This window comes from Salarias fasciatus, chromosome 15, assembly GCF_902148845.1.
Source record: "Salarias fasciatus chromosome 15, fSalaFa1.1, whole genome shotgun sequence".
Classification (NCBI taxonomy): domain Eukaryota; kingdom Metazoa; phylum Chordata; class Actinopteri; order Blenniiformes; family Blenniidae; genus Salarias; species Salarias fasciatus.
The window spans coordinates 15617438-15688326 of NC_043759.1; the positions used below are offsets into that span (position 1 = coordinate 15617438).

General features: G+C 44.6%; 3 protein-coding genes across 9 annotated transcripts; all 3 read right to left on the reverse strand.

Moving 5' to 3' along the window:
* Positions 1 to 10247: 10247 nt before the first annotated feature.
* Positions 10248 to 12938, reverse strand: LOC115402312 (slit homolog 3 protein). The gene is made up of 2 exons (XM_030110823.1): positions 11950 to 12938; positions 10248 to 11247 (listed from the first exon to the last, which is right to left on the reverse strand). The coding sequence occupies exons 1-2, from the start codon at positions 12936 to 12938 to the stop codon at positions 10248 to 10250; spliced, it is 1989 nt and encodes a 662-aa protein (XP_029966683.1).
* Positions 12939 to 16060: 3122 nt separating this feature from the next.
* On the reverse strand, positions 16061 to 45280 carry LOC115401865 (rho-associated protein kinase 2-like). 6 transcript variants are annotated; one of them, XR_003933012.1, is made up of 33 exons: positions 44858 to 45279; positions 39564 to 39645; positions 38724 to 38824; positions 37903 to 38040; positions 37548 to 37808; positions 36401 to 36545; positions 36125 to 36263; positions 34372 to 34463; positions 31700 to 31859; positions 30593 to 30689; positions 30112 to 30194; positions 28858 to 28906; positions 28619 to 28754; positions 28201 to 28292; positions 27685 to 27931; positions 26890 to 26996; positions 26650 to 26809; positions 26200 to 26360; positions 25806 to 25990; positions 25281 to 25350; positions 24982 to 25085; positions 23835 to 24021; positions 23564 to 23657; positions 23127 to 23221; positions 22654 to 22836; positions 22333 to 22501; positions 21287 to 21354; positions 21088 to 21176; positions 19984 to 20062; positions 19619 to 19886; positions 18220 to 18556; positions 17448 to 17545; positions 16061 to 16279 (listed from the first exon to the last, which is right to left on the reverse strand). XR_003933012.1 is itself a non-coding variant. In XM_030110229.1 (32 exons), the coding sequence occupies exons 1-32, from the start codon at positions 44951 to 44953 to the stop codon at positions 16276 to 16278; spliced, it is 4278 nt and encodes a 1425-aa protein (XP_029966089.1). In that variant the 5' UTR covers positions 44954 to 45279; the 3' UTR covers positions 16061 to 16275. The 6 variants fall into 6 exon arrangements, 5 of the variants coding, with proteins under 5 accessions (XP_029966089.1, XP_029966088.1, XP_029966090.1 ...); XM_030110229.1 differs by lacking the exon at positions 17448 to 17545; XM_030110228.1 differs by lacking the exons at positions 16061 to 16279; positions 17448 to 17545 and adding an exon at positions 16476 to 17278 and having other exon boundaries at positions 30112 to 30191.
* A 1254-nt stretch (positions 45281 to 46534) lies between these two features.
* Positions 46535 to 59290, reverse strand: LOC115401731 (sine oculis-binding protein homolog). 2 transcript variants are annotated; one of them, XM_030110028.1, is made up of 7 exons: positions 58973 to 59290; positions 56253 to 56382; positions 55765 to 55959; positions 54527 to 54678; positions 53221 to 53316; positions 51124 to 53055; positions 46535 to 48945 (listed from the first exon to the last, which is right to left on the reverse strand). In XM_030110028.1, exons 1-6 carry the CDS (start codon positions 59063 to 59065, stop codon positions 51133 to 51135), a joined length of 2589 nt encoding a protein of 862 aa, XP_029965888.1. In that variant the 5' UTR covers positions 59066 to 59290; the 3' UTR covers positions 46535 to 48945; positions 51124 to 51132. The 2 variants fall into 2 exon arrangements, with proteins under 2 accessions (XP_029965888.1, XP_029965887.1); XM_030110027.1 differs by having other exon boundaries at positions 51124 to 53076.
* Positions 59291 to 70889: the final 11599 nt, after the last annotated feature.

Consider the following 70889-nt stretch of genomic DNA (forward strand, 5'->3'; position numbering starts at 1 on the left):
AGCTTTAGCAAAACGTTTTTTTTTTTTAAAGTAGCATAAAAAATTAATGCAGAGTAGATAAAAGATTTAAAAACACCATGGGTAAAATATCCCTCCCATGATCACACTAAAACCAGGGAGCGTCTGCCCTGAAACTGTACGAATGGGACGTTTTAATGGATTCATATCCTGCAGAAAATAGTCAAACACATTAAATTAAATGAGAAAGTGCGTGCATAACGCTATGTGCGGCATATGCCCACCCCTCAGAGCGCTGCCTTTGTTTGAGAGATATTTTCATCTGCAGGAGAGGGAACAGGTAATCTCCCTGACGGTGCGTTCAAGAGACGAGGAAAAACATGTTCCAGACCCATCAGCGTGTGGTCACTGAGTTTCTTCTTCCTCTTCTTCTCCTTTTTAAATCTCAATAGGAACATTCGAAACGCCGCGTAGGAGCAGCTTGGAGCACTTCGGCTGAGGTGGAGAGTTGCGTGAAATTGCATGACGATAATTACAAAGATTAAATGTGACCTTCAGCAAAATAGCAAAATGGAACGATGCACTCGAGGCACTCATCCTGTTTGTATAATGATTTTCGCGTCTCTTTTTTTTTTCCTCTAACCTTCTCGCTTTTACTCTCCCGTGTAGCAGAGTACACTCCTGAAAGACATGTACTCCTGTGAGTTCCGGTTGGAAATTTGTGAATCCTTCTCCGTCTGTTACACCCTCATTTAGAAAAGCTAACTTAGGCCAAAGCGTTGTTTTAGATTCCTGCCGTTGTGCCAAAGCCCTTAAAGCCGCGAAGTGTTAATCGCTGAGATCAATACGGCTGAACACTGAGCAGTCAGGATGAAGTGAAGTCTTCTCCGCTGCTCGCCGGCGCGTTACCCCGGACTCATAAGAAATGAAATGGGAAATGTAACTGCAAATACACTGCAAGGAAAAATGATTTTCCTGCAGAGGCAGTTCTCGGTGGTCTGTGTTTCTCCCTCAGAGAGTTCGACCAGCGCTGGGCGAACGGCGGCCATGGGGACGGTCAGGTCGAAGCGCCAACGCAGGATCACTGGAATCAATGAAAGGAATCGGGTTTGAATATCCAGTGTTTTCGGTTAAAGAAAATGATTTACACAGAGATCTGAATCAGCGATGACCTGTAAATCTTCCACTTCCCCTTCACACCATTAACCAGAAAAGAAGATGGAAACACAGAGCTAGTGTCAGTAGTTCAATACCGCCTTTCTTCCCGGTGTTGCGCTCGCTATTAGGAGATTCGGCGGGCGATTTACAGCCTCATTTTTTCAGGCTGTTAACTGAGCTGCTTTTATTGGGCCCTTCATGTGAGATAGAGACTGGGCTGTTCCCCCGATATCGCCGTGTAGTCCTGAGCCCGAGGGGGGCGGCGTGGCCTTAACTCAGTGGAAACATCTGTTCTGGCGCTCGATTAGGACCTTTAATGACACACCTGCCCTCGGCCGGCTGTCTGCTGTAAACAGAAACCCTGGAAATCCTGCACGGTTACTGCGGACCTCACCTCCTGCAAAAAACAAACGAAAAAAAAAAAACCACCTGCCTGATTAGATTTATGTTGCATGCAAATCCGGAGTCAGGAGGAGCGATAAAATGTTTATGAAGCCATTACGGCTGAGGCTCTCATAATACTGTACTGCTGTGTTGCTAATTATTGTTTTGGAATGCAAATATGAAAGCCCTAGTCATTGATTAGCGCAGGCTGCTTTAAAACAACACGTGGTTGAAATGAGTGCTGTGTTCTGGCTCATTGGTCACGAATGACTTTGTTCTGTTTGGATGATTACAAAACTTAGAAACATTAACGATGGTCATAAAAATCATTCAACACAGTGTTAAGTTTCCACTGTTTTGTCTCAGAACATCTAACATGGTTTTTGGAACCATAGGAAACAGGCAAAGGGGAAATATATGCAGATTCTGCACACAAAGGCCCTGAAGCGTTCGAGGTGAGATTGCCGAACATTAAACAACTTGAACTTTACAAATTGAGTGTAACTCGACACATTAAAAAGAGCTGATCTGCTCACACAGAGACCCATTTGAAGAGATTCATGTTTATAGAGTTTATTGTTAATACCACAGTGCAAACACGTTGAAGGATTCCCATTTCATGTTGGACTGCTCTCTGCACTTTGGTGTATTAAACTTACTCTTTGCTGTCCTGTTCTAGCGCTTAACTTTCTTTTGATTCAGGAACAAACCAGGAAAACTGGAAACCAGCCAAGTTTTTATTCTCCATGCCTCATTAGTGTAAAACCCATCTAGCGGCCCCAGGAATAGACCCAATTAGACATTATTTATGTTTGTTAAAATTTTAAATTAATCAAAGATGCATCCACTTGCTGCTATCAGCAGGAAATAAGTTCAGAATAAAAAATAGTAGCGCTTGTAAATTGGATTCATTTAGTAGTGAATCAAGTGAAACTCAGGCTTTAGTGTTGAAAGGACATAAAAAGAAGGCAACTTCAGAGCAGCAGGACGGGGTTTTCACTGCTGCACGGGAGAGGGTGTAAAGTCTTCACTTGACATTTTATCTTAAAAAAAGGAATACAAGTAAAACCTGAGAGGAATTTCAACAGGAGTGAACTTGATTCCCCTTTAATCCTGTTAACAAACAGGAATAAATGTGACACTCTTTAAAGACTGAACGCTGAAACGGTGCTGCTGTAGTGAAGAGAAAGATCTGGGAGAGAACATTTACAGAGCAGGTGGACTGAACAAAGACTCGAACAGGGTATTCATTTGGTGTGAGGCTGCCGTGCTAACCACTACCCACCATGCCTGAGTAGTTCACAGAAAAAAATGTCACCGGCAGCCTTTTTGTTTTTTTAATAAGTGTTTTTCTAACTTTTGTGTGCTCCCCCTCAGTGTTACATCTTATTCTGTGGATCTGAGAGAGAATTTGGCCCCGGAATTCAGCCTCCATCCTCGGTGAACCCTGGCTGCTCGCCTCCTTGTTCTGGTCCTGCAGGTTCTGCAGTTCAGCTGTTTTTGAATCGCGGCTGTTTGCCAACTGTGGAGCGGCTCCTTTGAAAGTGAAATTCAGAGCATGTGCAGATTCTGATAGTGAAGGCTTTGTTTAATCCAATCTCACCCAGGGCAGGGAAATAATGTGTAATCTCTTTTTATTTATTTATTTATTTGTTAGCTTTCACTGTTTGTCTTTCAATCTGACTTTGCGCGGTTCCTGTTCGGCGACTATGAATATGTAAATTAAAAGTCTGAACCTTGATGTATTTATTCATGTTGCTTCTTTTTTTTTTTTTTTTTCCCGTGTGCCATTGTGCGGTTGGGCTGTCACTTCCAGGCAGTGCGAGCGCTCTCCGTGCTGCTGTAGTGCCGCCTGCTTTGATCAGGCCTCGAGTGGAATGAGAGCTGTCACATTTCCTCCAAACTACAGCGTCCAGATAAACTCGGTCCGCACACTCGCTTCAGAAAGGACTTGTTCGAAGCCGAAGCTTTTTAAAACCATCCGAGTTTATTAGAGGAAAAAAAAACCAAGCCTTTCATGCACGGGTTTCCAAGGAAATGAATTTAATTAGTACATTATAAACAGCAGCAGATGAAAGGAGAAGGAGCGACTCTGTCTGGCACGTGTTGTTCTCGCTCCGCTTTCAGTCATTCGGTTCATGTCCTTCCCTCTGCAAAAACGGCTTCCAGGAGATGCGTTTTGAATGAATCAGCCATGTTGTAAAAGCTCCTTTGTCACCTCTGCTGATAAATCTATGAACATTTAATTAAGGGAATTGGTCTTGAGAGGCCAAAAAACTGCAGATGGGTCTGACCTGCTCTCCCATCTCATGTTGTTTTATGGACCGGAACCTTTTCCACCCCGCTGTGGATCGGTTACAATGCCTGCAATTATTTTAAAGGGCGACTTGTCATGAAAACAATATTTAGTGATGATGTGTGGAGCCTGATGACCTCCGTCCTCCAGAGCCTGTCTCTGAATCAGATGTGCTTCATCAGTATATTTTTGCAGGATTAATGCTGTCAGCAGCAGAACTTCCTGTCTGCCCCTCGCTGTCCTTTTCTAGGGGGTAAAAGTCCAAACCTGCTGTGTGATTATGTGAGCGGAAAAATGGGAGAAATACCACTTCGTGAATAATTGAACAATTAGCAAGTGAACATTTGGCGGAACTTGACTTTAAGAAAACGGAGCGCTCTCCGCCGTGCTGACGGAGGAGCGGTCTGGTCTCATGTATCAGAATTAATAACGTTGACATTCAGGAAACATGCTCACCAGCGTTTTTTGCAGTTTTACATTACCAACTTGATCCCAGTCATATTTCTTCATTAAATATAGACGTCGTCGTTCCTGGACATTTAAAATGAGCAAAAAAAAAAAAAAAAAAAAAAAATTGGAAAAATATAAAAACTGACAGCCTAAAGGAATCAAAATCTTCTACATGTCAAAAGCTAAACTATACAGTGAGGAGCAGAAGTATTTACACCCCCTCCGATTTTACAAGTTCTCCCACTTAGGAAGAGGTCTGAAATTCAACTCCCTCCAAAGATTTTCTACGGGGTTGAGATCTGGAGACCGGCTGGGCCACTCCAGGACCTTGAAATGCTTCTTACGAAGCCACTCCTTTGTTGCCCAGGTGGTGCGTTTGGGATCACTGTCACGCTGAAAGACCCATCCACGTTTCATCTTCAATGCCCTTGCTGATGGAAGGAGGTCTTCACTCAAAATCTCACGATACAACATGGCCCCATTCATTCTTTCCTTTACACGGATCAGTCGTCCTGATCCCTTTGCAGAAAAACAGCCCTAAAAGCATGATGTTTCCACAGTTTTGTTTCTGGTGTTGTTTGACAGCGCTTTGGTCTTGCCCGTAGTAGAGTTTGGAGTGTGACTGTTTGACGTTGTGGACAGGTGCCTTTTATTACCTCCGCCAAGGAGGTTATGTAATCACGTCGGTTTGTTAGCAACATTACGGAAAAAGTTATGGATGGATTGCAATGAAACTTTGTGGAAAGGTGGGTCTTGGGCTAACTTAGAACCCATTGAATTTTGGTGATGATCCGGATCACTGTCTGGATCCAGGAATTTTTTTGGTGACTGATTTGAGCTGTGGCGGAGGTCTGCGCTCTCTGAGTGCCAAATTCTAGTTTGCAAATAAATTCTTTATAATCAGACAGTGTGATTTTCTGGATGTGAGGAAGCTGACAGCCAGTCCTCACTTATCAGGTGTATTCTGCCTCTCACATTCTATTTTGTAAATTTTCATTAAGTTTGAGTGGTAGTATTTAGTGCAGAAGCCATTTAATTTGCAATTACAGAGGTCAAACGTTTCCTGTAGTTCTTCATCAGGTTTGCACGTACAGCAACAGGCAACCTTCTGTGCAATGCATGACTTTAAACCATTACGCTGTAGAGTTCTAGTGACAGCAGCCTTTTTGAAACTGTGGTTCCAGCTCTCTTCAGGTCATTGACCAGCTCCTGCTGTGTAGTTCTGGGCTGATTCCTCACTTTTCTCATCATGACTGATGCTCCATGAGGAGATTTCTTACATGGAGCCCCAGTCCGAGGTAGATCTGAGGAGTGCCCCCCCCCCCCCCCCCCCCCCCCCCCCACCTGTTGGCCTGGTAGAAAAATAAGGCTCTGATTTCCAAAATGTGAGAATTTTTCTTTCAGTTGGAAGGAAAAGAAATAACTTTAGGATAAGGACTCTGAAGAGGTGTGGAAATTATGTTTTGATAACAGAGATTATCATGGAAGCTTGTCAGATCTTTCACTGAATGAGGTGTAAATGGATGTCTCAGCTTGTGACAGCCGTTTTTTTTTTTTTTAGCTCCTCTGCCCTCAGAAACAGCTGACCTGACCTCCCGACTCTCACACTCGATCGATGGTCCTCGGCGGCCTCGACCCCGGGAACAAGTTCCCCAGAGCGCAGGTGAAAGGTCGGTTTTAAAGCGCTTGCAGAAAGGCCCCGGGGACAGACGATGATAATCCAAATGAGCTCAGTGTGAAAACATCAGCCAGCCCACATTAAAACTTCTGGCTGTGAGTGTGAGAAGATTTATCCGTCAGACTGTGACGGAACGCCGCGTCCTCGCCTCTGTGCTTGGCGGTGACCAAACTCCTCCCCCCCCCTCGGCCAATTTGTCCCCGGCTCGGGTCATTGTGGGTGATTATCACAGGCGGACGCCGAAATCAATCTGCCTCTCCACGGCGAGAGAAATTACAGAGTGAGACACGAAGGGAAACATAAAAAAAAAAAAAATCTTTCCTCTTGCAGTCGAATCACATCAAAGCTGCAGAGATCACACACATGCATACTTTACTGGAACATTTCCATAGTCATTACAGGGAGTGGATGTGTAGGCTAACAGTCCGAGGGGAGCGCAGGGAGCCGGGGGAGGAGCAGCAGATCTGTCAGGGCGCTTTACGGACACCGAGAGCTTGTAAATTAGATATCATACATGGATCCTGTCGGTTTCCATCAATCTCTGCACGTCAGTGCTGACACTAAAATTAGATTTCGCAGTGCTTAAGAAGTCCATGAGTCTTTCTTTTAAGTGAGAAGTTGAAAGTGTGTCTGTCTGTAAGTGCGTTCATATTAAGCGATCGTCCATCCTCTCCATCCACACTGCTAGAATTCATCCAGTTATCACAGAGTTTGGTTCATCTATCCGTGTTCTGCGTCTTTCAGTGTGATATATGTGAGGTAATTTCATGTTCACTGGAGAAAATTGTATTCTCCAGTGTTATTTGGTTCCACATTACAGTAAATTTTACCGAGAACACAGAGTCGGTCATTTCAGACTATTTTTTCCAGCTATTGAAAACAGTCCTGCGGACACGTCTAACAATTTATGAAAAATGTGCTGCATTTCCATCTCTCGCAGAAACATATTTTGGATCAAATTATGGCATCCCACCTGGAGCTAGAAACACATATTCCATCAGAATTGGCTTTTTTTTTTAAAGACAGAAAAAACACATTAAAATAAAGTCATCTGTTTTCCGTATTAATGTTGCTTTGTGTGTAATTATTAGTGTTTATTTGTAAAACGTTCAGTGTTAACATGACAAAAGAAGGCAGTGTGCCTGAAGTGATGCTGCTGAATCTCCTGCAGCATCCATCACAGCCCCGCCGTACGTTATTCATTAACCGTGCTGCCATTATGACGCTGTCACTTTCATAATCTGGCTGCGGTTTTTCTTCCATTTCAGCTAAGAGGTGCTTTGTTAACGTCTGCTGCTAAATTGCACCTTGCACTTCTTTTCTTTTCTTTTTTTTTTTTTTGATGGATGAACAGATGTTGCTCTTCTTTGAATTTCCGCCCACACCTAAAGCTTTATTCCCGGTGATAAAACAGCCTGGATAAGTGTTAAAGGCAGCGTCGGTGCAGGAAGAGCCTCCATTTCCCTGGAGAGCCGGAGAGGCCATTTACAACACCCAGCCACACGGTTGGGGAAGCGACCCCCCAGTCCCCCCCCCCCCCCCCCCCCACATCTTTTTTTTCCTTTTACCAATAATGAGATAATGCAACATCGCATTTCTTTCCCCCATGCTCATGTTGTCAAGTGAAGCGATGATTTATGAGCGAAGCAGTGCGAGAAATAAAACCCACGGAGGATTATGATAAATGAAAACACGGGTTAACACACGGAATCGAGGTACGCTCAAACTGCTAGAATCGATAGCGTGAGCCAGAACAGTGCAAACTGAAGTGCATTATGGGTACGAACATGCAAAAATCAGAGGGATGAAAAACGAAAAGTAGTTCCGTCAGTCGCGAGGCGGGAAGGTTAATGAAGGGCGCAGTGGGAGTGTTTTACTGTTTGGTAAGAGCCTGCAGCTCCCAAACACACACACACACACACACACACACACACACACACACACACACACACACACACACACACACACACACACACACACACGCAACCGCGACTCCTCTCACCCACCTTGAGGTAAGCTTTTAATGAATCTAACCACCGCGTTTCTTACTCCATCCTGAGCTCAAACACACGTCAGGTGTCACAGAGAAGGGTGAACGTGACGCGAGGAATATCAAGGTCGAAGAAGTAACGTGCACGACTGCGGCGCAGGAAAGGAGCAGATGTTTCCATTAATGGGCGTCCGTCGGAGTGGAAATCCAGTCGTGAGGTTTTCGTTTCATTTGTGATTAATTGCACCACAGTCCATACTGTAGGCCGTACTGTTGGAGAATTTCTCTACCATTTCTTCCAACATTTTGATTTTTTTTTGGCTTTACGTTTGCTTCATTTTCACCATCCCCACAGCTGGTTTTTGATTGGCTGCTACTCATTTCAACGAGAAGCCTCTAAATCATGCAGAACGATGGTTCGAAATGGCTTCAAAAGAAACTTCGCATCAATAAGTCATTTCTGTTTTACATCACTGTCTCCAGCTGGTAAAACTGGGATTGATGATTCTCCTTTTTAAATTCCCCAGATTTCAGTATTTGTACACACGACGGAAAGGCCATGTTTTATTCATGTGTCTGTCAGGAGGCTAATGTATTAACGGGATGCTTATTAATGCGTAAATCTTTCAGGAGAGAAGCAGAGGCGTGCAGCGATGCGGAAAGGAACCCAGATATCGGTATCTGGGAACACGTCAGCGTCATGTTATCTGATGTGGGTAAAACTCCGGCATCAGGCCCTCCTGTCTGAAGCCATTCATCACACCTTGCTTGCTCAGCAGCTCGAAACAGTTTGTGACCCGATGGTGGATTTCATGCAGAGTTTAGCAGCTAAAGAACCGTGAAATCTCCACCCAGAGTTCATTAGAACCACAAACAGGGTTTAAAAAAAAATAAAAAATCTATTGGAAGTAAATTCCTAAGTATAACTTCGAAGTGAAATATTCCTGTATTTACAGAAAACCTTGAAGATTTCTTGAAGATTTTGAATAAATTATTAAAAACAGTGACTTCAAATAGCACTTCTGCAGAACGACGCAGCGCTGTGGAGTTTAATGTCAAGTAATAAGTCTTCTATTATGTGCTAATGAGCAGCTATCAGAGGAGATCATGTCTCCGTGATTACAGCAGTGAGGCAGAAAGGCCACGGTGATTTCTGAGTGCGTCAACGCGCCGCCGCTGACCTTTCAGATATCAGTGTCAGTCAGTCATCATTAGCAGCGACTCAGACAGCAGAGTCTGTTCCTCCACTCCGAGCTCCGCCGTCATTTATCCGAGTTTGGCTGAAGCAGATGGAGATTGAACACCTCGAGGAGGAACGGTGTTTGTCGGGGTAAAGGTGGAGCGTTGTTATTACATTCCCCCTCAAAACAGATGTTCGCATCCACTGGGAACTCTCCTTAAAACCTTCAACCTCCAGGATACGGTCCAGAGAGGTGAGATGAAAGACGTACATCAACCCTTCGGGGAACATCTACAAACAAGGTTTCATTTTCGTAAGTAACAGTCTCCAGAGGCGCAAATCTTTTATGTTTTATAAGCGTAATAAATTACATCCCGGCTCCGCTGGCTGTGATCGAGGCCTGTGGGCCAGCAGATGATATATACAGTCCATGCGGACGGTATGAAGGAGAGGAACAACAGAGGGACGTAAAGAATGAGAGAGAGGGATATCTAAACACATCCTGAAGAGGTCAGCTGCAAGACGGAGCCGTTGCGCTGCCCACACACACTCCCACATGCTCAACATCATTAAAAACAAAAGGCCACGACTAAAAACAATGCCGCAATCTGTGATGCAACCAACAAACAGCGAGTGAGACAGATCTGCTGGCGTGAGGATCTCACAAGAATCTCACAAGAAGCTCTCCATCTCCCTGTAATCCTCGGCCTCGGCGGAGCGTCGTCCCGGCTCTGAAACGCAGATCCTCGGTCCCGGAGCCGCTCGCTCCCTCCTTCACCGAGTAAAGCAGGCGGCCGGTATTTTCACCTCCACCATTAAATTAATGAACCAACCTGGGAGCTAATTTACTGAATCAATAGTCGTTAGCGAGAGTATGCAGTTCAACACATTTTTTGGCGGGGATGTACTTCTTTAATGGAGCAAACTGCACTTTTTGGAGTTCAGTTCAACGATTATTTTCTGAGTGTCTCCCGCCAGCCGCCCGGCTGGACGAAATCCAAACTATAAAGGCTTTAAGGACAGCGGACAGGTCAGAGGTCACAGAATAATGAACAGGATTAATTAACATACATCGTCTTGTTACACTTTTTTGCACTTTCAATGTAATCAGTTCAACAAATCTCTTTCTTTGAACAGATTCGTTTACAGTTCATTATATTTGGATCAGACCCAGCTGCGGGGCTGTTAAAGAAAACACTGGTTCAAGCTTCAGTGTTTCTGGGCCGTCACACGTCACCTCATCCAGGAAGAAGACACTGCGAGGATTTTCCCGGAGCCACTTCCACAGATACTCCATGTTTCCGTCACACCTCCAGGGGTTCCCTGTTAGAACGGTGTGAAAAGGGGCTGTCCTCCTGTCGAGCAGGCCCGCGGGGAGGAACCGGAGCTGGTTCTGGTTGAGCAGCAGCAGCTCCAGGTGTGTGAGGCCCTGGAACAGCGTCGCAGGAAGCTCCTGGAGCCGATTCTCCTGCAGGAAGAGCTGCGACAGCCTCAGGTTGTGAGAAAAGCTCTCAGGTTTTAGGGAGATCAGCTTGTTGCCGGCGAGGTTGAGCGTCTCCAGGTGGTGCAGGGGCTCCAGCGCCTGCGGTCGGAGCTCCTGCAGGTCGTTATGGCTTAAATCTAGATTCTCCAGACGGGGCAGCCTCTGAAACATCTCCTCTGGGACGCTGGATAAACGGTTCCCGGACAGATCCAGCCAGGTGACGCTGCTGTTGAGAGGGAACCACTCCGCCTCCGCTCGCTCCAGCAGGTTGTCCTTCAGCACCAGACTGCGGAGCGAAGCGCGGTCGAAGATCCGCGCAGGAAGACCAACCAGCCGACTTCCCGTCAGGTCCAGCGACTCCAGATGGGCGACGCCGGACAGGAGGTCTGAATCCAGACCCGTCAGGTTGTTGCGGTACAGCTGGAGCGTCTTCAGACCCGGCAGAGGAAGCAGGTCGCCGGCCGTGACCCGGCTGAGGCCCGTGGACTGAACGGAGAGCCGGGTGGCGTTGGGAGGCAGGCCGTCCGACGGGAACTGGTTCATGGAGCCGTGGCTGCACGACACCTCCGCTCCCGACGGCGGGAACGAGCAAGAGCACAGGTGTGGGCAGACGTCGCATTCAGCCAGGGCGGCAAAAACCAGAAGCAGCCACAGGTTCATCTCTAACAGACTGAAAAAACACACACGTACACACACACTTTAAGCACAAATAATTTACAGATATGATAAAATTGCGGGAAGTTGTTATCGCGAATGGATTCTCACCAGAAAGACGCAGCAGGATGCCGTCTGCTCCCGACTACAGACTTGCTTTTATACAACATCTTAGTCCATTTGTTCCCAGGAATGAGTCAGGACAAAATGTTGCAAGAGGCAAACAAATCCGAGCAAACAAACCAACTCATCAGCTGCTGAGCGGATTCTGTTTTCCTGGACTTTTGAAAAGTAAAGATGTTGCTCCACATTAATCGATATTTTGTCCTTTTCAATGTTGCAAAAGTGTTTTATTCAAGTGTACATGTGACGTATGTGCAAAATATCTGCGTCCAGCTAACATTCCAAAACAGGAATGTATGAGACAGAATAAAATTTTCAGTATTCAGTGTTATTTTTGTTGTAATTTTCTTGATAAGAGTTAAATTAAATTAGATCTACCACTAGTTTAACTTTGGTCACTTCAGTTTTGGGTGAAAACAGGCCAATCGGATAATGACATTTTTAAATTTGAAAACAAAATAAGACAGGATTCCTGATTCCATGTATGTATTTAATGTTTAATTATAATATGACACACAAAACACTCATATATTCAAAGGACAGACAGGTTGAATTGTTCACGTATGATCAGCTGTGATGCAAACCGGGCTAGGACTGGAGACCGAGCTCAGCCTCGGTCAGCGACAGCACCGAGCGTCCCGCCAGAGACGGAGGTCTGGCGCACGTGACGGTCTCCGGGAGGAAAACCTTCTTCTTGTTCTTCTGGAGCCAGCGCCACAGGTACTGCGCGCTCTGATCGCACAGGAAGGGGTTGGCCGTCAGGTCCAGGCCGTCCTCCATCAGCGAGTCCAGCGGGTCCAGCAGGCCCGGCGGGATGTGGCTCAGCTGGTTGTCTTCCAGGCTGAGGTGCTCGAGCCGGGCCAGACCCCGGAAGAGGTCCTGGGGGAGTTTTTCCAGCCTGTTCCGGGTGAGGAACAGGTAGGTGAGGTTGCGCATGCTCTGAAAAGCCGACGCGTCCAGTTCGTCCAGCTTGTTGTTCTGCAGGTTCAGCCTCTCCAGCTTGGTGGCCGAGGCCAAAGCGTCGGCCGGGATCTTCTCCAGGCGGTTGTTGGACAGGTCCAGGTTCTCCAGGTGGGGCAGCTGCCGCAGCAGGGCGGTGGGGATCTTCGTCAGGAGGTTCCCTGATAGGTCCAACCAGGTCAGGTTGCTGTCGCCGGAAATCCAGTCGGCCTCGGCTTTCTGGATCAGGTTGTTCTTCAGCACCAGGCTGCGCAGAGGCGCGTGGCTGAAGACGGACGCCGGCAGGTCGCCGAGCTTGTTCCCCGTCAGCTCCAGCGTGTGGAGGTGGGGAAGCCCCCGCAGCAGGTGGGGGGACAGGCTCTGCAGCTGGTTGGCGAACAGATGGAGCTCCTGCAGCAGCGGCGTGGCGTTCAGATGCCTCTCCGAGATGGAGGAGATGTTCGTGAACTGGATGGTCAGCTGGGTGAGGTTCTCCGGCAGACCCTCGGAGGGAAGCTCCGTCAGAGGAACCTGATTGCACACCATCTCGCTTCTTCTGTAGCATTTACAAGAACTCGGACAGGAGAGCGCATCGCGGAGGGAACACGCCAACCAAAGACACGCAAGGACGCACCAGGGCTTCATGGCTGGAAGACAGGGAGGACAAGAAGCACACGAGGACATTTAAACGGTCCGGAAAGTATTGCCTCACTGCAAACCGCAAATACAACCAGAACAAGTGACAGATATTTTCCAGCTCATGCACAGGCTGTTCAGTAACACGAGGAGCAAGAAGAAATAAAAACAACTTACTGCTGTGTTCTGGTTGCATAAGAATCCGACAGACTGCTCCTTAAATCAGACTCAGCGCTGCGCCGCTTGCAGATTTACTGTGGTTTGGGGGCCAGAATCCCCCCCAAATCTAATCATTAGTGACTGTGCAAACAAAGAGCCGTCACTGCACAGTCAAGGACGCGCAGTTGCAACAGTGTGACTCCTCCATGCAGGGAAAGAACAAAATCTGACAAACTGATCCGGGAAGTGACTTCTGTGAGTTATAATGTGACAAATTCACGACTGACTAATGAGCTGGCGCTCACAGAAAACTGCAAGGTATACAACTTGGATTACGGCATACTTTAAATATTAAACGTTGGACAGAAAGAGACGAACGGAGGCGAAGTGGATGAGTAACGGAGGAGAAAGTGCTTGGTCACCAGTTCAAAATGTGATGCATTAAATTTATTTAGAAAGAAATGACATCAACTCTGGGAAAGAACAAACTGCTTGGAGTTGCATAATCTTAGTTTTTAAAGCTTCATTTGCAATATGTCATATTCTGGCTGCAATATTCACTTTGAACTTAACTTAATCAAAAACATTTAAAAAGATATGTGAACTTTCATGTTACATCTTTTACACTCATCAGAGTGGTTAAAAGTAAGAAAACATTGTGTATCAACTCTGATTTCAGCAGAATATTGAAACAAAAAAATTGCACCTTTTAGTTTTATTGTATGATTGTGTTTTTTGCCACATAAATGTAGCTCAACAGAAAAGAGAGAAGAACCCTGCACTTATCAGCCTCTTATGGGACAAAGTTGAGCGTCCCTGTGAAGCTGTGGCCTGGTGTCAATACCTCACCTCACTTCAACCCAAAACAGAAACTTATTTCTATTCTCATCTAAAACCTGAAGCTTTCACGTATATGCTGTGTGTCTATATATAAACAATGTAGATGTGCGGCGTGGCTGTTGAATAAAGGATGAAAAGTTTCCCACCGGCATGTGGTGGAGAGAAGATGGGAACACACGAGTTCCACTCAGGTCCACTGGGAAAAAAGACACATTTATGTGATGTGTAAATGTAAAAAAAAAACCAAAAGGTTAAAAAAAAATGAATGCAGAGGAGGAGGAGCGTGTGTGTGTGTCATCTTTGACTGGAGCCGTCAGGTGCAGCGGGATTCATTCACTGGTGATTTCAGCGGAGCTTACGATCACAGCGCCGATAGACAGAATGGATCAGACCTGCAGAACCAAACACGGTTTAAGCAGATGGGCAACATGATGAACCATTGCATTATGGATGACGAGTGCCAGTTGGCTTTAGGCTGTTCTGAAAGATTTATTTCAGTCAAGCCCACTCACTCCACATGCACTTGTGAGATAGAGACGGGCCTATTCTGGTAGAGTTTAAATAGTCTCCTAAAATACAACCGAGTCAAATATATAATACCTCTACAGGCGGAACCGCTGCACGTTTGCCATTTCTGGATTCACAGTGTATCATGCGATGACCTTTCCTTCTCAGTGTGCTTTTTCAATTCTGTTTATCTTGTGAAAACACTTCAGAGCAACAATATGGCCCCTGTATACACATTCCCACCATGCTGTGGTATTTAATACTCACGACAGCAACGATGAAAACACGACAGTGGCATCTGTTTGGAAAAAAAATTAAGAAATTCCAAATGCTACTATTGATTGTTTTTAATATATTTAATTCCTTTAATTTTGAAAACAGCTTGAGTCCAGATTTTGATAAATAAACCTTTTTGTGTCCTGAGAGAAATCCAGGAAATGAATGGAAATGTTCAGAATCATGTGAAACCTTTCGATGTTCACCTGTTATTTTTATGCCAGTAACAAAATAAAAAAAAAAACTCTCGATCTTCCAGCGACATTTTATATTCTGTATTCCTTTCCTGCATCCTCAATGGGATTAAACTACGGACGCCTCTCACTGAAAATCTTTCCCAAACTACAACAGAAATTACGTATATTGATCTAAATTAAAGAAAAAGATTTCTTCCTCTACATTGTCCTCCTTGTTTTAAAGGTGTTTATATTTCTCACAAAATAAAGCATTAGAGCGTGGGACTGAAATAAACATTCTCAGATTATCCATGATTCACAGAAAGCATTTCATGTATGCATCATGAGATTAAGAAAATTAATGTCATGGTGGATAGAGTGTCTGTAATTTGACATATTCAAGAAATCAAGGTGATTTTTTTATACCAGTTTTATTTGTGTAAAAAACTAAAATAAATACCAAAGGAGGAAACACTTGATTGTCAAACTACACTTTAATCAATAATTCAAAAGCCTATTGCAGGGATCTGCATGTAGTGACAGTCTCTGTCCACCAGGGGCGTGCTGGATGCTGCTGTCTTTACGTGAGGCAGTTCACCACCTGATGAGGGTCCGGTGTGGACCTCATGTTCACCTCATGCTGACCTCCTTTGCACGTTTTAGAAAAAAAATCCATCACCCTTGACCATGAATACGGGTTATTAATCAATAATAATCCTAATGACTGGCACAAAAACACATTTTTAATTGTTAAAAGCTGTGATGTTGTGTGAGGAGGAGAGTCAAGAAATGAAGGCACACCACCAATATCAAGATTTCTATTTAAGATAATCTGTATTTATACATTTACAGGACAAGCGTATGATTTCCATAATGTGCTGCTGAGTTATATCCATAAAAATAAAACAATCAAAACTAAGGATATTTCAGTTTGATCCTATATACAAATGTTCACACACATGCCTAATATTTCACAAGCACAATTCAAAGCGATTCTGACGGAAAGAGAAAGAAAGAAAAAAAAAATTCCCTGTTTTCATCACGGCTACAATTATAAAATAAGGCAGCTTTAATCATGGGATGTAGTGAAAAGGCTGATCTTTGGGTGATTTCTCACTGTAATGTGAAGACTGTGCTGATTTTCCTCTCGTTAAAATGACAAAGACGGTCCCAGTTCTCATGACGACGGCCGGTCTCTGCAAACATTTCTGTCCATGATTAGTGAGGGCTTTTTTTCCTGCTCTCTCTCTCTCTCTTTTTTTTTTTTTTTTTTATTTCTCCCATGTTGTCAGTCCACTTCTCTGAACAAATATCACCCAAAGGCACTGCTTCCAGACCGCCGTCATTAATCCACGCCGATGAAAATGCACGTCTCTGATTAGCCGGGGTTAACTGCGAGGAGAGAGGGAAATGAACAACATGATGTGAAAACCTGGGAAGCGACCAGCAAGAATGGCAGCACTTCAAAGGCTCACCCACACACACACACACACACACAGAAAAAATAAAAAAATCCACACGTATTAAACAAGGAAGCTACCCACTAAGCACACAATGGATGAGTAAAAAAAAAAAAAAAAAAAAAAAAAAAAACACATAAAAAGCAGACAGATACTGGAACAATCTCGGTCTGCAAGCTTGAGAGAGGTAAACATTGAAACAAAGGCTTTTGGGGAAGGTAGTACGCTAAATATAAAGCGGAGCATTAAAACAAGAATAGAAAGGAGGAGACACAGCTCTGAGATCTCTCAATGAAAGCCCCAAAATCCACCGGGCGGGTTTCTGTGAAGCTCAATGTTTTTCAAGGAATAACAGCGTCGGGCTCATTCTGACGAAACCATGGCAGAAAATACAAATGAGGAGAAACAAAAACACAAATAGTTTAAAGGGAAACTGACTAACTGTATGGCTACAAGCAGGAGTAACAGATAATCATTTAATTGTCTGAGTAAGCTCATAATTTTAAAATATTTGAATGTTCAAAATCAAAATTCAGTTTTTTAAATATATAATAATTTATTTCTATACGAAAAAATTCTTGTTTAATATGTACAATTCTCCCCAGACACCAAATCTCAAACTACGTTTTTTTGTTTCACTTCCCCCCCAAATAATCAGACCAAAATTATTACCTTGACTTTTCGTTCAGTATCAATAATTCAAGCACTTGAATCGGTTAAGATTCAAGTACTAACACACGTCAAACACACGTCATCATGCTTCCTGTCACAGCACGACCGCAAACACACATCTCATGCAGGGTCCCGTTACCCTCGGTCCCTCCTCTTTCACTGGCTTCAGAAGAACAAATCATCATCATCATCATCATCATCATTATGGACATCGTCCAAAGACCAACTCCATCCTTTCAGGTCAAAATCATCAAGCAATCTGAAACGGCAAGTATGAGACTCAACAAGTGGCCGGGCGGGGGTCATGATTTCGTGGGGAGGCGGCACACAGCTGATGGTTAGAGGGCGGTGTTTGACGGGCACGGCCATGCGGCGGGGCGGCTCGGCTCGGCTCGGCTCGGCTCGGCTCACCGGACTCGGCTACTTACAGCCTCCCAGCGCGAGAGACGTTAGAAAGGTGGGGGTTGGGGTCAGAGGTGCAGAGGTCAGGGGTCAGTGGAGGATGATGCGGAGCATGGGGCCGGCGCTGAGGGGATGAAAGCCTGTTAGGGGCGTGGCTCCGGGTACGGACAGAAACCGTTAGTTTACTGTAACTCCGCTCTACCCACACTGCAGCAGCAGCGTTGCACCGGGCGCTATGCAAATGCGAGTGGCGGAGGAAGCCCGTCTAAAAGCAAGGCATTCCAGGTCAGCCGCGGCTCCGGGCCCCTTTCAACTCTGCAGGACTGAGACTAAGACTCATCAGCAGACATAACAAGTCAGCCAGGCTTGTTTTGAAACCCATTTCTGACCAAAAACCTACTGAGAAATTCAGGCTGTTAAAGTTCCGCCCTCATGTTTTATTTAACAAGACATTTATAGGTGCTGTTTATGCTACATGGAGCTGCTCTGTGAGGAGAGATCAAGGAAAATAAACATCCAGAGAAAATTCCTAAATGTGGAAATATGCGCACTTTCTGTCTTCTAAAGCAATAAATGCACAAATGCTAGAACAGAGACACCGATGCATCTTTGCTTGAGAGAAGCGCCTCCAAATTCAAGTGAGTGATTAACTTATATTAGATTTGCACAGCAGTACTGATGTGTAGCCAGATGTTTAATTCTAGTTTATCTGAATGGGATTGTTAGAAAATCACTGTATCCCAATAAGACTGCAGTGATTCTTTTGATATTCTTCAGTTTCAGGTCAAACTCGCTCACCTGGATTTCCCTGATGGCGACGGCTGCTGCGGCTGCTGCTGCTGCTGCTGCTGCTGCTGGGGCGGTGGCGGCGGCGGCGGCAGCAGCTTGGAGGACTGGATCCTGATGGCTCCGCGGTGGGACATGCGAGGGGAGTTCTTGGGCGAGTCCCGGGAGGAGAGTCTGGGGGAGGAGTGCGGGGTGGCTTCGCGGGACTGGCTGTGGGCGGAGGGGGGCGGACTCATGGTGGGGGGCTTCCTGGGGATGCGCTTGAGGAGGTGGCTGACCCAGTGCTGCTGCTCCTCCTGGGAGTCGGTCAGCAGCAGCAGGTCTTTGGCGGTGGACAGGTCGTAGTTCACTGTCGAAGACAGAACAGGATGAGGGAGGATCATCAGAAAACTTACCGGGAGAAAATAAGTTTAAAATCATTCAAACATCTAAAATTCTTGCCACATTAAATCAATTATTTCCTGTTTGGTTTGTTTCCGTTGATCATTTTCTTTCAGATTTGCTTGTTCACGGTTCATTATGCAACACTAGAAAAGCTTATAAATCATTATTATTTAACCAGTTTTATTGGCCTTTATTGGATTTCTCTCGTCTCTCCTAACTTTTCTCAGAGGTATTTGTCGAATTCACAGATTCCTGGAAAAGCCGCTTGGGTCCTCTCGCCCATTTGACCCTTTTCAGTTGATAAACTTACATTATATTATTAAGTTATGGCAACGTAAACAAAAATACCGACAAATGTCTTAAATCAGAACCACATAATGTTACTTTGGGTAACATCAGGCACAATTGAAAAAAATTGTTGGAAAATAAATTCTTGGACTCAACTCAATAACCTCCCATGACTGATAATGAAAACATTTTCTCGGTGCAAAGCTAAGTTTACATCAGATCTAAGGTAGTTCCATATGCAATAATTCGGGGTGTGTCTAAGCGAAACACGCACACCTAAATATAAACAAACAAATATTGCACTATACACTTGTACCGGTATAGTTCCCACACTTTATTTACATGCAGATATTGACTAAACACTGCGAGCCACACAATACTGCATCATTCTTTCAGGATATTCGTCTTTTCGTGATTTATTTGACCTCTGAACTGCATTCTAACCTACCTTAATGCACTGTGTTACTGCTCACACGGATCAATACTTATACAGCGCTTGATGTGCTGAACGGGCGTTTCACAGTTCATTTTCATCACTTAATGCAAATTTCAAAGTGAGTTAGCAGCAGAGGAATCAATATTTGGCACGTCCGTCTTTTGCCGTCAAAGCAGCATCAGTTTAAAACACTGGCTGTTTTGCTCTGGAAGGTTTTTCCTCTGAGGACGTCGGACGTCCCCCTGCTGGGACGAGCTACAGAAATGAGAAACTCTCCGTGACCTGCTGACTGAGCGTACTGACCCTTGCAGGGGGCGATGGCTTCCTCCTTCCTATCCAGGTGGTCTTTGTGGCACTTGGTGTGGCAGCGGCGGCACTCCAGGGCGGGCGGGGGCTTGAAGACGTGCCACAGGGGCCGGGTGCAGAACTCGCAGCTGGAGGGGAAGTGGTACAGCGTCAGGATGAACTCGTGGCCTTTGTGGTTGAGGAAGGAGGGCCGGTCGCCGGACGGCGCCGGCTCCGCCGCGCCCTCCTGCTCACGCTTGCTCTCGCCTTCGTTGTCATACAGAATCTGGAGGGACGGATGAGAGATGACAGGTTGATTTATACAGGGAGACAGAAACGCTTAAGATAAAAAAAAAAAAAGGATAAAAGTCTGGACACATTACCTGGAATATTCTGGGAATTTCTCTGGCATCTGCACGGTACACGTCGGTCTGAGTGACGGGCCGGACATGAAACAGCTTACTGGAGGAGCAAGAGGAGACCAGAAAATCAGTCTAGACATCATGAAAAATGTTTTCACTACAAAGGTGGTAAACAAAAAGTACATCAATCTTCTACAGTGCGCTCTCATTTGTTTTCGGTTTGATCAGAATAAACTAAGGAGTTCGGCTGAATGCTGATCTCGACACAAACCGGACCACCAAGTAGCAGCAGCCCCGCTCAGGAGACGCTCAGCTGTGACTGAAATGCGACTGCTGCACAGACCAAAGACGTTTTGGGGGGAAAAAAAAACAAAACGACAACCCTGAACAGGATGCGACAGGCTGGAGGACGGCTGTATCCTCTCCAGCAGGCCTTTGTTGGTATGAGCAAAGAATTCCTGCTGCTGCTTTCTCTCCTTTATACATTTTATGTGCGACAGAGCGCTGGTAAAAATATCACCACAAAAGCCCAACAAGTGCATTTAGCTCCACACACTGCATTGTTGTGGAAGTTTTAAAAGAACAGCTCAGTAAAACATGTCTTAAAAGCATGAACTCGGCTGGTTGTTTCCATCTTTTGGTCTGACGGTAAAACTGTGTGTGAATCCAATACCGAACAACACTGAAATGCATTTTTTACCACTTTGGGGGTTTTGTAACATCGCCTTAAAGTACAAAGGAATTGCTACTTTTGGTTTATTGGCAATGCTGGCTTTAGATCGATCACAATTTTCTTTGCCTAAATCTCTATTTTTTCCAGTTATTTTTGTCACGCTGGGAGAATCCCTGAATAACTGCTGGTATGTGGATCACTCTCTCCACCAGTCTACGACTCTGACATTTAGTTTTTTAAAGATGCTGAAAAACACCTATGAGCCGCACATCTGTTTCTTTAATAAAAAAAAAAATCATGGTTTTGTCTGAATGACACAATGATTTGCATCGATCTGCTCTTCCTGCACTTATCGTTGAAGTAATTGAGATGAAGATCTATTCCGCAATCAGGCCAAGACTGCAGCCAGTATGGAAGTGTCATATCATCAAATGGTGCGTTCAGTGACTCACTCGATGTCCAGGGTCATGAAGGGGTTGGCTTGCTTTCGGTCCAGCTCGCTGTTATAGAAGAGGATCTTCTTACTGCTCACCACCACATACTGCAGAGGGAACGGGAAAAAACTGTGACGGGCAGGAAGTGACTCAGTGACAATGGTGATTACTAAGAAAACCAATCTGTAGATATAAGAAATAAAGGAGGACGCCTTACTTTTTTGTCCCAGCCGAAGCGCTTTGTGTTCTTGGTGGGAAGCGAAATCCAGCCCTCCAGCCTGGAGTCTGGCGGAGGGAAAGCAGGAAGAGGTCCGAGTGAAAAAAAAAAAAAAGGGGAGAGCGGCCTTTAATCATGTGAATCACTTCAAAAGAACACCTTGACATTTTTAAGGTTTGCTGGCATTTTCACTCAAGCAGGCATTCAGCACTCTGAAAGGAAACCATTCCTCTCTGCAGCCCAAAGGGCAGGAGTCACACAGTCCGGCTGCTTTCTTTGACAAACAGCGCCGGGCTCTTCAGAAAAACAACATGAATTACATGGACTCAAACAAAAACACAGCAAGAAGAGGAAAAAAGAAAGAAACCAAGAGCTGAAATTATTAGTAAAGAAAAAAAAAAACTGCACGCATTTTTCACTCCACATCTTTTGTTGCCGAGTAAAATTGAAAAAAGCCGGGCGGCATCAAGCTGTGAGCATCAGTCACACGTCCAGTCGACATGAAGGAGGATTAAAGCGCAGCAGAGACACAGTCAACTGGGATTAGCTGCAACAACAGTTGGCATTTTTCTGTCTGAACTGAGCCCATTCAGGACAGAACGGACAAAAACAATTAAAGGAAACAAAAAAAATGAAATGTTAGAAAACGTCGTTTATTCCCTCCATGCAGGGTCACCTTCGGATTCGGGCTCAGAGGGCTGATCATAGGTCAGGGCTAGAGGCCGCCGGCCCGCCTCGTCAAAATTCTCTTCGTCCTCAGAGTCAGAGTCAAAGAGAGAGCGAGCCGAGCGCAGGTCGGGCCGCGTGTCGATGCAGACCGATTTGTGTGTGCGCTGGTAGGTGAAGGACATTGACTCTGAGGTGTGAGAGTGAGTGATGCGCACTGCGCCGCACCGCAGGGAGAGGAGGCGAGGTGAGATGAAGAGCAGATGAAGATAAGGGAAAGTTAAAGACACACCAGAAAAATAAAGAATACAGGAACTGAGAAGAGTCCCAGTTTTTAAGATACGGATGTTGTGACAGTGAGAGGGAGAGGTTTTCTGTACCCGGGTATCCGTCAGCCGGGTCCAGGTCGTTGCTGCGGCTGATTGTGGTGGAGTCCAGAGAGTGAACGCTGAGGGAGGTGAGCTGGCAGCGGAGCTGCTCCAGGTCGCTGTCCTTACTGTCCAACGCCATCTGGAGCTCCAGGCGGACCTGGTTCTCCTCTGCTATCAGCTGCCAGAAACACAAAGACAGACTTTCAGCGAAACTGAAATGTCAGAATACTCTTTGATATATTTTAATTAAACTGGTAATGAAAATGTAGTTTCCCCACAGACGCTTCCCTGTATACTGTGTGCGTGTGGGGGCAGCGTGGGCGTACTGACCGCCTGCATTTCCGTCAGCTCCTTCTGGTATTTGTGGATGGTGCTGTTGAGCTTTTGCTTCTCGGCTCGCAGCTCCTGCTGCAGCTTCCTGTTCTCCTTGTCCTTCCTGTGCGACTCGGTGTTGGTGCTCCGGTGGCCCCCCGGCACGGTCCTGTTTATCACCTCGTGCAGCTTGTTGACGGCCTGCGAGGGGGGGAAATAAACCGGCAGCGCCGAGACGTGCTTATGACAAATGTGAACTCGGTAAGTTAAGAGGAAAAGCCTGCAGGAATATCAATGTTCCTGCAGGAAACTATTTTACACTTGGTTCAGATCTAAGTGGCTTTGCCCAGAGTTCAGCGGCGAGCCGGTAGCAGAAATTATTCTTAACTACGAATGATGTGGCATAACAGTCTGGGAAAAAAAAAAAAGTATAAAGGTATATAAAAAGTATCTCAGGCTTTCCAGACCTGTGTAGGCGCCCAGACACGCACCTGAATTTTTAGTGTCCTTTCATTCTGCAGCTGCTTTTCAAAGGACACTTTTATGCTGTCCATGTTCTTCTCCTCCTCCTTGGCTTTCTGGAGCTCTGTAAACACAACCAGCACCAATGCTAATTACAGGATGCATTTTTTTTACTGCGTGTGACGAAATTGGGGCAGAAAATATACAAAAGTATTTCTGTTTTATCCATCTTTTATCCTATATCTAAAGTGAAGTGAAGATCTACAGTTTTATTGACAGTTACTATTAATAAAGACCTCAGTTACAGATGCTTTTAATAATACTTCCAGTTTTCTGCATATAAATCATGTGGATTTGTACGTCAGCTTCCAAACACGTTTTCTAGGATTCAGCGAACGTGTCAGTTAAAAAAAAAAAAACCCCAAAACCCTTGCTCCGTGCTTCATTAATTCAAGGTGACACTCACGCTGCTGCATGTCTTTCAGCTGGTTGTTGAGCTCTTCCTTCTCGCCGGCCAGGTTGGCCACGTCCACCGTCAGAGTGCGGTTGGACTCCTCCAGCTGCGAGGAAGACGGAGGAATCGTTTTAGTGAGTCATTTCCAAACAGAGGCTGCAATGCTTGAAAGAAAGAAAGAAACGAAAGCATAGAAATCGCAAAGCATCTGAGCACGTGCAGCATGTGGAACCCTTGTGTTCGGTTCATGCTCTGATAAACGGCTGTCGGGGGGCGGACTCACCGAGCTGATGGTCGCCTCCTTGTCGCCGAGCTCCTGCTTGTGTCGCGCCATCATGTCTTTGATCTCCAGCTCCTTCATGATCTTCTCCTTCTCCAGATCGGAGTACTGCTCCTCGGCGATGGAGCGGGCCAGCTGCTCGGAGTCCGCTTTGGTCAAACTGGCCTCCAGCTGAGACGTCAGAGACTCCCTGCGGAGGGAGAGAGAGTTATCATCGCGTTACTGAAACCACCAGAACTGGATAAATCTTTGAATTATACAAACTCCCTGCTGCTATCATGCCTTTCAGGAATCGACTGCCCGTAGCACGACAATGCATCAATAATTCAGTGACCTTTTTGTCATTGCGGGACTTGTTTGAATACAGTTAATCTTTGGCCGCGCATCTGAGGCGGCCGCTAATCTCCTGCAACTTCATTCAATTCATTAAAAGGTCACATTCGGCTTTTTGGCTGCAGTGAGATGAATTCACAGAGGAGCTCTGATCTGAGAGGTCTGTCGCATTGTCAGAAACACAGATAATATGAGTTTGACTCTGCATCTTTAACTATTGCCGTCAACAACTTTTCAGTGCGAATTCATTTCAGGCCTGGAAAGCCTCTTGCTGCGATTCTTCACTGGATGATGGTGATTTTGATTCATGAATTTAATTGATTTCCTGTGTGTGGGCAATAGCAAAGCAACAAAAGCAGTCAGGACAATCTGTTCAATTAGAATAATTACTTCTTCAAATGAGAGAAAGAGTGATTACATTTAACAATAATAATAAAAAGCAGAGTTTCATTAATCGTTGTAGGATGAATCGCACATATCTTAAATCATATCTCAAGTCCCCCAGTCCATGAATAGCTTCTGGTGTAAAGCCACATTTCCTCATGTGTTTCACATTGCATGTTACACTGTATTTGTTTACTGCTGAGACCCTCGAACACAACATTTCTGATGCTGCTTTGAGGCTTTCAGTTTGAACCCTGGGTGGTCTGCACAAGTCAAACTAGGATAACCATTTTATTAACAAGCGCATTAGTCATAAGTGTGTTAATAATTACACTGAATGAATAAATAAACAAACAACCCGCACATCGTTTTGTGCTTGCTGAGTGGATTACTGTGATGAAGATACAAGTCAGAAGATAATGATCACAGTTACCTTTCCTCCTGATACTCTGCCAGCCGCTGCTGAGCCTCTTTGTATAATTTATTCCTCTCATCACACTCATCCTTCAGCTCGCGGATCTGCGTCTTGTAAAGCGTCTTGAAGGGACACAACATACACGTTTCATGAGCTTCACACACGTGAGCAGCCAGGAATCTTCCTCTCATCGCACTCAGGCCGCACATTTTAAATCCATGATATTTCCCTGCTAGGTTGACATTCAGATATTTTACTGCAACAGGTGTTTGCGGATATGATGCATGAAAATGGAAATAAGAGAGAGAGAGAGTTACTGTGAAATACTGCTCAGCCTCCAGTTGGTCCTTCAAATCCTTTAACTGGCCGTCAGCCTCCTGCTTCTCCCTGAAACGACACCAAAAACCTGTCAATCACTTCTGCAGCCCAGCTCGACGCCCCGGCCAAATGCATCATCCTCCAATCAGATAAAAATATAATGTGATTTGCCACCATGTAATACAACTGTTATCTATTCTGATGCTCAGACGCTGCACATGTATCATCCATCAGGCCCCGTGTTATCAGATTCTCACATGTGGAGACAAGTTCAGCGTTGTTCCTAAAATGTATTTACATCCAACGTGTAGAGAGGACACTATATTGTGTTGTGTCATTGATAAAGGCTACATTTCCTCTAAATAATATTAGTGAAATCAAATAAAGACAAGATGTATCACAGGATTAAAACTGTCATTTGAAATAAATCAGTTTAAAAAGTTTCAAATTCCTAAATGATTTGTTTTGATTATTTAGATTAAATAAACCAAACAAAACTCTGCAAGTATCTGCGCGTGTCTGACCTGCGAAGCTCCTGGTTCTGCTTCTCCAGGACCTGCTTTATGTCCAGCAGGTGGTTGACCTCCTGCTTGAGCTGCTTCTCTGAGGAGCGGAGCACAGACACCTGCTGGTTCTGCATCTTCAGGTCGCTCTGGCTCAGGCTGCGCTTGTGGGCCTCCTCCTCCAGACGCGCGTTCAAGACCTTGACCTGCGCAACACGTGACAAACGCATACGCTGGAAATCAAAGTGGAACGCAGGTCATAGCTTGTGAAGTACCCGGCAATAAACGAATAAAAGCACATGCTTTGGAAAGTGCGTGTGCGTGTGGTGAGCAGCTAATTTGATCAAATCTCTATTTGTGGTGAACTCATACAGAAAGTAAGAAAAGAGATCGATGATTAAAGAGCTGGGAGCACCTCCTCAGCAAGTCTCTCCTTGTGCGCGTGCAGCTCGTCCAGCTTGTGCAGCGTCTGCTTGTAGTCGCAGTCCAGCATGGAGTGGTCCTTCTCCAGCTGCAGCAGCGCCGCCTCCACCTGCAGCTTCAGGCTGCGCTCCTCCTGCAGGGTGCTCTCCATCTCTGGGCCGCGGGAGAGGACAAAGCAAAGTCATGAGGGGGAGTTGTCTGCGGGACAGTATCGACAAAACCATTTGCGGCTCTCATTAAACTCGCTCGAGGCACCAGATAATGGTGTGAGAAGGACAACCGGGCTAAATATCTGAGGGCCATGCTCTTTTCTGTCAAACTGCTGGAACAAATGAGAATCATTTGTAAAAGCTTTTCTTTATTTTCAAAGACAGACACCATCAATCAGAGCTTCTCTGAGGTCATTCTAGTCCAGCCACTTCGAACTCGCCAGCTCGCTCACCTTTTAAAGCCTCAGATTTTGCGTCTTCGATGGACTGGTTGATGTGGTTCTTGTCGGCGAGCTTGGCCTTGGTGGCCTTGTGCTCCGCCTCCTCCTGCTCCAGGCTCTGCTGGAGCAACTTCAGCTTGAACGTCAGGTCGATCTCCTGGTTGTTCTTTTCCTACAAAGCCATTGTTAAATCATTACGGTCCAAGTGAAACCATCCACATTGAAAATGATCCCCCGGGAAGGTGAGCTTACCTTCTCAAGGTCATTGAGCTTCCTCTGAAGCTCCTTCCTCTGACTCTTGACCTTAGAGAAAGACGCCTTGGCCTCTTTGACGTCTTCTTCCAGGTCAGCGATGCATCCTGAGGAGGAAGAATTGGGAATTACAGAATAATAATATCAAAAATAGTAAAAGAATACTTATATATATACTTCCTGTGTATAAAAATACACAGTAAATGTTACATTTCAGAGCCTTAGCTCATTCACAGTTCCAAACAAACAAAACCTAAAACAAAATAACATTTATTTTCCTTTTTCCTGACTCCACCCACTCAGCGTTCTACTACGAGGGGGAAAATCAGGAGGCCTTACAGCGAACAGGTAGCCCTGTTGTTCCAACACACTCCCTCTGATCTCAGCGTGGCTAACTTTCCACTCAAGGAACCCTGGCTCTGCTCTTTTACAGCCTCCTGCTTCACTCGCCGCCTTCTGAGCAGATGTTTCCACCTATGATCAAACATTTCCCGAGGACTGCTCCAAAAAACGATTCACATCTAATAGCCTGCTTTTGCCTCGAGCGTCAGGCTGTGTAAAGTTTTTTTCCCCCCTGCTTCTGAGGTGATGTTTACTGCAGGAGCGTTTTAGCAGCCCATGAAGATCCCTGTGATTACTTTACAGATACGGCAGTAAAGAAATAACAGTCTCTTCATCATGCTGTTTGATAAATTTGTGACGACTTCCTGATTTATATACTAAAAATCAAATCTTACCGTTTTATTTTCTGCTTTTAAAAATTTCATTACAATTATTTAATTAAGAGTCTCTCACCCTGCAGGTCGGCGATAGTTTCTGTTCTCAGGCTGCGATCTCGCCTCTCCTCCTCCAGCTCGGCCTGCAGCCCCCTCAGCTGCTTCTCCAGCTCCGCCTTGCTGTTTTCCAGTTGGCAGCACTTCTCCTGCATCTCCCTGAGGCTGGCCTCCAGGCTCTGCGCTTGTTTCTGCGCCTCTGCCTGGTTCTTCTTCAGCCGCGCCGCTGCCTCCTGCTCAGCCTGAAGCACGGCGTTGGCCTCCTCCAGCTACACATTTAAGGAAAAAAAACCAAAACACACACACACACACACACCCAGAAAAGATGAAACTTTTTTTCCCCCCTTAAGGCAAATCTTGGTCAGTGCAGCAGGAAGGAAAAAAAAAAATGAGAGGAATAATTAAACCTGTGGTTACAACTGCTCGCTGCCCAAAAGTATAAACACTTACAAAACCAGTGAGGTATACGCACGGATGAATACAGGAGAAACACAGCTCTGAGTAAAAGCAGCGACATTAAAAAGATCCCCCTCCTCACTTGTTTTTGTAGCTGAATGTTCTTTTCATTGGAGATCTGCGAGTTCTGGTTCCTCTTCCTCAGATCCTCCAGCTGGTCCCTCAGGTTGTTTACTGACAAGCGGAGAGTCACGGAGAAAGTCAATGCAGTGTTTTACATAACACATTCAGTAGCACATTAGTTTCAGTGGACTCTGGAAAAAACCAAAACAACTGAACTGAAAGCTTCTATTAACAGTTATGAAGCACTAAGATATTTTTAGACTTTTGATTTGAATTAAAAAGGGTTGATTTCACATGTTAATAGTTCATCTTTGACCCTCAAATTATAGCAGGATAAATAAAAACAACTGAGGACTCTCTAAACGACTTTCTTTGGGTTCAGGAACAACAGTTTGAGCTCATCTAAAGGCGAGAGGTATTTCTTCATCGCCGCTCACGTTCGTTCTCCAGGACGCGCTTTCTGTCCGTTTCGATCTCCACCCGCCGCAGACTGTCGGCGCTCTGGTGCTGCAGCAGAGCTCGCTCTCTCTCCAGCTGCCGGAGCGAAGCCTCCACCTTCTGCCTGCTGTTCATCTGACAAGAGAGAGAGATCCACACTCCGTGTGAGCGGAAGCAAACTCTCACCTACTTTGTCAGATTGGGAACAAGAATGAAATTCAAATTAATCCACTCTTACCTCCTGGTCTAATTCTTTCACCAGTTTGTCTAAGCGGTTTGTAGCATTTCTGGAAGAAGAACAAACAGTTTTATACAGTTTATCATTCGGAGCTCGCTGAAATGTAGTTTTGTTTAGATGTTAATTTGAACATACGGATAAAAATGTCTATAACTGTGTACATTTCTAAAATTAAACAAACTCAACAGTATTTATGTTGTACCAGACAGGAAAGAGCAACCACATCTTTGCTCTGTCTTTTGTTTCACTCCATTTCTTTTTTAACATCTTCCATTATAATAGTTTCTAAAACGCTTAAAGGAGGAATGGACAGTTCCTTTGAATTTCGCAAAACAATCCTACTTATTTCCTGACATACGTGACGAGCAACATGAAATTCTGCTCAGTGGCTGAAAGAAACCGGCAATCTTTTCACTGATGGCGCTTTGTTTTTAGCAACTATACCAGCGTCTAAAAATGCAAGTGGTTATGAGGAATGTGAGCATGTCACATACGGCATCATTAACCCTGCGCATGTGAACTCAACCACCAAAATCAGATGCATTCATGTGATCAGTAAAGCAGCTGTCTTAAATTACACAGTAATGAGACGTAAAGATCATCTGAAAGGTTTTTCTTTAAGCTTTAACTTCATTTAAAAGGTTGTAGATCTTAGACAGAAATGTTTTCAGTCTATTCACTACAAAGAGGAAATTCAGCATGCCATACTGAATCACACCGACACTGAATTTGTCTTCTCTGTTTACATAAATATCAATCTTTTGTGTGTCATTAAATGTTTGCAAGCTTTGTACTGAGTTAGTATGACTGGAATATGAAGCATTCATGTGCTGCTGACAGCTTCCGCTGGACACTGATGTCCTGCCGATCAAGGAACGATGGTTTCATTTACACTCTCATGTGTGTTCATGTTTCAGCACCATTGTGTGAAGTAGTTTGATTTTGCCATGCTGTTTACGCCGTATCTTTGTTCAGTATGGTCATGAAAAAACCCATATTCACTGAACTAAAAAGTTTTGACTTGAGATGAATCATGTTGTGTTGTCCAGAGTTTTGAAACAGCTGAACTCGATCACATTGTGTCCTTTCCATGCTTTATGGCAAAATTTCACCTTTAAGTTTGTAAAGTGCTTCATTCCAGTGGGGCACTTTATCATGAATGGAAAGTTGAGATTGTACATTTATTGCTATCATTCATCATGAAAATGTTTGTCTGTGTGTGTGTGTGTGTGTGTGTGTTGTGTGTGGTCGTACTTGCACTTCTGCTCCAGCTCTTCTTTGGCTTGCATCTCATGGTCGAGCTGTTCCTGCAGCTGATGAAGCTTTTTCTGCAGCTGCTGAGGTGAACACAGAAACACTCAGAAAACGCCCCAAAACACAGATTTAATTCACCATGTTCCCTCTAACTGGAGTGATGGCCTAGTGGTAGAGCATTCGCCTCACAACCGGGAGGTCATGGGTTCGCGCCCTGGCCGGGTCATACCAAAGACCCTAAAAATGGTACCTACTGCCTTCTAGCCAGGTGCTCGGCATATATAGAATGGGGTAGGGCGTCGAACACACAGAGCTACCAGAGGTCTAACCCCCCTACTGTAGCTTCCACTACTACTCACAGTAGCTGTGTGGCCTGGGGTTACGACTCGGAGATAGGCACCGCCCTACGCACTTAGCACGGGAGACTTTGACTTGACCCTCTAACACAAATCATTTTATCACGGCGGATAAAAACACTTACATCTTTCTTGTTGTGCGAACTATTCTCCTTATCTTTAGAGTTGTCCTCGCTGTCGTCTGAATCCTCCGCGGAGCTGGTGATTCTCGCCTTCAGCAGTCTGAGGGGGAGACGTGCCGAAATGAAACTTACATGTTTACATTTCAATCATTTCAATGTGAGACCTTCCACAGACTCAACACAGGTGAGATCATGAGGGGGTCTTTTCACGAGTCTTCTCAAGTGTCTCCTTCAGCCACACTGCATATACAAATATTGGAAAATGAGGCTAAAGAGCAACATTACGAATGAGATTACACACTAATAAGGTGCAATGGTGCAAATATAGGACAAATATCTGGGATATAAATTAATTTGATGATTAATTTTCAAGTTCTTCAAGGTTGAAAATATGATTATGGTGGTGAAGGAAGCATAAAGCCGGTAATCATGTTTTGTGGAAGAAGCAGCACGAGTTCAAAAACCTTTAAAGGCTTCTTCTTACGTTTGAATGGGTTTACTGCTGCAGAAATCTTCCAAAAACGCACAAAAATTCTGTATTACATTCTCAAATAAGAGTCTGCCGCTTTCTAATCATTAAAAAAAAATGTTCACAGCAGTACATATTAATTTAACGCACACACGGAAGAACAGTGCGAGCTGTTCAGTCCATATTTGTGTCTTGAAAGAAATTGCCACTTTATTCAAGAAAAAACAAATTGACATAAAAGTAGCTGGACGTGCATTTCCATCTTCAGAAACGCAGCACAAGGCTAAGAAAAAAAAAAGTCGATTTATATCTTCAGGTAACAACAGCAGGGCGTAGAAATGGAGATATTTCATAAGTAAAGTGGGCACTTAAGGGGCTGTCAGAACAAGGCAGCAGTGTGGAACAGAAACAGACGTACAGTGTGTGTGTGTGTGTCTGTGTGTGTGTGTTTAAGATATGAGAGTGAAGCCGTCTTTTCCTCTCATATTGAAGGCACAGAGCTGGCTTTCCTTCAGCCACCCAAACGTAATCACATGTACATTTAATGCTTATCCACTTCAAATTCAAGACTTACTCACAGAAGTGAACAAGTGTGCTCAGAAACGAACAAGCAGAGTGAAGAAAATGTCTGAGATACTTACTGATCCTCTTTGAAGTAAGTAAATCCAATAAATGGCAGCTGGTTGCCCACAAAGGCTCTGGGAGGAGGAAAGGTCTCCGCATTTCCTTTTTCCACTTCTATATTATCGAAGTTGCTGGTGTCGATGTCGCTGTGCAGCTCGGGAACAACCGGGGCCACAGCTGGAAGGCAGAAATGGAGAAACCAGAAGGGTTTGAGGAACGAGGGAGATGGTGGGGTTAAAATTATGTGCGGCAGGTATTTAAATTTAAATGCATTTTTAGAAGTTCGGGAGCACGCCGTGCCAAGTTTGGCAGTCTGGAGTGAGAGTGAGCTTTCTGCAGGTTGGCGTGAGCCTGACACCACTCCTCCTCCAGTACAGTACTCGCTTTATGCCCCGCACACACACAGCGCCTTTCACACACCGAGTCTAGGCCACGCCAGGAGAGTATGATCCTTCTGTGCACTTTAAAAAGCCCGAGCGGCACGCAGACACAAACGTGTCAGAGGGGCCAATCAGATAAAACTAACTGAATTCTGTTGCCTTTAAATAGCTTCCAATTGAGGAAAGAAAAAAAAAAGCAGCCATAATAGGCACGAGTCCTCTGACCAGTGACTCTCAGCAGAGCTGGTTACTGTTGGGTCAGGTCTCGGCCCCCAGCGTGACGACGGCGGCGGAGAAAATAGCAGGAGGCGATCAAGCAGCGCAACGAAACAAACACGGGGGGTGCGAATAAAAACAGAGGGAGAGGGACAGAAGAAAAAAAAGCAGAAATGTGGCGAGACGGAGAGAGACATACACCGCTGCTCGGAGGCCCTTGTGGCACAACTTCCCAGAATGCTCTCTGATAGCGGGCGCTTAATGACAGGCAGCCGTGGCCACAGTGAGAGTGAGAGAGCGGGAGCAGCCCTCCAAACCAGGGCGCCCCTCTCATTAGGGCCGGTCCGCACAGGCCGCACGGCCGGCCCCGCCCACCGCCGCCTCCGGCCCATTCATTCACTCATCTATTCATCCATCCATGGAGCTGCTTGCTTCGCCCTCAACCAATCCAAATATTTAATAATAAAAAAAAAAAAAACCCACAAAGACAAATGGCGGCACACACAAAGTGTCCCAGTGGAGTCGCAGCCACGCGCAGCGGGGAGTAATGTCGCTCTGAAACAGACACCGAGGCGTCGGGACCTGCACACAGCTCCGCAGGACGCCAGGATGGGAGCGGGCGTGTGTTTGTGTCACTGTGTATGTGTGTGTGTGCGCGACAGGACGTGCATGTGCAAACATGATGAGAGCCGAGCGGCACAGCAGTGGCTCAGCGGTGGTTTCATGTTCCAGACCGCCGGGCCGTGATCAGAAGTTCTGTCTGTTGTCTTAATCAGAGCCAGGTGAAGCGCAGAGACGGAGGAAAAGGAGTCTGAATGTAATTATATACGGACACAGAGGTCCTGTTCTGATTCCTGATATATCTTTTTTTCCCCTCTTTTCACTCCATCCTGTACAAACAACCTGGTATAAAGAGTCGAGTCAGTGGTTAAAGCTGAATATCATCACTTTAAGATAAGTATAATATTGATGAAATCTCTGATAAGTATCAGAACAATCTCATTAATGTAAACTTTCAATATCTTACAGATCTGGTCCTTAAAAAACACTAACATATGAGTTTCTTCAAGGCAGCTACTGTACTTTTTTCTTTTTTTAAAATCTTCATCCGTCATTGTATTGTCTGATCTCTTTTTTTTTCTTCACCTGTTAATCTCATCTTGCTTAAAAAGTGACTTCTTTTTTCTTTTTACTCAATGCAAAGGTGGTTCCATAGATTTATGCAGATATTTTCTTTTCCAGTGACACCCTCAATAACAAAAAAAAAAATCTAAAAATCCCATACAATGCATCAGCACTGCATTCTTGATTGGCTGTGTGCAGATTTATTATTCATTTAACAACACTAGTGTAAAATAGTATCACAAGAGGTTTATTATTGCTGTGACCCACGAGATTATTTGATATGACGACCGTAAGATGATTAAACATTTTGGCGTGATTGGAACATCTGAGGTTATTTGCTACAACTCATACTTAAATTTATCATTCTTTTTGTTTCAAGACTCGTGCAAGAAAAACATTACAACATTCAAAAATGCAGGAAATGTTCCATTTGTAAGCACTTGCACTTCGTGTTGACATTTTGATTGCATATGTACCTATGTACTGTATATACTGTACGTCAACATGAAACTTATTACTGTCTATGGTAAAAAAAAATCTAAAGCAATACTTTTGGAGTTTTCTGGTGAATCGGGGGCTTTGGCAGTTCTCCCCATATGCAGCTGGTTATCCTGCAGGCTTTGTGCATCATGCGGATTCCTGTTTCCAGGTTCCCGTCATATAGTGGACAAAACGAGTGGGCAGCATATGGAGCACATGTGCACCGTATATGAAGGCTTAATGGCTCCGGAGCTGGAAATAAACTTTGACTTGAAGCTGAGGCAGAACAGAGCTGCAGAGGAATGGGCTGAAAACGATAAGAGGAGCTCAATAAGGAGAGCGGCAACGAGAGGGAGGAAAGAGGAGCAAATCACCAGAGATGCAAAGGAGAAAATCTGCACCTGTGATCTGGTGACTTAAGTGTAACAGTGAAGATTCAAAAAAACTAAATAAAAAAAAAAAAGAAGCATGCATGTGGAGACACTTACCCTCACGGATGTTGTCAAAGGTCCACTGTTCGTTCTTGAAGAAGGGGTGACACTTGATCTCGTCCACTCCCGTGCGGCCCAGACGAACCGTCCTGCAGAGAGCGTCAGGAGCCGTCAGACTGGAAGGAGTCTCCTCAGCGTGATGACAAAACACACACCGCTCCTCCCCTCCACCGCTAACATCTCATCCCAGACACGCAGTGGGCCGGCCACTCTGTTCTGACCACGCTGACCAGCACGGAGAGCCGCATGACCACGAGTGAGCACAGGAGAACCTCATCCACACCGTCAGCGCCGAGATAATGAAGGTTTCGGGGAGTGACGACAGCGAGGAGCAGAGAGCTGGAGGTAACATCCCAACACGACTGCCAGTCCTCCCCACTTTCTCCCTCCTCCACCTCTGGGTGCAGGCCTGAAGGGGTGTGGCACTTCGGGCTTGCCACGTGTGGGACATTCCAGATCCAGCCAGGACCAAGAGAGGGCAGGGGGGGGTGGGGAGGAAGGAAGGAGGAGAAAACGGAGAGCAAGTCGGGCTTATGAGCTGCCCAGGAAGCAGCAAGGGGCCCCGGAGGAGAAAGTTACAGCTTCAATGAAAAGAAGGATGGATTGAAGAAATAAAAAAAACTGACAGAGGGGAAGGAGAGGTGAGTAACTCCTAAAGGAGAGAGCGGCGGTGCTCAGAGGAGTGATTCAGCATGATGCAGAGACAGTGACGGAGCATGTGGGTTCAGTGGCGAAAGCAGTCAGTGGTCAGCATCCAGAATGTGTGTGTGTGTGTGGGTGTGTGTGCACACATGTGAGATTCTGTCTGTGGTGAGAGAATAGTGAGAGAGAAGGTAAATAAACCCAGGGAGGGAAAGTGAAAGGCTGCTCTGTGCAGAGGCAGAAAGGGCCTGTGTTTGAGGCACTCGGAGGGCGGGGTTACCAGTGTAAACAGGAAGTGCTTTCTTCCAGGGGGACGGGTCAGACCTGAGCAGCATGACCCACCCATCCATTCACTTCAGCTTTAGCACTCAAGTTTGGATTTAAGCTGAAGCTGTGAAAAGCAAAAAGCTTTCCTCTAATCTAGTGACGTTTCTGCTGAATAGTTGAGACGATGGATGAAACCCCAAACGAGTCACTATTTGTCTGAAATTCAACCGTCATTTCTGAAGTGAGAGTCCTAAATGAGCTAACCTTGTTTAAGCGGCACGGAGACAGTTACTTTTAATGTACACTTTCTTTTTAGAGAAATTAATATAACGTAGATATTGTATGCAGGTAAAGTGAATCAATGTCTGCAATTGAAAACGTAGATAAACTAATACTAGACAACTTTTACAACTGAGGACACACTAAGTCATGAGCAGTCCCTGTACTGGTGAGCTGAGACATTGTTATTCTACAAGGTTAAACTGTTTCAAACAAATGACCTAAAATAATACAATATTTTATGTACAGCTGCATTTTGTGATTTGTTACATTTGGCACATAGTATATCTGTCATTAAGAACCAGTTACTTCCTGTCTGTAACTTTTTTCTTTAATATAACAGTGCATTTCCTGAAATGTCAATATAATGAAAAGTGGCATTTTCATCTAATTTAATTCCAAAAATAAAACTTCAAAATAATTATCTATTCTATACTGACTTAAATATTTGAAGCCTTTAAAATGACAATGTAAACAACAGAAAAATATGAGATGCTCCTCCGCATGAATGGACAGGAAAACCTTTTTTTCCCCTGAAGAAATTGTATTTGCATGTGCGAACCTGTCAGTCAGAAAGGCACAGATGAGATCTTTGGCATCGTGAGATATCTCCACATCATCTGGGAAGACGAGGGAGTTCTTGTGGTTCATTATCTTCCCATAAGTCCCGACCAGGGACTCTGCATAGAACGGAGTTTCACCTCGGGAAAGAAAGAAAGATCAAATCTGTAAAACAATGACCAACACTAAAACACGTCTTTTTCAACCACTGATGCCAAGCGTGTCAAATTTTAACCAAAAAAGACTCTACTATTATGGACAACCTTGGACAACTTACCAACAAACATCTCGTAGATAAACACTCCCACGGACCACCAGTCACACTCCCGGCCATAGTAACCATCTCCACCCTGAGACTGCAGCACCTCGGGGGAGATGTAGTCCGGCGTGCCGACAGCTGTGTCACAGTGCACCATGCCCGTCTGCAAGCGGACGGATACACAACAAAACACGCCAGAGAGGAAAGACACAGCAGAGGAAAAACCTGGTGAGCGTGAGAGTGTGACCTGTCGGCCAAAATCATCCCCAGGACTGTTCAATCAGCCTATGAGATGACTTTTAGAGAAGTGTAAAATATAAAAATTACAGTGACATTAATGAAAAAGTAACTGCTGTTCAAAGAAAATTCATTTTCATTAAAGACTAAAAAGAGCCATAACTCAACAGCAGATGGCAGCAATGCTTGTAGCGAGAGAGAGAGAGAGAGAGAGAGAGAGAGAGAGAGAGAGAGAGAGAGAGAGAGAGAGAGAGAGAGAGAGAGAGAGAGAAAGAGAGAGAGAGAGAGAGAGAGAGAGAGAGAGAGAGAGAGAGAGAGAGAGAGAGAGAGAGAAGTGCTGCGGCCATGAAATTTAGATACAATATCATGAGCAAAATAACTTCAAAGACAAAGTTTAAGGATTAGTTTGTGAAAACCTTGCATGCTAAAGGCTGCAGAAAACATTGGTTCAGCACAACTGGGTGAGCTGTACTGAGGCTGAACTCCCCGACTGCAGAGCAACCAACCCCTGAAACAAGGAGACTTTGTTCTAAGTGGTCTTCCTACGACTCTGCAGTCCTTCCTCAGCCTCAAATTCCTTTCAATAATTCATCATATATATATAGAAAGTGCATAAAGTCTGCTTAGTCTGTTTTTTTTCTTTCGGGGTTATAACTATACCCGATTGTTTGGACAATATATTTGTTCAAGAGATGTAATTACACCGTGCGCTCCGTCTAATGGTAGATTTTGAGAGTGTGCAGGCAGCTATTCTGAAAGCGCTGTGGCGAAAACAAAAAGGGTGAAAAACACTTCCTGGCCCGCAGCACAGACGGGACTGCTGGCTCACTGCGGATTGGTCGCTCATGTTGATGACTTCTGAGGCCTTTTAAAAACAGCATGAACGCCTGATGGGCGATCGAAGCCACGGACACACGGCTCCGCCTACCGAGTCCATCTTCATGCAGGTGCCGAAGTCGGCCACTTTGAGGTGTCCGTGCTGATCCAGCAGCATGTTGTCGGGCTTGATGTCGCGGTGGATGAAGCCCATGGAGTGGATGGTGTCCAGCGCCAGCACCACCTCCGCCGTGTAGAAGCGGGCCCACTCTTCAGGGATGTCGTAATTCATGGTGAGCGTGACCAGGTCCCCTCCAGGCATGAACTCCATCACCATGTAGAGGTAGTGGTAGTCCTGGAAAGCGCAGCAAAGCTGGGAGAAAAGGCGACGAGCCAGTTAATGATCATGTCAAGATATTAGTCTCAAAATGTGTCTCTGGTCAACGACTGATAAAGCCAATGCAGACCTGAACGACCCAGGGGCTGTTGGAGAAGGCCATGATGTTTCTCTCCTCCCAGAAGAAGGCTGAATCCGACCGCTTGATCATCTCAAACTTGTTGAGCTGCTTCATGGCATAAACTTTCTTCGAGGCCTTGTGACGGACCTGTATCAACCAGGAGAGCGGGACGGGTCAGAGACACGAGATGTCCGAGAGCACTCTGATAACTCTACAAGGACAGCGAGAGGGGAGACTCTCAGAAGGTCACTGTGGCAGAGATAACAGCCGCGGTGCAGGGAGAATGAGAGACGGCCGCGGAAAAGCTGTAATTGTCGAACACACCCATAGAGAGACATGCTTACACAAGATTTCAAGCACAAACGCACCAGGTCCCCCACCTCCACACCCCCACACCAGACTTCACACTCGTCTCCCACACACACACACACATACACACACACTGAGCCTGTCCAGACTCGTTTCCACCACGAGACGCTGTGCAGATAGCAGATAGGAGTACACAAAGAACAAACTGGGAGTTGGGGAAAGTGAAGAGTTACTGTAAGCCTGAAGCTCCATAAACAAAAACTGCATTTATATGAGAGAAACAACAAATAAAAAGGAACCCAAATGTGACACATTGTGTGTTTCTGTAGATTGTTGCACCCTCTAGTGGTTTACAGACGATTCAAATGAATGAATTCAGGAACAGCTGGAGAAATCCTGTTTTTTTTTTGTTTTTTTTATCACTGCACTACACTGCAGCCTACAGGCGATTTCGAATTAAAATGTGCGAGGGAACAATCACACACTTATTTATCGGCTCTGCGCAGAGCGAAGCGGCTCACCAGCTGCACTTCTCCGTAGGCGCCTCGGCCGATCAACTTGATTTTCTCAAAGTCCTCCAGCTTCACCTGCAGCTCCCGCAGCTGGTTCACGGCCTTTTCATCTGAGAGACGGACACGGATGTTACCATGGAAACATGAAGGTAAATCAGCAGTCGTCTGGGCTGGCACGCATCCGCAAGACCTTTGTTTTTGTATAGTCACCAAGATATTACAAGGAAATGGTTTGAAAATAATGTCAGGACACGAAACTGACGCATAACAGCATTTAAAAAAAAATTGAGCGCAAAACTTTTCATCAGCTCTCAATTTAGATATCACATTTAGTGAATTCTCTTAGGCAGTTATAGTGTTAATCACATTTTGTACCGCTATTGAATATGAAAAATCAAATTGAAGAATGGGAATACATTTAACTGATGGAATAATGTTGACCGTTTTGCTGTAAAGCCACATTACGAGTCACTAAAACTTAGTATTACACTATAAAATAGACTGAAGAAGAAACTAGTATCAAAGACACTAATTCCACAGAAATGCTTATCTTCTCAGAAACTACTGGAATTCAATAGTAATTTGAGATAATTGTATGTATCTCTTTCAAGTATATGAATATGCTCATACTTAAAAAAATATATATATATATAAGACGTAACAAAATAGACATGAAATCTCTAATTTAAAATTGTCTAACAATAGGCAATTGGATGTTTTATCAAATGAGTCGAAACTTATGCTTTGTATTCACAAAACTTAAAAAAAAAACAAAAAAAAAAAAAAAACAATACAGATTATTTGTACATGCATGCAGAACAGTACACACAAACACAGCGAGGCTCTTACATCGGTTCAGAAACGAGTCAATGTTCTTGTTTTTCCGCATAGCTGGGTGGTTCAAATCATGAGCCAACGCACTCATGGAGTCCTGGAAGACAAAAGGAACGCAGGAGTTAATGTATGTAGTAACAAAACAAAGAGAAGACATTTTTCTCCAAAGAAATATTCAACTACAGGGTTTACTAAGAGTTTAAAAGACACTACTGTACCTACTGAACTAACTTCTACAGCTGTAACAGAACACTATACACTACTGGCTGAATTGTGACTATATTGTAAAGTTTTCCAAACTTGTTTGAATGTTTTATTTATGGTCATGTAAACTTTATGTGACGCTTTTACATGTGTCCAAAATGTGAGCGCGGTCCAAAATCCCACATAATAGGGGGAGAAACCCGGAGCGGCGATGCACGGCAAAGTCAAACAACCAACAAAGGAACAATGGAGGTTGGATACACAGACATAACAAGCCATGCAACAACAAGAACTCGTCACATGATGTTGTTACTGCGGCCGACCCATCAGGCAGGCCCACCGGCACCCACCGGCCCCTCCCTGCAGCTCGACATACTCGGCCGGTGGCAGCATCGGGCTAAAAGCCGAGGCCTCGCCAGTGTCATCGGCGCTTCAATCGGCGGTGTTGAGTTTCATGGAAACCCAGAATGTCTCCGTGATCCCAGCGCACGGCGCTGGAGGGGCAGCTGGGCGGACGAGTGGGGCGCAGGAGGGGGTCCGAAGGTGTTGCGGGACCCTCTGTTCCCTAAAAACAGGGGGTCAACTGGAGTCATCCAGTGTGTGTGTGTGTGTTTGTGTGGAAGCGGTTCAACAGGGCCAGTGTGTGTGTGTTTTTTTTTTCTGCTTGTTCGGGTACATGCGGGCGGGCGGGTGGACATGTGGAACAATTCTGCCCCTTTAAATAGCAGCAGTGAGGAGAGATGCCCCTCCAAACTGTCCCCCCGCCCGCCCCCGCCCACCGCCGCCCCTGCAGACGGTGGAAATAGACCTAAAGGCTCAGAAGCTATTGTGGGACAAACAGCTTATGGGTCCGGATTGAGACTGAGCGGGCGAGGATCTGTGATCATTTTCCACCGTGTGTGTGTGTGTGTGTGTGTGTGTGTGTGTGTGTGTGTGTGTGTGTGTGTGTGTTTACTGCAGTGGAAACTGTGTTTTCCATGAGTGTGAACGGAGGTGAACCTGGCGATATCTGAACGATATGTAAATACAATCTAATTTTAGGCTGCATCTGGAGACAGGGGGAATGTGTGACTAAAATCAGAAATTTGTTCAGGTCGCTGCAGCCTCGTATCCGACACCGGTTTCTCAAAATAATTTAAATCCATCCATCCATATTCATTAAAGGGAAGCTGACATGGAAAATCGAGTTAAGTGCATTAAAGGTATAGAGTTTCCATATTTCCATGTTTCTCAACTGAAACACACCACGCATGCAGAATTAACCCGAGGCTGTTATTCAATATCCACTGAAAAAAGCATCCCCAAGGAAAACTGCAAACTTCCCATGTCTCTCTAGACCAAACTGAGGTTTGAAAAACTTCAGCAAAGCTTGACATTTTTATTCCCACCTAACAAAAACTGTGAAACGACAGACTCATCGCGGTGCGTCACTGAACGCTGCTCTCACTGAACCTGTTCTCTGCAAATCCACCAAAATCTATGCAAATAAGGCAAAAAACACTGAACCCATTTCAGTCACACCAACTCCGGGCAGGGCCTGTTTGTGTGTGGTGTTGGCATATCCTCCCCATTCCTGACAAAGACACACGCAGTAGGTGTGTGTGTCTCTTTGTGGCAGCCTTTTGATAACCTGTTCAGGGCAATATGAGGTTTTCTACCAGTGTGAGCACAGACTGGCTCCAGCCACCGTGACCCTGACTCTGGGGTTAGCAGGTCTGGAAAACCAGGAGATGGATGGTACCAAGTGGAATATACAGATCAATAGCTTAACGGCAAATGGATTTCACACATGCAATGCTCTGTTTACTGCTTCGGCAGCCCTAAAGCGATTTGCAATGTCGCATTTTACCGATAAACACATCAATAGTGACGGGTACGTGAAGGGATTAAATATCGATCCATAACAGAATACCCTAGAGGATTATTAATTATTTATCTATTGATCAATCTAATATGTCTTAAGATTGTGAGGAAAGACCCGAGAACCTGGAGAAAATCACCCTTAGGTGTGTAGAAATCCTGCAAACGTCACAAAGAAAGGCAACAGTGCAAAACTACACAACTATCCAACACCAATCACATCATATTTAGGAAAAACTAATACAAGTGTAACATTAGACCCGTTTGCTAATAACTTAAGAGAAAGAAAAACAGCCTCAACCTCATGTAAAGTCTATGGCAAAGGTGATGATCTTTGTGGTTTGCAAGGATTAAAGAAAATGGAAACTCAAACAATCATTGTCAAATATCAAAAAAAAGAGCTCCTGTAAGTGTGCCAGTAGATTTTCAATCTAGTTAGGTAAAAGCTGCTTAAGTCATTACAACGTGCACCATGGACATGGTTTCTTTTTATGAGCGTCTTTTCTCAACTCGAACAACGGCCCCCACTGGAAGATTCAAGATTTAAACAAGCAGAGTGGACTCTCATTTAGCAGCAGATTGATTTTTACGTTTTACAGCTTTATTTCTGTAGCACTGTTATTCAGATCCAACAATTGAGTGGGTTTATAGGTGGTCTTAGGAAAGCCATCGCTATTTATTTATAATCTGTTGGTTCACAAACACTTTGTGGAGCAGATGATTCAAGATTTGAATCTCTTTCCTCTGAAGTAAACCTCAGACTGAAGACGAGTAGAACCAACTTGTTAAGAGTTCATGCGGAATCTGGACAAATCTGAACATGATCCTGCACTGCAGACCCGAGCAGCCTCCACCTCCCCACCGCTGTACTGTGAGCCGATACTGTAAAGGAGCACAGTCAGCAAGAACGTGTTGATCTAAGTGCCCAGATGCCAAACACCTCCCGGACTTCTACTTCATATACATACACAACAGTGTCTGCCTGAGAGAGTTCAGTTTTGTTTGACGGCAACAGCCTCCCGGCCATTGCTGCTAACCATGCCCATCTCTTTATGAGTACAGTATATTATGTCATAAGATTCCTTTGACCAGCAAGATAAAGCAGCGAGTGACAAAGTCCAAATCATCTCAAACTGGAATATGACTATGAAATGGCTTGATTGAAATGATCCTCACCCAACACAGCAACTCAACCCCACATTCTGACTGTGTCTCGTGTTGTGGAACACTAAAGTACTCACAGTTCCACCACATATGATATAACTCTGCATTAGACACTATTATTAGAGGTCTTGCTCTAACTTGTTTTTCTGAAGTAGAGATATAAAGCAGAAGCTGCGAGTTAATTGCAACGATTTGTCCCTGCTGCATATTTAACCAGTGCCTTTCCTGTTTGATCATATCATCATATGTCACACATGTTAAGCATTACTTTCATTGTGTTTTATCATTCTTTGTTGTTATTGTTTCTAGTTATGTTATGTAAGTAATATTGAACTGGATTTTTTTTTTTTTTTGCTAAAATGTGGTTTATAAATAAAAAGGCTTTCTGTTACCGTGTGGTGTTTGCATGTTCTTCCTGTTCCCCTCTGATAATTCAAACACACGCCTATTCCGTGAGCTGGTGTGTGTCTCTGTGTTCGCTCCATGATAGGCTGAATGGCGTAGCCTTCTGCTGTGGACTGACCAAATCATTAAGCTGTTTGTACGGCTGTTTCACGATTTATTTCAACTGATTAATCAATGAAACACTAGTGATTAACCAACGCCTGCAGTCATTCTTTGAAACTGTGCCGTCATTATTATCCAGAACTGAGACAATCATCAGTTAAATCTGATGGGGGGGAAAAAGGGGACATTTTTCTCAAAATGAAATAATTTTCAAAAAAAAAAAAAAAACACTTCAAAAGATACTTTTATGGCAAAACAACAAAAAAAATTCCTACGGACAAACAGGAAATAGTGATGTGAGGTCATGGGAGGTTATCTCCATCTCAATTCCAGGACGTGAAGTCAGCTTCCTGTGTGGTAGCTCTGCACCCAGCAGCACGGCGGCTATTGTTACCTCCAACACGGAGCGGTTTAAAAAACCAGATGTAGCTGACTGCAGTGATACAAATCAGACACAATGAGCAGTGAGTGCAAGTCCAACACACTGCATGGCCACATTCATATCACTTTGATGAAGTGCCAGTGTGACAGAGGTCAGAGTTTCTCCGGCCTGGACTTTGTTTCGTGACTCACCGGCACTGAGAATACGTACAGAAGATAATACTGCAGACAAATGCTGCTGTGTACAGTGAGGCTTATGATATTAAACTGCCGGCTCGCCTCAGAGATGATCCCAAACACGTGTTTTAATTTGCCCTGAGTGTCACCAAGACCAAAACCAAGTCACACTCTGTCATCATTTGGTGGAGAAATGCACCAGCCAACACGTCACTGCAGTGTGCATACATTAAAAGCAGGTTCATCCAGTCCACACTTTTTCCTCAAAGTCATTTCTGGATGCCTAAGACAAGAAAAATCACAGGGTTGCTTTGTATTATCAGAAGCTCAGCATTGCGTGGTGGCTTTCATTCGGCCTGGTGTGAGTTCCTGTCAAGGTAGTTGGTAAAGCCCCTCCGTATTTTATTTCCTGTAGAGAAGCTGAGGTGCAAAGGCTTAGAGGTGGCAGGAGTTGCACATTCTCAGCGCAGGTCAGACAGCGGGCATGTCATGTCCAGACCAGACCAGGAGATTCAGCAATTCAGCAGGTAAACACAAACACACATTGATGGAGTGGATTAGAACACTGTACTGTGGATTTCAATAAAGGCTCTGACTGATTCAATGGGAAGACTGTCACTTTAAGAGAGTTCAACAAAATGAACTATTAAATATATCACATTTTATAATAAATGCATTAATTTTCCTGATCCTATACTGTGAATGCTTAGAGGAACATACTGCATTCCATACAGGAAAGGCTGCAGTTTAGGCGGGGTTTCCTTCTACATTTCTGATTAGGAGTCGAACTAATTGCTGCCTTTACCTTTATTCTACTAACAGCCACACTACTTATTATTCTACCGCTTGTTCGTCACAGCTGTTTTCAAACGTGTCTTTTCATGTAATCCCTGATCGTGTCAGAATAATTGCTCACAAGTATTTGCGTAACTCATCATCTGAAGCATTATTGACAACAAGCGCACGAAGAAGAAGAAGAAGAAGAAAAGCCTGGGGGTAAAGAAAGGGAAACTTACCAGCAGAGTTTCCAAGTTCAGGACCGACTGCGGGTTCCTCATGAGGGACTCCAGCTTCTTCAGCCGGCTCTCCAGAATGCTCTCCGCTCCCAGCATGGTGGCGGCGGGCTGAATCCCCCCCAGGTGGAAGAAGAAACGCGGGGAAGCACCTGTGGCCTCGGCCTGCCTTTTGTCCCAGACGGTGGAGGCGCACTTCGCTCCTGCTCGGCTCAGCTCCGCATGTCAGCTCCTCCTGTGAAGCGCGGCTCGACTTCAGCAGATTAATTATTTATCCCGCTGCCAAAGTCAACAGTCTGACTGCTTCTATCATTAAAGCCTCGGGAGGAAGTGGAGGGAGAAGAAGCGGCGGGGAGTCGAGGCGGCGGCGGCTTCCGTCGCTCTCAGGTGCAGCGCGTCCGCCAGGTAGGTACAACAAAATCTGATCCGGCCACAACGTGTCCAACCTGTAGGACGCACGGCGCGTGAAGGAGAAGGGGCCAGAGCGCCACTTCCGGTCGAGACTATCAAAGGAAAAGCCTGAGCGCGTCGGCTCACAAATGAAACATGATAACAACACTATTTAAAAAACTTCTAGCCCGTGTAAAGACATTTAAAAATAAATGAGAACATTTGTTCCAATCTCTCTTCTGAAATATATTTTCCTTATCATGATTTGTATCTTCAACAACTTATCAAAAATATTTTGGTTTTTGTAAATATATGTTTCAATCTACCTGATCCTCCCAAAATATTGTTTTCTTACTGAAACTATGGTCAGTGGTTTTTAATTTGTATTTTTTTTTTTCATGTAGTTTTACTACATTATAAAATATTTTATGATGTGCAATAAAAGTTGCTTTTTCAAAACCGGCCCCTATTACAGATGTAAAACGGACTTAAACAAAACAATACCATGATCATAAGCCAGACGTACATACCATTTGTGACTTTGTGAATTACAATCAATTATATATGGAAATACTGTTGTTAAAAATACTTGTTATTGTTACAAAGAAACAAATCTTTTTTTTTTTCAACAAATCGAATTCTAGGGGTCAAGTAGCAAAGTGTGAATTGTATGTATGAGTTACGTTACATTATTACAATTACTTATAACAAGAACCCAAACATGTATCTCAAAATACTGTATTTACAGAATATTCTGACATTTCATTCATTCATGGTTTATTTTAGAGGGATCCCCAGACATCCGGTTGTGTGCTGTCTAATTACCATAACTTGACCATGATAGAGTAACTTGTTGCATTATTTTTGAAAACCTGTGTGGCAGTGAGCGTCTAACTTTGCCTCGGCACGCGGCCCAGGTCGGGACTCCGCTGCCCTCTGCAGTCACCGCTCCCAGGCGGATTCCTGCTCTCTTATCTCATCCATCTGCTTTACCGTCATTGCTCAGACGCTCGACCAGCTTTCAGTATTTTAAGAATGCTGATGCACTGGGCGCCACTGAAAATAGGCACTGACACAGTGCGTTAAGTTAACAGACCTTATCTATAGCTCGATCATCAAACCAACACTCAGCTATTAATTGACTTCATTTATATGGGTACACTGGAATATAGCATGAATTTAAAATGTGTATTTGCAAATGAAATACAAAAGTAGGATAACACAATGGAAGAGAAAAATACACTAGAAGTTTCAATGCTCTTAGAATAACTTTTATTTATCTTATTTTACAAAGAGGTCTTCTCCGCAACTCTTGGTTACTTCTTCTTCTTTTTTTTTTCAATTACAAACAGTTTTAATTCAGTAAATGTTTGGCATGGGGATTTCAGAAAGTACCTAAAAGCATTTCAGGCAATAATAGCAAACAAATAACAAAACAAAACAAAAAAAAAACTCTGACATAAAAGTATGTTTGTCAACTTGATGTATCAGGCGAGAAACGACAATGCTGATAAAAATCAATAATGGCAGTCTTAATTATGTGACATTTGACCTTTGCCATCACAGGGGAGGACCACTTGTTGACACTGCAGCTATTTGTATGGAGCCGTGTCATCAGTGACTCACACAGGCTGTGGACAAAATCCCCTCCCCGGCCCAGGATGACACAAATATAATGGCATGATCTGTGGTGAGGGTGTAGGCTGGAATGAGAGGGGTGACGGTGAAGGTATACACACACACACACACACACACACACACACACACACACACACGCACACACACACACACGCACTCACACAAACCGATAGGCATGTGATTGGTAATTTTGGAATGATGGCAGGCAGGTGGGCCGTATTTGGAAGTGTTCTGGGTGAATGGCCATGAATGAAGAGGCTAAGCGGGGGACACTCTCAGCGACCTTGGTATGACACTGCAGAGATGAGCAACATTTCAGATGAAATGATGGCAAGGCGTGAAGGAAAGCCTGTGAGTTTGGCATTAGTTTTCAGTCAGATGGCACTGAGTGCAGGGTTGTGTTCAGTGAGATTATATGGTTCTGCCTGTTGGCCTCCAGGTGCTTTCTTGTCAGAAACAGACAGGTGCAAACTTACAAAGGCAAACACTGCTCTCTAGTGGAGATACAGCATATAAACACATGAAACATGGGGGCATTTAAGAGCTTCAGCACTCAAAAAAAAACAAAAAAAAAACAACAAACAATCGAGACAAATGAAGATATAAAGCTTTTTTTTCTGAAACTCTACAGATGCATCATCCATAAGTTAATATAACATCAGATAGTTTCTGAGTACAGCTTAACTAGAAAACTGAAATCTTACAATGGGACAAGTGTGAACAAGCCTTTAAGTGATCAATCTGGATCAAATCTTGCCCCCAATAGTGGGAACTGTAATACTGATCGCTGCATACTACTGCATTTGATGCTTTTGCGTATAATACCACATTTGGTAATATTACAAATGTTTTCATTTTCAGAAATATCTGACAGAGCCAATAATAGAAAAAAAAAATATATATATATATAGTCAAAGTTCGGATCAGTTCAACTGTTCTGTCTCATGAATGTTCAGGGTTTCAACGTAAACATGCATGGCACTCGGTGCTACAGGTGACACAAACTGTGATTTAACATCAAAGCTTTGCTGGATCAGGTGAGTAATGAGTGTGTATCTGTAAATCACACATTTTAGTACCAGCGTCATCAAGACGACTAAAGTGTTCACAGACCATCCTGGCTACTGTGTATCAGTAGGCGTACCCTCATATATATATTCTGTGTACATTGTTTTAAAAGTGAAGAAACTCTCCTTCAGGGATTGTCCTCCCTAGCTTGACTCTCTCTGCAGAGTGAGTAAACTGCTGGAGGATAAATCTCGGCAGAATTTCTCTCCTCTCTTGAAGGAAGTGAGCAGAGGAGGGAATCACAGGCAATCAGTTGTGAGAGGATAAAACCTCAGAGCTTGTGTGTGTAGTGTGTACCGTATTTAGATTGGGCGGATAGGTGGAGGAGAGAAGGGTATACTATATTCCTGGCTGTCGGTCAAAAAAATAAAAAAGCTCCTGAAGTCTGAGCCCCCGTCGGCCAGGTAACCCAAAACCTGGAGTGGGGAGTCAGCGTGGGATATGGGGAGAGGAACAATGTGGCCCTTTGTGCAAGCCGGGCAGAGAAAACAAACCGTTTCCCCTGGAAAGAGATCATGTTCAGGCTCCATCTGAGAAGACCACACAAGGCTGATCAGAGGGCTGTCTGCTGTGAGGAGCATGGAGAGGAGGAGGAGGAGGAGGAGGAAGGAGAAGAGGAGGAGGAGGAGGATCGCATCTGGGCAACCGCACACACATACACACACACACACACTTTAGGGCATTGTCAGACAGGAAGACGATCTGAGATGCTCCGTTTCAAACGCTCACTGAATACAACAAAACCCACTAGCAGGCGACGCTCTTTGGTCCAAGACAAAATGTGTGGCTGCGCTGTGTTCTTCCCCCATGTTGACTCGTGATAGCTTGGCCATCTGGACTGCTTCCTGGGCTGGCACCCTGCTGGTCTACAGGCAGAGTGGCACTCTGGTGGGCTGACAGGCCGAAGGACAGGCTGGAGGGCGGTAGCACTGGCGTCGTCCACAAGAGGGCGTGGCACTGAATCTGGCACTGCCATACAGTGTTGAACAGGGAGTCTGTTCATTAGGTGGTAAGAGGGGGGGGGGGGGGATGCAAAAAAAACAACAAAACAAAACAGAAAAGCAGAAAGAAGGGGAGAGATGTTAAAGATTCTTTGTAACTTCCAGTTCTGCCATATCTTATAACAGCCTCTCATGCACTGGACGCTCATTCCTTAATCCGCCCTTTCTACATAAACACGGCGAATGAGGCTTTTTAGTCATGTCAACACTCAGATAACTGTTGCGCAGGGCACAATCAAACTAAGAACATCTGGCCTCTTTTCTTTCTCACACACTTACACAGACGTTCATTCAAACGTGCATATTAAATGCAAACAGACGCGCACACACGTAAGGGCCAAGCCGGGGTTCTGTACTCCCTCTGTCCCATTGCGTCTTAGTTTCAAAAGCTCAGCGAATACCCATGTGGTGGGATCAGATTACATGGGGCTATAAAATATCCCAAATAAAGGCAGGGAAAACTGAGACGAAAAAACTGGCTGTTTCCTGAGGTGAAATCCTCCAGTTGGCTGCTGACTCTGTCAGTGTGGGAGATTTTTTTTTTTTTTTTTTTTTTAAGAAGACTTTTAGCAGAAGAGACAATAGAACAGGACAGCAATGTTCAGCTCAAAGCATAGAGGTGGCAAGCTAAAGTCATTCGCATACGGCAGCCAGCTCCCATTACACACAACGCGAGGCCGTAAATCCGTCTGCACGACACAGGCAGCGCGCTGTGATTTCATATGTATTGGTTACTAAGGCGGCGCATGAAACCACAACAAATGACAACGAGCAAAGTGGAGCTGATTTAGGGAAAAGATACTTGTTACATATAGGTAGAAAACATCTGGGCTGCAAGATAAAGGCTAATGCTGTAATTTCTTTATCGGGAAACATGTTTTTGATACGATTATTAAATTAGAGACTTAAGCTGACAAATGGAGAAAAAACATACAGTAAATACAGTAAATTGATGAAACGGCCTTGAGATACTAAGAGGAAAGGATGACAGGTGGTGTTAGAACTATTTCTATGTCTACTAAAGAGTAAAGTGAGGAGCCTTTTAGATTTTCTTCTGAAGCGAAATGGCATTTGACTTTTGCGATCTCACAACATCTGGTTGGCAGTGGACATCGGTGGTAAATGAAAAAAAAAAGGGAAAAGGATTAAAGAAGGAGAGGAAAGCAGAAAATTTATATAAAGGAGAGGGTTGAGCCAAAGTCAGAACAGGGTGTCATTATGACATGTGTAATCGGATCGCACTGGTTCTGCCCTTGTGTTTTCCAGTGAAACCCCAGAGCTCTATCACAGCTCAAGAATGGCTCTTACAGTCAGACTTGCTTCACAGTATGCCTGATAATCACTTCTGTCTGTACACCAACCTCAGAAACGTTCCAACTCTCTCCCAGTCCATACTACAAGTAAAAGTTTGAGTTTAGGGACATGCTGAGATATGATCTTTGTCTTTGTCACTTTGGATGGACTATCGAGTAACCTCAAGGTGACACGTTCGATTCAGTTGCAATCTCTTATGTTTGTCCAAGGTAATGAACCTTATACCTTTGCATGTGCTACTTCTGTTAAAAATTAATGAGTGAAAACAATAAAAAATAAAATCTCCTGCCCTCTTAATCAAACACTCGTCCATATTTCTTTGCAAATCTGAGCCTACAAAGCAGGCAGCCATGCAAACAAAGCATTGTGACAGTCAGGCTGTGGCAGAGTGATCGGCTTTCAAAGTGACTCTCACTGCCTGTGCCCTCGACCTCCTTCCCCTGCTGTAACCTTAGATCACTGAGGAGTGCCAGGTTACTGGGATTCTCTCTCTTTGGCGCCATGCTGTTTAGTGACCATGTGTACACTGTGAGACCTGTGATTAAGCTTGTCCCATTTGCCAACGGCTGTATGCAGACAGTTTCCCATTCTTCATTAAATTGCATTTAACAATGATTACAGGGTTTGAATCTATTTCTTGAGAAGTAACGCAGAAAGTTTCAGAAAAGACATTTAAAGTCCACAGAGTGCATGATAATATTTATATCATTATCTCAGCAGATAGACGAGTAAGATAAGGAGGTCCAACAGTTGTGGGCCTTCTACTATGTGCAACTCCGTGATACCAGATAATGAAAGCTATTGAGAGCAGTGCTATCTATAGGCTACCTTCCCTAACACTGTAACAGAATCTCTTACCTCCATCCTCTACTTATTCTGATCTCGGATTCGTAGGCATCGCCTTTTCAGAGCTGGCTCCATGTCTCCTGTGCTGGGCACATTAGCAGGGCTCCGCAGGTTACCCTTGTCCCTGAGTTTGGGCAAGAGCAATGGGGTGGTGGTCCCACCTGTCTTTGGTGCTGTGGGCAAAGCATAGGCATGGTCCTCATCGGGAACATGGGCGTCCTCTCCCGCGTCTCTGACAACCGACAAGGGCTCTTCAAGCTGACTAGCTGGCCCTTCAACCCGTGCTGGGCTGACGACAGAACACTTGTTTTCTTTGATGGCCTCCAGCTCATTCGCTGCAGGTTCAAGGTGAGGTGCTGGTAATCTCTGGGGTTGGGAAGAATCTGGACTGGCAGGTGCGGATGCAGAGGACAGCCCATTTAGACCATGGTCCTGAGGTTTCAGGGCAGAGGCATCATTCAGGTGGCTGCTCTCCATGGAGCTCGTAGGGGAGCGGGAAGGAGGAGTGTGGGAGTCGTAGTGCTGGTAGACAGTGTCCTGTGAAGGTGAATGTGGCAGCGGAGGGGTGGGCCTGATAATATCATGATGCCCCGATCTGTCGACCTGCATGTTTCCTGACTCCTGCAGCCCCGAAAGGTCCACCACTCCATTGGCACTGGGTTCCAACTTCACTTTGGTTCTGTACAGAACCCTTTGAATGACTTGTCGATCTGAGTGCTGCTGCTGTTTATAGTCTGTCAGCATGTCTGACCCTGCGGCTGAGCAGGGGGATTCACTGCACTGTGCTCTTGGTGAAGACGTTTCACTTTGGGGCGTGGATGCTGGAGAGAGAAATGGCCGCTCTGATTTCACCCAGTCGGTGTCCTTTGAACCAGGCTCACTTGGTGAAGACAACCCTTGCATCAAGGTCCCTCCAAATTTGTTGGGTCCCGCTCTGTTGTCCCCTTCAGCGATCCCCGGTGACGGTGGTCTGGCAAGCCTGGATCTGCTCCTGTCTGCCCCCTCTGGCACTGGCTGGATGACGCCGCTGTGACTTGGAGGCTCTTGAGCTGCTTTCGGGGGTACAGGAATGGGGACTGGAATGGGAATGGGGACAGGGAGTGGAACAATTACAGGATAAGGCACCAGGACAGTGGGCTGAGGCAGAAGAGGACTAAATGAAGGAATACCAAAGTTCATCATAGGGGGCATTGGGACCGGACCTCTTGGCATCATGTTTAAAGGAGGTGAATGCAAACCGGGAAAGTAAGACCCTGGGTAGGGATGCATCAGTCCAGGGGGATTCATAGAAGAAGGGGTTGGGGGCTGCAGGTGAGGGGAGTGTGGAGGTCTGTGAATAGGGCTGGAAGGGGGGCCTGGATGCCTGGGAATATTGGCAAGGGGGCTTTTGAGGCCCTGGGCGTGAAGAGGAGGCCTTATGAAGGGAATGGGGATCTGGGATATGGGCTTCTGCTCCAGAGGGGGGCGTGGTGGAGGTGGATGAGGAAGGGGCGCAGGATGGGGAGACACATCCACAGTAGGGGGAGGTGGAGGAGGCTGAATGACTCTCTCCAGGTTCCTCAGACCAGAAACAGATACTTTGGAGGACGAGGAGGAAGTTGCTTCTGAGGGAGAAATGGAGGTGGATTCTGCTGAGCCATGGATTAGTGCATGCCCTTTAGGTGAGAGGTTTCTATTACGGGCTTCCCCTGTGCCGCTGTTGCTGTTCCAAGACTCAGGGGTGAGCAGCTTCTGCCCAGTCACACTGCTGTCCATACGTCCCTCCTGACTGCTTCTGTTTGGGCTGGAACTGGTGCTGGTGAGAGCTGCTCGGGCTTCCCTGTAGAAAACATCCATCTTGTACTGGTTCAGACACTTGGTGCTGCAGAACTGCAGTCGTTCTTCACCAGAGCCGAAGTCCAGGTATTCTTTCGTGTGACGAACGTGCTTGCACCAATCACATACCTGTGGTACAGGAGAGAGAGACTGTGGGGGGTCATTGAAGTGACAAGATTCGAGAGCCAATCTTTAAGATTTTTACATAAACAAGAAAAAAAAAACTTTGTTATTTTATAGTGCGTTGATACTTCACAACTGAAAACAAAAGATACATTTATAGTCTCCCCTTACTCTGACATTGGTGTTTATCTTCAGCACCAGTCTGGGCGAATCCTCTGTGTGGGCGTGCTGCGGGGATCTCTCACCATGGAGATCTTCATCTCTGGCCTGACAGGGGAAAACCACGCTGTCACAAACTTTATGTAAAACAGGCTGGAGTTCATCCTGAAGTAGCTGCACCAGAATCATGCTTCAGTAAAGTGTCACCAAATTTGTTCCATCTTACATAAGACCAAGGAAATAAATCTGCAATTAAATTTTCCTTTTGCAAATACTGGAAATAGTTTGGTTTTTGATCTAAAGGTCAGTGCAACCAACTAAGAACAACTATGTTTTAAAACAGACACGGTCCTCCAACCAAGTAGGGAGATAATGCAGGTGATGTATTGTCATATTATTAATGGCCCCGCCAGTATTAATATAGGAAATTCTTCTTGATTCATGTAAGCTGATCTGCTGCCGATCTAAGTGCTCCCCCATCTCTGTGACCCATTGAGTCGTGTTGAGTTACGAAACATGAGGCAGCTGAAGGTAAGGTATGCACTGAAAGTGGACACCTCGCCCCAGGCCTCCTGGCCTTCCTCTCAGACAAGAAGCAACAAGCCAACAGAAATGCTTTCCTCCCCGCCTCCAAAAAAGTGGAGGGTTTACTGCACACAGTCTGTTCGGTTCGCCTTTGTGTCTCTGTTGTTGTGTGAATAAACCCGGAATAGTACAAACTGCAGTAAGGAGGAAACTCAACGCAGCTGCTTGTCACCTTGCACCTCTGGAGCAGGTATATCTATGTCAGAGTGGATGTTGAAAAACCACGGCAGCAGGGCACTTGTGTGTTGTTGAATCTTTCCTGTCCTCCGCACCGGAGCCACTTAATGGCCGGCCCCTTCTCCATTAACGGGAAACTGATACTAAGCGTCTTTCTCAAACTCTGACCTCCCTCCCACCATTCCTAAACTGCCTCCTCCAGAGCAACTAGGAAGTGTGTTCTTAGAGATCCTCCCTTTTTAAATGCCTGTAAATTAATCCGTATGACCTCACTAGATCAGGAGTGTCTGCTTCGGAAGAGCTGAGTACCTGCCAGAAAAACCACCTGATGCCTGTTTGCTCGCATGGAGAGGAAAAAGGTCTGCAAATAGTTTGCATAAGCCATGCATGAATATGACTGTGGAAATGTACATGTACCTGTCTAACAAATATATAAACATAAATCTACAGCTTATCACTATGCAAATATCGTATACCAGTATACAATCACAGCATGTTCATGACCTCCGTTACTAATGCTCATAAATATCGGATGAGTTTTTCATTCACCACCAACCTTATTGCGTTTGAAGTAAGCCCGTCTGCAGGCGGCAAAACACTTTTCGCTGCAGAAGCTCTTGAGCTCTGAGCCCATACACAGAGAGTAGCGTTTCACACCTTCCTTCTGGCACCAAACGCAAACAATCTGCACGTTCTGGACGTCTTCAACTGCCGGGGAGAAGATCAGAGGAAAGGAGGGCGATTAAACGGTACAATTTAAAGGTGTGAGTAAACAGCACAGGACAGAAGAAGACATGTCACAGTTAGGTTTAGAAAATATTTCAAAATACGGTCAATGAGTTGAGTAACATTCCTATGTTAGAGAATGGTAGGACCTCTGAAGAAGCTACATACGGCACCTGCACTCAACATTAAAGTACTTGACGGTGATCCTGCTGTGCCCTTTTTATATCTTAAAGTTAGTTTTATTGCCGTGCAGTACAGTTCATGAATTGTTTTGGTTTCATGTGCTTCAGCATAATCAATGAAGCAATGTACAGAGGTTCTATCAGAACTCAAGGATCCTCCATCCATATGTAATGATCACTATAATAATGGGCTAGGCACAGCAGGACACTGGCAAAGCTGTGGTTCTTACACTCGTTATCAAATGTGGATGCCAACATCTTCAAATAGACCTAACTTGTTCAGAAACAGTCACTAAACAGACAGTATGTGACATTCTTAAAACTGCCAGACAGAAAGAACAAGTAGAGGCCATAAAAAAAAAACTTTTTTTCATTTTGATGATCTGACTTTTATTAAGCGCCCATTTGTAAAGTATTACACTGTCACGGCGACAAAGTTTTCCAACCTAATTTATTTCAGATTCTTTATACAGAGTTTAGCCTTGGAGCTAATTCTTAATTTAACTTGAAAGAGTTCATGTTTTCAAGGCTCGCAAAACAAATAAAAAACAGTATTTCACTGTTAAGAGTGAAAATCTTGTATATGAGTTCTAAAAAGGGCATTTAAGAAAGTAAAATGATGGCATCGGATTACAGGAGGACACGGAGACCTTTCACATAACTTCACCTTCTCTTCACTTTTTACAGCGCTTCAATTACTGCTCAGGAGCTAATGAGGAAAAAGCTGAAACTAAAACCCGCTCCATCGCCTGCAGCTGACCCTGCACTTTGACCTCTGCACGTAAATCCCATGCCAATCATCTGTTATGTGTTTTTCTGAAAATTGGGAAAAAAAGCAATGCTTGAAAACTGGAATATAAACGTGAATTACGTATAATTCTCCCACCTGCTGATGGCTTTATGAGAGGGACAATGACAGGCGCACTCTTGTGCTCCTTCGGGGTGGTCAGCGATGAACTGGTTGAGGAAGAGGAGGGCGAGGAGGAAGGAACACTCGAGGACTCTCTGTCTCCGCTCTTCATCGCAAGGACTGAGTGGCCGACTTTGTTTTCCATGCTTTTGGGTTTTGGCAATGAATTTTCTGTAAGACAAGCAAAAAAAACAACAACGTTGAGAACTTGGATTTGTGATGTAATACAATAGCAGGAACCTATACAGAGCAGCTAATATGACACTATGGGTTTTTTTTCTTTTTTTGCACAAACAACAGATGCATCTGAATGAATGAAATTTGAGAAAGTGCAACTCCAGGAGATTATGTCTGGCAAATGTGTGTGCAGTGACTCAATGTCTGCTGGAAAACCTGCCGAACCTGTTGGTTATAGTGTAAATTCACGATCGCACTAATAGCGAACCGTCGGCACCTGCCCTCACCTTTGAGCACAGACACATGCTGGCGTCTCTCTCTGTAGTTCCTGATCTCATTGGCCTCCGAGTCTCTGAGATCAACCTTGTCGTATCCGTACCACCCCAGCAGCTCGTTCATGGTGCTTTCAGCAAACGTCTGCATGAGGAAAGGAAGAAAACAAATCGGTGATTAACGTCCTGTGTAAGGGGATAGTGTAACTGAGCTGTAGTCCACCTGTGAAAGGGAAACTGTGAGTACACACTGGGTTATTAGTGGAACTTTTTATCCTATGTTAAATATAATCACAGCCGGCTACTCTGAATCAATGTAAGGGATTCTTTCTCTGCCCCAGCGCTGTTGAAGAAATGAATAGGGGCACAGAGGAGTACAGTATGACGCTTTTTCCATGATGTATTCAAGTTGTTTACCCTTGCTAAATCTGAGACGGAAAGGTTTAAAACCTAACACCAGTGTGAAATCTATGAATCATCCTTTGTTTATCTCTGTTAATTGGAAAAAAGCGGGGGAAAAGAAAACTGTTCTCCACAGATGGGATGTGTGGTCTCCTTTTTTTTTTTTATTACGACCAGATGAAAAAAAAAAACACAAAGGTCTCTCTCTTTATCCACCCACCTCTCTCTGTGGCTTTGGAAGAACCGGATTGGAGGAGAAACTTGATCCAGAACGGGCAGAAATCAGAGCGGGACACCCTACACCACAGCGAGGTCCCACGGTTCTCGGAAATGCCCCACTCCTCTCTCTGCGTCTCTCTCCAATGTCCACCACTCTCCCTCTCTCTCCCTCTCTCTTCAGCTTTCCCTGTCCCACCCCTCACCTCTTTTTTCCTCTCCGCTGCCCCCTGCACCTCCCATCCTCACCATCCTCCCCTCCATCCCGGCACCTTCCAGGCCTGACACCCGACACAGGCCTGCCTCTCGGGTTTCAACCTTTTCCAGCGCAGCCAGTCTGGTGTGGCGGTGGTGTTGTAGCGCTGTAGTACCGACTGCACATTCTTTCCCTTGCTTTCCTCACTCCGACCTCTGCTCTGCACTAGGGCCTCAAAGCAATGGATCTCTCCCCTTGCTTGCTCACTTTTCTGCTGTGTGTGTGTGTGTGTGTGTCTGGGAGAGTGTGTGTGGGTGAGTGCAAGCAGTGGTATCATATCCAGCTAAATATGCCTAACGATGATTAAAGTTAAGTATCCGGTGTCTGGTGCGGCGCTCGGGTCTGACGTGGAGGGAGTAGGTCCGAATGTGGTGTTGAAACAGATGTATTACAGAGACAACAGCAGGACGGGCCTCAGCTGGGCTTGGAACCAGTTTGCTTGCCGTTCCTGGCCACTTCTCTCTTACAGTACATTTTTCTCGCGTTTGACTCATCTTTATGGCGCACCTCTTTCACATTTATCTTACATGTTCTCCATCATGTCTGATTTAATTATCACGGTGATCTCCATACTGATGACAGCTCTGTGCCACTTTGTCTTTTTCTTGTTAAGGAAAGACGGGCAGTTTTTTTTTTTCCTGCACCCACCCCTCCACTTCCCACAATGTTGTTTTTGTTTCTTTTTGGCAGTTTAGACAAACATCTGCTTTGTGAGAGTGACAAGCCATATCCCAAACCACAGAAAGAGTTGCAGCCAAAGGCAACAAACTGAGGCCGACCCTGAGATCCAGCCCAGGCAGGCTTACATCAAGCAGGGATAGCGTTTCACATGTTTTGATTAAAATTAGTTAAGATGTAACACTACACCTCCCCTGGATATCAAACGCTACAATCCAAACCACTTACACAAAAAGAGCACATTTCCTCTCTCACGAAAAGGACAGAGTCTCCCCCCAGAAAACTGCTTGTCTTTTTGGATTTCACCGCTTGAGCTTGAAGGAGCCTCGAATATCCCTTACCACCACAGTCAACAGTCTCAAATAGCCAGTGTCCAAACCCAAACAAAGCAGCAAAGCAGACAATCCACGGATTACTTTCCATGCGGTAATAGGCTCATAATGGTGGGAGGGAAACATGCCTGTTACTGTGATTTCACTTATTATTGCCTGTTCAGGGTTATACTTTAACCCAAGGAACAGAGGAGACTCTTAAAGGAAATCAGTGTTAATGTAATGTTTGCATCATTTTGAAACCTTGCTTGAGTGTTTTCAGAGTTTTCCCATTTGAGGTTAAAACATCTATTTAAAGCTGAGAAGCGCTGGATGTCTCTCTGCCGTGCGGGTAAGGGCTCTGTGGTACATCAAGCGAGCGCGCCGCAGGAGCGGGGAAGAAGTGACGCACATCTGGATCTCCGCTGGACATCCAAGTGTGCGCGTCCGGCCACAGCTGGCCTGACATGGCGTCACCGTGAGGCAAAGGTCAGCCTCCTCTGTTACCAAACTAACATTTCTAATGGAAATGGAGACGTCCTGTGTCTGTCTCCAGAGTTTCTTCTTTTTTTTTCTCAAGTTCGCGATGAAAAGTGTTTGTGGTCTCCCAGAGCGAGAACTCTTAAAAGCAAAACGCTTTTATTAAACCTGCTGTAAAATCTAATTACTTATCATCTACTATATAAAAACACAAAGAGCGCTCTCATTGAAAACAAAGTGTGTGATTATTCCCAGCGTTTATTTGTGCGCAGTTGACTCGCTGCGTAACAGGACGGTGTGTGCGTAAAGTTATCACTCTCAACAACACTTCCCTCTGGACAAAACAACAACAACAACAACATTTAACAGTGGCATCAGATCCTCATCCTCACCTTCATCTCCTGGTTGATCTCCCTCTTTACAGGGTGCGCGGGTTTCCTGCTGCGTTTATTTTCCGGCGGTCTCCCTTTCTCCATCTCTGGCATAGTCCTGGCTGTTTTCTGGATCCGATCCGGATCAGTGCCTGAGCGTCAACTGGAGCAGTTTCAGAGGAGTCGCTCAGAGTGAAGGCTGTCACTCCCGGTGACAGCGGCTGTCATTCCCGGACGTCCGAGTCCCTCATTTAGGGCTTCGCACCAGCCGAGTCCACTGAACATGCGTGCGCTCCAGGCTGGAGGCTCTGCAGCTGAACAATCCCCACTCTCTACTCCCCGCTGCTGTCAGGCCTGCACTCACACCCAAAATACAGCTTCCTCTCTGGACTTTCAAAGTACAGGCGCACACTGTTGATATAGTTGTGCATAATAAGAATAAAGGACAATCAAAATAGCCCCACATTTAGACATTACTTCAGTGTTGGAAAGTTTCACTTTATATTTACACAACATAACTCTGTAGACTGGGGCAATAAGGAAGAAACTGGAACAATGTGTGGTTTTGGTGTTCATTAAATCAGGTCAGAATTTGCTATAACATGAATATTATAACTTTATGTAACCTTTTCCTTCGTTTTCTTTTTTTTCTTCCAACATCGGATCCAATTGATCTGCCAAAACAAGGATCTTTTATGCCATAGAGATCTGACCATTAGGTTCCAGTTAGGAGTAAATGTAATTGTACAATACAGTTTTAAATACAAAACAGAGATCTCAAAACATGGCAGAATGACTGGAAGTAAAAACACAGTTCCACGTTCCACCTCTGGTCTGTAAGAGCGACTGCACAGTTTCTGGTTTTATTATGAAAGGTGAATCACCTGGGTGCCGGTCTGATTCCTGCGCTCTCCACGAAGGAGGGACTCTCTGATTTGATGTAACCCAACACCTGGCGCCCACCCCTCCCAAATCTCAACAGATACATTTCATAAGGAATGCAAAGACTGTGTTTTATCTGAGGGGACACAGTACAAACACTGTCTGTATACTCTTGTCTTAAAATAAAGAGATGAAAAGAGCACTGCGAGTGAAATGATACCGTGGCAGAATGCGGGGAGCTTTCTCCTGTGGCATCTGTTTGATCAGGGGGTGTGCGTGCGCGTACGTGTGTTTATTTGTGTGTGTGTGCGCGCGCGCAACGCACTAGAAACACCTGAAATGTCCACATTTGGCCCCTGAGCCACCCTGGCCCGAGGAAAAGTACCAAACGCCCGAGGGCAGGATTTACATCCAAGGAGGTGTGTGTTCCTGTCTCTCGTGCGCAAACAAGGGCTTCAAACGTAAACATTTGTCCAATGGTTGAACGCCAGAGAATTTATTAGCGCTCCATATCGTGTTGCTCCACTGCTGTTGAAAGTATGGATGATCTGACATAGCATATGTCACATTTTTACGCAACTTTCATCGCTCACACACATTTTTTTTTCTCCCTATAAATGAAAGGCAATAGGGTTCCTATTGCACTGCATCCTCATCAGTCTCCTTCTGGCTGAGCCCCACGCAGAGAGACGGACAGGTAGACGGGCAGGCGGGACGGGAGGGCTGTTTCAGAGTCTCTTTCCTCCCCGTCTCCCGCCTGCCTCGGTCTGCTCTGGTATAGGAGGAATCCAGGGTCCACGCTCGTGTAAACAGAAACCCGATCCACATGCGCAAGGCTTGGGTTTCGCCCCCTCGTAGACCCGCTGATGACACCCGATCCGGCCCGGCTTTGGGAACAGGGCTTATCTGATGCCTCACAAAAGGCCCCTCTCTGCTGCTCCTCATAACAGAAACACATCTGGTGCCTCTGCAGGGAGCGCGTGTCCCTTTGGGTTCCTCTGGGGGCGGAGGAGGCGGGAATAAGAGCGTCTCGCTCTTCCCTCAGAAAATCCACTTACACCAAACGGCAGAGGACTGCAGACAGTCTTCAGGTCTAAAGTTACAATCCCCAACATCTGGAGCGAATCAGAGGAATTGGCCACTTTATGTACGATTGCTTGAAATATTGAACTCGGGCTCGTGATTACAGTGAACACAGCCTGCAATTTAGAAGATGAAAATGTTGATGTCGGTGCTCGGGATTAATACAGGGATACAGGGTGATCCTCCTGCGGTCTGGAGAGGAGAGTTTCCACCGACAGGGGGCGACGTCGACCCGTTATATAGAGGGGTAATTGTATCAGAGAATAGATCCCGGTGTTTTCCCTGCATCAGATTTCAGGCAAATATAGTCACGATGAGGGCAGCAGTGTCTTGTGACTGAGGCTTGTTCCACAGAAATCACTTCACACGGGCCTGCTGGTCAGATGGGATTCTGAGTGAAGTTCAGGAGGCTTTTTTTTTAACTTCGTCAATAAAAAAAAATAAAATAAAAAAATAAATAAAAAATCTAAATTTGATAAACAAATAATTTTGTTCTTTCATTAAGTACAAAAAATAATAAAATAAAATAAAGATAAACAGCAGGGAATAATTAATCAATTTATTTGTTTGTTTGTAAATCCAAGCAGTTCCATTTCCCCCTCAAAGCCCATCAGATTCCTCCCTAAGAGATGAAAAAGGGCTCAAATCATTTCTAACCCACGAATCTTCAAAAGCAGAAAATTTCCAAATAAATTAAAAGAAGCTTTCTTAGATTTAGTCTTGACTCTATACAGTTGTATACTCTGCTTCTCTGGTGATTTTGACAGCCTCCGAGCAGGGAACCCTCAGCCTCCACTTCTGACCTTTGGTGACCCCACAAAAGGTCTTTGACCGCAGGTTGGGAAACACTGCCGTAAAGAAACTGGACAGCGGTTTTATGTTTTGTCCCAGCAGGCAGGGTATTTCTACTAATTCATGAAGACTTGTTGGGATTCCTGACTCTGTATTGACCGGTAGGTGTCACTGTTGTCAAACACATGGAACCCGGGGCTGTTCAACAAGTGGAGGGTTATTAACTTTCCACATTGATGCTTAATGAGATTTTTGGATGTCATGAGTATGATTGCAGTGTTGTCCAACTAAACGTCCAGCTTAAAATATATTTTAAAAAAAACCCACAAAAATATATCGTAGGAATGCCTGAAGGAGAAGTGGGCTGCAGGTGTGTTCAAATTATTTGACTATAGTTCCCTGTATTGTTAAGCTGTTTTCACAAGAAATCATGTCCTTGAGCAAGGCATTTAAATGCATGTTAAGCAGGAAGGCTGACAGTGTTGAGCATGCGCAATCAGGCTTCCCAAACATTATTTTTGTTTGAAATAAACAGAATTAACCACGATGCCATTTCGAGCTCGTGTGGTGGAACGACTTTATATTAAGGTGTTACATTGGAGTGTTTGTTTCCCGGCGTGCCCGGGCGCCGCGTGCGCCCTATAGGCTGCGTCACGGACCCGCAGCCGGTATAAAAAGCTGCGCCTGATGCTGCGTCCACATTAGTGACAAGCGGCGTCCGCGGCAGGCTCCTCCATCTGGCCGAGTTACTGCAAGAAAAATAAAAAAACAAAAAAGAAGGGGGAAAAAAAAGGACGGGAAACATGTCGAAAATGACTATCTTTCATCTGGGAGTGATTGTGTTCGCCATATGTTTATCGACACAGGTAAGATGGACATTTCTGATGAGCTTCAACTGTTTTCAGCCGCAGTTTAGTGAGGAAGGAGTGTCAGGCACTGGGAAGGATCTGGATGATTTACCTCCAGTCATCACAGATGGACATTAACTGTGTAGTAATAGCTGGCTTAACTTCAGCTATGTTTCTAGACTTGATTTAAACTGAGGAAATAGTCTCGATAATGATGCAGCAGACTAGAGAAAGAAAAAAAAAACAGTCCTGGGAAATTAACATGATCCTCTTTTTTATGTGAGTCCCTTTGAAAATGCAGCCTGCGCTTTTAATTACACCACATTCCCAATTTTCCCCCTCATTTAGCCCCTCCATTGGCCTACACTCCGGTGAATTATTGATTCAGGTGCTGTGTGTTGTCTACCTTTACTAAGGTGGAGGAAGAAGCTAAAGTTTCTCAGCGGTGCTCTGTGCCAAGCGTAACCTGACACGCACGCGCAGAGACTTGGGCCCCTCTTTACTCTACTTTTTTTTTTTTTTTTTTTTTGGCTGATAATCCATTATCTTGTATTTTTCAGTGCTGTGTAAAATATTAGAAACACCTATTGATGATTGTTAAATGCTTCTGTTCTAGTGATTAACTTTAGTGTCTTACTCTGACACCTGGTGGATGATCTGCTCTTTGTTCATTTAACTGTAAAGTCAATTAAAATAAACAAATAGAGACTTCATGAACTTTAGGACGTAGTTTGAGCCTCCGTCATTTCCCCATCCTCTCCTCCTCTCCTCCCTCCTCTGACAGGTGGTCTCCCAGAACAGCACAGACACCACAACGGGAAACTCAACCTCCAACGCCACCACCATGGCCCCGGACCCCTTCAGCGGTTCAGCCAGCACCACCGCCTCCCCCACCGGAGCCGGCGTCTCGCTGCACGCCGGCGCCTTCTCCCTCCTGGTCCCCGTGGCCGTGGCAGCGTCTCTCCAGCAGCGCTACTGTTGAAGAAGGCTCCGCCGGCCGCCTCCCTCCTCTCTTGCCTCAACGCTCTTCACCACCTTCCATCTGGTCATCACACGCAGTCCAGCCTCTCTTCTCTCCCTCCCCACCCTTGAGACCCCGTAAATCACACGGATGGACTTTGCGACCCCTTTTTTCCCCTTCTCAAGCAAAGCTAAAAATGTGTAATTGAAGACTTTTGCTTTATTAAAGGCGGTCTAACCTTCCAGTGGAGGTCGTCACCAGGCCGCCTCCCTCTCCACCTCCAGCCCTATGCATACGGAATCAGCAGGAGCGACGGCGCGCCCAGCTTCCCTTTTGGCTTGCATTTCCATAGTCAACGCCATCAAGTTTGGGAAATGTTCAGGGCTGCAGCTGTCATCATGTCACGTGTCTTTGATTATAATGCGGACCACTTGAGTGTACAGAGGTTTCTTTTTGTGGCTTCAGATCCGCCTGGCAACCAACATCACAATGGCTTTTTTTTTTTAATTACATTAAAGTTTGGCACATACCGTAGGAGATTGAAGGAAGACGTGTAAGCCAGATGACCTTTTTAGTCCCCCCCCATCCCCTCACCTCTTCCCCTGAAATTGGGCTCCTCTGTCTTTTTATTAGAAATGTACCTGAGATGTATGTAGCAAATGAGTTGCCACAGAAGTTGTGTCAGTTTTGCCTTGTGATTTTTAAAGAGTTGTGGTCTTTTACAATGAGGGTTTGATTGACACCTTTCCTCCCTTCATCCATGGGTTCCACCCAGGGAATGATTGTATGTACAACCATATGGGAAGGGTTGATGTTAGATTTATATTTCCCCCCCTTATAGTTTATATTTTGTATAAATGGACATGTTGTACTCTTTATTAGTTTGCATATAAGATAATGGAAGAAATTACTAATGTACAATAAATTATGAAAAATGATCACAGCAGCAGTTTCTTTGATTTCTATTTGGTTTTACCCGTTTGGAAGCCGCACCTCTTGACTTTTTTCCAATTTTTGCATCATTCTGTGTGAGTAAAATCATCCCAGAAGGGCGTGGCGACGCTGCGTTCATCATTACAATGCTGCCAGGCAGTCTAGACAGGCAGCTGCTGAGCTGCAGGCCAGAGATGGACTCAGCATTCCCTGATGCCCTCGCAGATCTCCTCTGGATTAGTGCCAGAGCAGCACTGAGCGGCGGGATTTAAAACAATATATCAGAATCCTCGGTGCTCTTGCGATGAACAGCTTTACGAATGTTTAATCACATGCGTAAACTTGTGAGTTCAGCGTTGAGCTTGAATATCAATGTCATATCTTCCTATCAGAAGAATAATAATGAGTTCCCAAAGTGCCTCACGGGACACGGTGTTTGATCAGGTTATTAAAAAAGTTTTTCTTTTTGCCGTTACTCGACACTGTGTTTATATTTCGCTGGTAATAATTCTCCAACAGCTGCAGAGCAGAGAATATCACGTCTCCAGACATGCCGAAATATCAATACAGATTTCCAGTGAGATATCTTCTTGATATATTAAATGAAAGAAAAGTTTTTTTTTCCAAAAAGTTCAACAAACTTTAGACAACCCCAGTATGTAAAGTCAGCATAGTTAAAAAGATGTAAGGTTTTCCAGGTTTACATGGATAAAAACGTCTTTTGCAAACGAAACATGAAACCATTGCAATGCTTTTACTCGTTCTTTGCGTTTTTCACTGTTAGCCTGCGAGTGAACACAGAGAAGTTCACGACAAGCTATCAGCAAAATGTTAAAAGTGCCAAATGCACCAAACGCATCGCTGCGGAGTGAACCCTGTGACAGCAGAGTGAGTGGCGTGGGGCTCGGAAATGCCTCAGCACCAGTAAAGCCAGCCTCATGACTCATTAGCTCAGGCTATTGTCTCTCAATCCTCTTTGCACTATTAACCTCTCCTCATACTCCCCCCTCCCCACGGCCAACACCCCCCCCACCCCCTCCCTTTTAACATCCCTTTTCCGGATCCATCCGTTTATTGCCCTCTGGCAGTCTGGCCTTTAAATGTGTGTCTCACAGACTGAACGCTGCTTTTCACATGATGCAGCTGAATCATGTTTTTTAATTGCAGTATTATGACATTGAAATTTCACATGTATCGTTAGATAGAAGAAGTTTTCTTTGATTGCTGGCTTGCACCCCATTTCTCTTTGTGTCCCAAACCAAACGAGATCGAGCACCATGAATATCAGTCGTCACCACTGCTGGATGAGAGCACGGATGAGTGAGTGAATGTGATGGTCTATGCAAAGCACATTTAATCTGCCGAAGTGTCAGCGGCATTGGTAAAGTCCTTTTATGAATGTGATGGCACTGTTTTAGTGATATCCCTATTTTGAAATCTCTGTCAGTCCTCTAATTCAAGGGAGAGTATTTCGTGTCTCTGAGGGGATAACTGGCTTGAAGGAGGTAATGTTTTGTCTCTGTGTATTCCTCTGTAAGTTTTCTTAGATGACTGCAATTTAAATAATAATAAAAAAAAAAAAAAATCTTACAAATTCCAGACCCGTCCGGGAGCTCGTCCAGGGAGACGCTGGTGGACGCCGGCGGTCCAGGAAGCTGTCAAACTGAAAAATGAGGCCTTGGGAGGTGCTGAGGCAGTCTGGAGAACTGGAACCATCACTGCGGGATATATTTTCATGGACAGGGTAGCGTCACTTGAGTTCCTCCAGCGTCCACTGGAACAGTTCACTGAGTGTGAAGCAGTTGGGATGTGGATTAACGCCTCCAAATCTGAGTCCATGGTTCTGTCGGGGAGAATAACGGCGTGCTGTCTCCAGGGAGTGCCTTTTGGTTCCTCTGAAGAGCTGGAAGGAAGTTGAGAAGGACAGAGACCTGGATGGATGAATGGATGGATCTTCACAAATGACATTGTTATGGATACCAGAGTATGTTGGAAATAAAGAAATCAGTTCTTAAGTGTCCACATCTTGTCATACACTCTGCATGATTTTTTTTTAAATTCTGAGGCATAATTTCCTAAAGACTATTCAGTCTGACAAAGAACTCAATATTATTATACAGTGCACTGATTTGTTCTAACCTGTTTTTCAGAGGATCCTTATGAATGAAGATGAGTAATGAAACAACAAACACTAAATGTCCCATTTGACATGGAATATCAAATAATGCTCACCAAATATTCAGTACAATAAAACTGACAGCATTAAAATTAATTGAGGTTATAAAGCAGATTTTCAAAGGAGAGTCGCGATCAGTCACGATATTACATAACTACGGCATCAAAATACACATTAAGACATCCCCTTGCTGTGATTCACTCTGTAAATACACTTTAGTTAAGCAATCAAATCGTCCATTATGTAATCCTTTGTGGCTTATTCAAAATATTTGCACAGATTCAGCGCAGATCTAATTAAAATAACATGGATTTACATGCAGAAACATCAAATTTGCCTGAACAAAAGTCTCTCTAACAAGAACACTCTGAGCTCCAGGAAACAACATTTAGAATAAAATTCCACTTATTCTGAACACTCTGGAAAGGTGATCTGTCAGTGCATCTTTATTCATTCACTGCCCTTCACATAAATGAGAAATGTTTCTTTCAGTTGAAAGATCAATTCCTCACAAAAAAAAAAGTTGCTGGTTGGCATTTTTGCACATGAATGAATCAGCACAAAAAATGAACTGCAGCATGTACAGAACACCTGCACTGTATTGACTCACAAAAATGTGCTTTCCGTCATCCAGTTTTCCTCCTGTCATCATCTCTGCTCAGTGAAACTGAATCATTGAGTCATTTATCTCCTCTAAATATGCTCTCAGGAGTGTCGTGTATCGATTGTCTTTATCTCTAATGACAGCATTCTGGGAAAATAACACATTTAGAAAAGAGATCACGGTTTAAAACGGTGGTTCAAAATATTAATGTATTACTTCCATTTCTTGCCTGTTGGTGATGACGACCGCAGATGCTAAACCATTCAAACGATCTCTCATTGTATCCAGTCTCTCCTGAATATTCTCAATAAACCGGAGATGATGCTTCCAGTAATATCAGAGCAATCATTTCTCGTGTCCCAGAGGACGATTTTTTTTTTTTTCCTGGAAAGACTCACCATCAACATTACCTCAGCTTTCTTCATTTAATAAAGAAATGTATCAACACCAGTCACAGTGGCAGTTACTCAGCTATTTTATTCTTAAGAAACATATTTTTATTTATTTTATTTATTTTGAAAGGCAATTCTTCGATGATTTGGTAGACTGAACACTCAGCTGTCATGTTGTTGTTACACTCCACCTTGACTGCCAGCTGTGTGTGGTTCAAATGAATCCATTCACTGTTTATTTATAGAAAAAATTCTGTATAATCTGAAAGTTTGAGGGCTTTGTTTTTTAACTAAATAATCACGTGATTCTCAACAATGGTCAACACACTGAAAACACTCGGATGTTTCAGTGAAGAATCGAGGCTGAATTTCCCTTTAGCTTTGCGTCATTTTCCCAGACGATGCTTTGACTCACCGGCTACTACGACTTCCACGCCATTCGCCTGGCGCAGTCACCTGCCCCGTGGCGTGAGGAGTGACACCCAGCAGACCTTTAATCATTGATCGGCTTGATGAATAATTCAGGGATCCACCACTGTTGCAGGGACAATGTCACACACACACACACAAACACACACACACACATATAATGCTCCACTCTCCTGCCCACATGGACACCCTTCTCTTGGGGGCCTTTCATGAGCTTCTTTGTTGTGCAAAAACAAGTGTGAAGATCACATGGTTATTATTTATAATCTCCACTGTGACATGAGGGATGAGTGTGTCATTGTGTGAATATTCATCATTGTGCCGTGGATACAAAAGGGAGCGTGCATTTTTGTGTTATTGTGAGTTAATGACTGATATTATGGGCAGCACGTTTCCGCCATCATGGGATAAGCCTCCCTGACTCGGATCAAGTTTCAGGGCTGCAAACAAAGGAACAACACAGTGGCTCTGCAGGGAAGTACATTTTCGATCTAAAGCCCGAATTCTGGCCGAACATCCACCTGTCACCTGCATGTTGGAGTTTAAATTCCACACTGCCTGGGAGTTTGTTTTGAACTCATGAATGATCCAATTCACACCTCAGACGAATGTGCGGCTGGACGTCGCACCTGTCTCCTGTCTCTGCCGGTTGCCTGGTGCACAAAACACTCTCAAAACTGATTCATGCATGGAGAGACGGCCGAGTTCGGGTCAGAGCAGCAAGCAGCGTTGGTTTCCATAGAACCAACCTTTAATGCGACTGGTGGCAGCAGCATTTGAGCTTCAAAAGAGGCTTTTTATAGAAACTGACTCGTCTTGTGCACTGTAACTGCAACAGATGCTTTTTGTTCTGCTTTTGAAAATGTATGTGGAGAATTAGTTATTTGACGTAATGAAGCGATTTTTAAAGTCAGCAGGTAAAAAGCCAAAGCATGTCAGCTTTGACACTGATTGATGAAGATCATGTTCACCATATGATTGCTTTTAGTAAAACATAAACAAATCATAAGAAAATACACAACGAAGGCAATCGAAGGAAGAGGAGAGCCGATGCAGAGGGCACACCTTCGGGAGAAAAGCAAATCACTGAAATGACAATAACACAAAGCCATTCAAATCACAGGGAGACCTGCTGCAGGAGCAAAAAAAAAAATTCCAGTGGAAAGATCCTCCAGACACCAGCCTAGAAAGGATCTCCTGTTGGAGGTGTTTACTTGAGGAGAAGGACAATTTACACAGATTTACATTTTTGCAAACATGGAACATCTCAGATTTGCAAGGTTTCCATTTACTCAACATTCGTCACATGTTATTGTGGGACACACTGGAGTTATGAAGGCTGCTCTGACTGTGAAAGAAGCATCTTATTCAAAACCAGATCCCCATTTTATTGCATACATAATAAAATTACACCGATAACAATTGTCTGTGATCTAAATAACCTATTTGTATGCTAATTCCAAAAGATTGCATCATGTTACTCATGTTACAGTTGGTAAAACCCACTCTGCCTGAGTTTTTAGTGAAAACGCTTGAGCTGTAACGGTCATATATTATGCAGCGATCAGATTATCCCTTTTCAGTTTATCAGGCTTGTTCCCTGTTTATGCAAATCGTCTGTGCCTGTCAGCATTTGACTTTCACGACTGGAACAAGCTGTTGTCACTTATCTGCCGGGACATTTTCCTAATGTTTACAGATAGGGTCATACAGCAAAAAGCTATTTACAGCTTGTGGCACATTTTCTCATCATCATCATCATCATCATCATCATCATCATCAAAATAAGAGCATAACTATGTATTTTAGTTTAGTTTAGTTTATTAAGATCCCCATTAGCCACTGAAATCTCAGTAGCTATTCTTCCTGGGGTCTTTCCAAATTCATTACATAAATTTTATTATAATATAGGCACACACACACGCACACACACACACACACACACACACACACACACACACACACACACACACACACACACACACACACACACACACGCACACACACACACACACACACACACACACACACACACACACACACGCTCAGTCTTGTATTTCTATCCTTGTGGGGACCGTCCATTGACTCCCATTCATGTCTAGCCCCTAACCCTGACCCTTACCCTAACCCTAACCCACACCACAACAAAGCCTAACCCTAAAGAAATGTTTTTGCACTTTTACTTTTTTCAGTAACAACAACATGGTCAAGAAAACACTGTTTCTCCTACTTAGGACCGGAAAAAGGTCCCCACAAGGCACGTCGTTCCACGTTTTGCTATCCTTGTGGGGACATTTGGCCCCAACAAGGATAGAAATACAAGAACGCACACACACACACACACACACACACACACACTGAATATGAAAGCCCGATGTCAATCCTGATCCCATTATTTTCAACTCTATGGACACACAATATAAAACATAAAACGTCAAATACAAAATATAATACAGCTCATTTTAAATATGTAATGTAAATACATACATGTAGCGCTAAGTAAAATACATACAATAACAAAATTCATCAAATCATTGTGTAAATAGGAAAAGTTTCAACTTTTTCTGAAATAATATTTTGCTTGTTTCCGACAATAAGAAAAGAGGTAATGCATTCCATGCAACCATGGCCCGATAAACAACAGTGCGCTGCATTTGACTGCTTATACACACAGGGAGCAAGCCTCTCACATTACTGCTTTGACGAGTTGCATAATTATGAACATTAGAAAAGAATGAAAATTTACCATAAATAATTTCTGGTGTTTTGGTTATAATGAGATTTCTAATTAGTGTCAACAAATGATATTTCAGCCGACTCTTTACCATCAACCAGGCA

Excerpts from the sequence above, each read along its gene's own strand:
- LOC115401865 (XM_030110230.1), bottom strand. The coding sequence starts at position 44,953 with ATGCTGGGAGCGGAGAGCATTCTGGAGAGCCGGCTGAAGAAGCTGGAG. Across the intron at positions 30,690-31,699 it reads ACTTACTTCAAAGAGGATCA|ACTGCTGAAGGCGAGAATCA; the intron begins GTAAGTATCTCA and ends TCTCCCCCTCAG. Across the intron at positions 25,086-25,280 it reads AGGCTGAGCAGTATTTCACA|ACGCTTTACAAGACGCAGAT; the intron begins GTAACTCTCTCT and ends TGTCCCTTCAAG.
- LOC115402312 (XM_030110823.1), bottom strand. The coding sequence starts at position 12,938 with ATGAAGCCCTGGTGCGTCCTTGCGTGTCTTTGGTTGGCGTGTTCCCTC. Across the intron at positions 11,248-11,949 it reads GAGGCTGAGCTCGGTCTCCA|TCTGTTAGAGATGAACCTGT; the intron begins GTCCTAGCCCGG and ends GTGTTTTTTCAG.
- LOC115401731 (XM_030110027.1), bottom strand. The coding sequence starts at position 59,065 with ATGCCAGAGATGGAGAAAGGGAGACCGCCGGAAAATAAACGCAGCAGG. Across the intron at positions 53,317-54,526 it reads CTTACTTCAAACGCAATAAG|GCCAGAGATGAAGATCTCCA; the intron begins GTTGGTGGTGAA and ends TTCCCCTGTCAG. Across the intron at positions 53,077-53,220 it reads AGATAAACACCAATGTCAGA|TCTCTCTCTCCTGTACCACA; the intron begins GTAAGGGGAGAC and ends GACCCCCCACAG.